General features: G+C 34.2%; 2 protein-coding genes across 5 annotated transcripts; both read left to right on the top strand.

Moving 5' to 3' along the window:
• The first annotated feature begins 8,117 nt into the window (after positions 1-8,117).
• On the top strand, positions 8,118-14,602 carry LOC120158588 (polycomb group protein EMBRYONIC FLOWER 2-like). Of its 4 annotated transcripts, none has more exons than XM_039169416.1 (15): positions 8,118-8,321; positions 9,288-9,416; positions 9,755-9,810; positions 10,682-10,746; positions 10,870-10,922; positions 11,135-11,188; positions 11,271-11,330; positions 11,620-11,666; positions 11,758-11,903; positions 12,104-12,365; positions 12,550-12,598; positions 12,742-12,825; positions 13,598-13,677; positions 13,862-13,951; positions 14,246-14,602. In XM_039169416.1, exons 2-15 carry the CDS (start codon positions 9,291-9,293, stop codon positions 14,367-14,369), a joined length of 1,296 nt encoding a protein of 431 aa, XP_039025347.1. In that variant the 5' UTR covers positions 8,118-8,321; positions 9,288-9,290; the 3' UTR covers positions 14,370-14,602. The 4 variants fall into 4 exon arrangements, with proteins under 4 accessions (XP_039025347.1, XP_039025346.1, XP_039025344.1 ...); XM_039169415.1 differs by lacking the exon at positions 8,118-8,321 and adding an exon at positions 8,424-8,485 and having other exon boundaries at positions 11,773-11,903; XM_039169413.1 differs by lacking the exon at positions 8,118-8,321 and adding an exon at positions 8,424-8,485.
• Positions 14,603-44,847: 30,245 nt separating this feature from the next.
• On the top strand, positions 44,848-46,728 carry LOC120158685. The gene is made up of 5 exons (XM_039169481.1): positions 44,848-45,138; positions 45,587-45,652; positions 45,747-45,830; positions 45,950-45,955; positions 46,663-46,728. Exons 1-5 carry the CDS (start codon positions 44,848-44,850, stop codon positions 46,726-46,728), a joined length of 513 nt encoding a protein of 170 aa, XP_039025412.1.
• The last annotated feature ends 25,361 nt before the right edge of the window (positions 46,729-72,089 follow it).

Below are 72,089 nucleotides of genomic sequence, written 5' to 3'. Positions count from 1 at the left end.
TGACCTTGTAGGTTATTGTAACGTTACCAGTAATTATTAGAACAATTCTATTATTAGATACAATGAGTGACATCTAGCAATATATCATTGTCACCTAAGTTACAAGAAAATATGATTCGACATATCATCTTGGTGATTAACTCTTTTATGTATTACATCCTTATGTCCTTTATATCTAGAATAGGAACAAGTCTTGGAATAATCACACTTGTATAGCCCATCTATTGTTTCTTGATATCTAGAGTAGACTGTAATTAACGAATAGTTTATGATATCTCATATCAACTTATTCGAGCATGGCCATGCGTTTCTAGTCTTACTCAATCAAGTGGCTTGTGATATATTTCCTATTATGTAGGAATGACAAATCCTATCTTAATCATACACACCCACTACATATATTGAGATATATTCAATAACAGTCTTTATAGAGCAACCAGTTACGGAGCTTGTTTAGCTGCATCAAAATATACAACAATATATGTTGGGATAGTTTGATCTCAAGTCTGAGGATCATACATATAGTCGTCACCATGAACAATGTTATGACTGTCACATAATAATCCAAGACATATGCTCATGGTCGGTCAATCCAATACATTGTTTTCTAACAATATAATCATGTATCAATTCTGACATCTCTATGTCAATGACAACTCGTTGTCATCAATCAATAACATGTTAGTCTTAAGCGTATTATTACTGTTCATGCCCATAATAATACTTGACTAGGGATCTTTTACTAATAACAATTATGTCATTATCTTCCAGTTTATGTTAAACACACATGTATATAAATGAAAATAGTAGCGACAATGCCTTTATTCAATAAAATCGGTAAATAAAAGTATTATTACAATCATCATATGATTGTTCTTTGGGCATACTCTAACAACCATAGGCATTAGAGCCTTTATTTATTGGAATTTATTTAGTTTGCCTTTGTCCAGGCATAGCTGAAGGGTTCATATCATCACAAAATCTTCAACTTGGCAATCACAATGGAGCAAACATCGAACTGCCGAGTACCCGAGCAATGTCATGGTTTGAATGCAATCTATTCATAAAGCCAGGGCTTTTGAGTTTTCTCTATTACCAATTGCCTTAGTGGAATAGCTCAACTTTATTTTATAATCTATAATAATAATAATAATTTATTAACCTTTTGAGTATTCAAATTTAGAATTTCTTAAGCTCATTGAGAAGAACCTGTTATAGTCTAAGTATGCTTGATGTTCAGAAAATCCCATATTTGGAGTTCAATTCCCAAAGAATTGCCCTATACTAAATTCATCTACTCCATCATTCTATTTGTGAAGATTAGGGTCATCACTGAACGTCCTCAATAGAAGTGTAGTCTAGTCAGTTTAGCAATGTCATACACAAGAGATGCCCCATGTTGTCTACTCCTATACATACTTGAATGCCAAGCCTATTTATCATTTCCTCATGAGAAGATAAGGTCATATTGGTCCCTGCAATAGAAGGGTATGGTGTTTGAGTGTATCTTCTGGGGTAAGGTCAAGGGTCCTTGTTTATTCAGTTTTCAATCTTGCCACTTTGCCAAAGATTTATAACTCTAATTATTTAAAAAAAAACCTTTAATTCAGTTGATATTCAAAGAACTGCAAGATTGCAAATTTAATTCAATTTTCATAATCCTTGAAGTAGCACAAATTCATTTAAATATCCTTACAAGAAAGATGACAAAGGGAAAAAAACAAATTTAAACAAGATGCTTTTAACATAAGGTACAACTGTGGTGGATAACGACCTCCACTTGTTCATTCAAAATGCCCAATTTCTCCTAGAATATTGGATGTCCAACTGGATTAGGGTTTTTAACCTCACTTGATCCCCATCTCTTGATCATTTCTCATGCCAGGACTCCCTTATCAACGAGCTTTTCTATCTTTTCCATCAATTGTATACACTTGTCAATGTTATGGCCTAATGCCCCCAAATGAAAATCGCAAGCAATATTCGGTTCATAGCCATAAACAAATGGGCTAGTCCTCATTCTCAAGGCCTTGGAGTGAGGTACTAACTATTGATTAAAGGGGATAACAAGTCAGAAATGGGAACTTGAAAAAACTTGAGGGTCGTATTTTTCCAAGATATCTTTTGCTGCCAGTCTCGGATTACTTCTCTTTTAATTTCCTTCTCGTCATTTCCTATTTCTTTCTCTTTTTTAGCATCAGAGAAGTCTCGAGAGTTGAATCCTTTAACTCTACCTCACATACTTACTTTCCTTGATTTTGCTCTTTTCTTTCTTCACGCCCTTTTCCATATGCACTCAATTCTGGGGGCTAACTCCCAACTGTTTAAATGAAGTCGACTGATTGTTAACATCCACCTCTATAACTCCATGAGCCAAAAGATATTGGACTTGTTGTTTGAAGTTACCACAATTCTCGATGGAGTGACCTCAGGCTCCGGCGTGATATTCACAAGAAACTTTCTCATTATACCAACTCAAATAAGAGGGTAGCAGAGGCTTAGCCAGACGTGGAGTAATCAATTGGGCTTCGAGCAACATGGGATATAATTTTTTGTATGAAAATGAAAAAACAAAACATTGACTAAAAGTTATTTTGATTTCACTTTCTCTTTGCCACTATTATGATCATCTTAAAGACCTTGTGAATGATCATTGATATATTGTTTTGAAGGTTCATCTTTTGACTAATGTCTTATGGGAGACATTGGTTTACAGATCTCCGCTTATTAATAGGTTCTAAGCTTCCGGGGAGATTAGGCTTTCTATCTTCAAAGCATAAAAATCATTCTTTAATGAGGTTTTAAACCTTTAATCTCATAACCGCATAACTTTCCGTAGAGTGGCTAAAATCTCTAGAATAATAGTTGCTTGAATTTTTGACACCTTGACAATCTAGACGCAAATAAGTAATAGGCCTTGGAGGAATAGGTGCTAGAAGGCCACTTTAGTAGATAAAGGGTAATAAGTCTGAATATAACCCTGAAATCAAAACGAGAGGTATCCTCTTCTTTTTCTTCTTGTTTTTATCCTTCTTTATTAGAATTTGGACTTCCTATATGCATGTCTTCTATGATTCAGACTCAACTCTCGTGTTAGAAGTTTTACTCTTAATTTTTTTTTCTTTTTCCAGCACGATCTCTGTCACATTTTTTAGAATTATACCTGATTTTTGGGGTTGACTTGGATCACCATACTCCCCAATAGGTTCTTGATCATTTATTGTCATCACATTGGCTGCACAACTAACATTTAGATTTTCATTTTAAGTCTTCATATTTTCTTGCATAATAGAGACATCTAATGATTTCTCCCAATATATCACTGTAACCATCATGTTCATCAACTTGGACATATGTTCTCTAGATTCAATTTGGAACTTCCTTGCTTCATCAATCATTTCTTGTTGGGTCCTTACGAGTTGTTCCTGGATTCTCTCAATCCTACTAACACGTGTTAATATCTCATTCATCGCTTTTAATCTTTCTATAGACACACCCTGAGTAACTTCAATTGGCTTTCAAAAATTTGTTCACAGTATCCTTCACGAGTTACTCTCACATTTTCATGATTGATGGATGTAAAAATGCTTAAATTAATATAGTGCAAATGCAAATGTAGATGAAAAATGCAAATGCAAAAGGTATTAATTCTTTAGGTGATCACCATAGAACAACATTCATTTAGACAACAAAGTTTCATTACACCAGGTAGTCAAAATAAAAAGTGCGATTCTTCATTTACTTGAGTCATGCTATTCATAGAATATAACATTGCACCTAAAAGATACTTCCACTGCGAAGCGGTCTTCATACATTTGTGAAGGGTTTTCTCGTCCTTTATCTGAATGCATCTCTTGAGAAAGCATCTTGGGTTTGGTGCCTTTAAAGGAAGTATTCAACTAGCTTCAAATTTCTTCATTCATCTGTTGTCTTTCTTCATGAATCATTAGAACATCTTGGATTTCCTGGTTTTGACTATATGACTAATAATATCTTCTCTCGTTATGAACAACCTTCTATTTAGTCAATCACTTGAGAATTAACACCTTTGGATGACATCAAGATGCAAATGCAAGAAAATAAAATCAAAATAAAATAGACACAAAACAAAAACGGGTTAGTACACCATAGGATAAACAACAAGATAGTAAGTACTATAAGCATCAAATAAAACCTACCCTCAAGGTTGACTACCTATACATGGTATAATAAATCCTATCCAAACATGCTTTCTACCCCCATGCTTTGTTTAACATAAAAATCCTAACCTCAAGCCATCTAGTTCACATGCTTATTCAAAAAAATAAACCTAACCGCATGATCTCTAGTTCACATACATTTACTCGAAAAAAACAAAATTAAACTAGAAAAATTAAAGAACTCCAAAGATCTTTTCCTTGTGTACTCTCCTCACAGGACCCTTAAGGTTTGAGTAAGGCTCTATCTGGGTTCTAGGTTCACTATATGTTGGGTTCGGTTCTAAAGTAAAAGGTTCTCGAATTGTCCTTGTTGGTACCCATTTGGGCTGCAAACCCTCAATCCTAGCCCACCATAACTTTCGAATCGAGTTCAATTTGAGGGGACACACCTCCTTATTTCCATACAGAGGTGAAAACCATCACGAGAACCATAAGACGTGAGCCCCAAGAGTGATCCACTATCCCATACAGAGGTGAAAACCACATGAGGGATTAGTTTCTCATTGTTACTTAAATAGGATGGAGGAGGGTTTTAGCTCATGTTATGCAAATGCAGCTGTACAGTGTTTGAGGAAAAGCGGAAAACACATAATCACATAATACTCATAACTCATCCCTCAATCCCAAAAAACACACAATTAATTTGAAAACATTAGCAAACAAATCAATACAACTATTTAATTGTTAATCAAATTGCAAACAAAAATTTATTTAAAACCAAACAAGGGATCAAAAACCAAATTAGAATAAACTCGTAATTTCCGTTTGCAAAAACAATCAACTAATTGACTATCGGCCTGACTCTCTAAAACAACTTCCCCAATGGAGTCGCCAAACTTTCGAAATGATTTTTCTTAAAAAAACAAATTTTATCTTTAAAAAAGTGGTTTTTGAAAGATCCCATCTCGAATAATTTAGTGACATGTTAATAATAAAACATGATTCGAGGAGTCGCCACCAATATTTGATTAGGGTGTGATTGGGCACCCAAAAACGTATTTGTCATTTTAATAAAAAAATAATTTTAATTAAAACAACAATTTATGATTTGCGACCAAAATTTGAGTTTGGGGGTCGGATATGTGTGGGGAAGGATTAAGACCCCCACGGTGCCTTAAATCGGTACCTAGTCGATTAATTAGTTATCTTTGCAATGAAACTTACGAGTTCAAATTTAATTTAATTTAAGATCCATACAAATAAAATTCTTTGAATTTTAGGAAGAAACACAATAATATTTAATTGTTTCCTATCGAGAAGAATCGACCTCTCATACCTTAAAGCAGTCGATTCTTACTCCAATCGAAATAAAGAAATATTACAATTCCATCCTAGAGTTCATTATTAATTCGAGTGCGATTTATTTTTGAAATCATATAAAAAATACATACAAAATAAGACAAAAACATATATCAAACAAATAAGATTAATTATTTATTTTACTGACCTTTAATGAGAATAAGGATGTTCAATTATTTAAATACATCGAGAAGAGACCTTAGATCCGATCTAACAGTCTTTTCTCGGTTAAAAGAACATGATCTTTTTCTTAGCCCCAAATTTTAAGTGCAATCAATTTTATTCGTGTCACTTAATGGGATACTCTTTCATTTTAAAATTTTCGAAAGCAACTTTCTTGTAAGTTAAGACAATCACTTCACGAAAATCTTAAAATGAACGGATATTCCCTTAGTCAAATTATTTCGATCGAATCAAGAAATGTTTGTGAGGATGTCATGCGAATTATACAAAAATGATGTCATGGGCCCACACATGCAATTGATAAATACGTAGAAATGGGAACTAGTAAAAAAAAAGTATAAATTATTTAGTGCTTTTACATATATTGTAATATATATACATGGTAAAGAGATTATTTAATACATAATATGGAAGTGAATATATATATATGCTCAATCTTAATAAGAAAACCACGATTAAACATATTTGAAACTAATGCATTTAAATATATATATATATATATATATATATATATATATATATATATATATATATATATATATATATATATATATATATATATATATTAAAAATATTTAACATATGTATATATATCATGCACGATGAGAACATGCATTTAACGTCTCTATGGCAAACAAATTACACTTAGTACACATTGTATTTAGCAAATAAAAATACATATATATAAATGGGACTAAAACGAAAAGAGCATAAAATACAACCATCAAATACGAAATAAATATAAAACCAGAATAAATCAGCATCAGGGACCAAAATATAAATTGACAAAATTATAGGCTAAATGTATAAATAGCATGAAACTAAGGACAACATAGCACGAGACCAAAATGTAAGGCGCGTGAAGTATAAAGAAAAAATTAAAAAAGTCAAAAAGCTTGATTCGAGGACCAAAATGAACTAGAGTGGAACCTGACGTGACCCCTACAACAATAAACCCATTTTCATTTCATGACTGAAACAAAGATATTACAAGCATGAGGGACCTAGGGTGCTATTAACCCCTAAAGACTCAGAAAACACGGGTTGTCCTAAGCTAAAAAGGCGTCGTTTTATGTGGCACTTAAATACCCCATTATAGCTTTAGGGGAAAAATCAAGCCCCTATTTCATCCCCAGCTAAAAAAATAAAAAAAAGAGAGAAAAAAACGCTCTCAAGTTCCCCTAGTCGTGGAAGAAAACCACCGCTCATTGGTGGCAGTTCACAGCGGTCGAAGACAACTCACGGTGGCTGGAGGAAACAAAACTCGCTCAAAAACTTCCTTGCTTCCTCCTTAACCCGGATCAGAGGCCTGATCACTAAGAAAACCCTTTTAGAGGCTTAGATCTAAGGGAGAAGTTCCGAAAAAACTACCTTCCTCCACTATGAAAATCACCGTATGATGTTAATGTATTTTAGATATGTGCTTGCCGGCCACGGGATGGATCTTTTCACTGCGCGTTCGAAGGCTAGAATGTAATGTTTTGATGATTTTTTAGTTTTATTTCTCTCTGTTTTTCTCTATTTTTTTAAAGAACTGACCCCACTATTTTTTTGTACTTTTTTTATTTTTCCTCTTTTTTCTTTCGGGTTTCTTCCTCTTTTAGAACCGAACCCTCCACTCCTTTTTTTTCTTCCCCATCTTTTTTTAAAACCCATATGTTTCTTTTTCTAGAATTGAACCCTCTCTTTTTTATTACTTCTTTGAATGTTTGATGAGGTTATCAGAGGAGTGATGGTTGCGTGTTAGAGCAGCAACAGTGATCGGTGTATGGTTGGTGGAGATGACGGTGGTAGGGGACTGGTGCAACAGGGTTATTGTGGTTGGTGAAAATGGCGGTGGCAGTGGAATAATTGATTTAGTGGGGAAGTCCCGGATTTTCTAGGATTGACCCTTTTTTTATTTGATGTTTTTTTGATTGATTGATTTGAACTTACTGAAGGTGTCTAGCGAACAGAGTTGATTACGGCGGCGTGAACGACGGGAGTGACAGCGACGGTGACGGTTCTTGTTGGCGGTGATAACAGTTACTGTTGATGTTTTAGGGTTAGGATTTATTATAATTTAGGCCAACTTTTGGGCTCACTGTTTGTGCCGGCTGTTGGGCTCACTGTTTGGGCTTAAATTGTACTTGACCTGCAAAAAAATAAAAAAATAAAAAAAATGAAAAATAAATAAATAATAATAATAATATGATTTCGATCCGGACAAAACTAATGTCGACACCCTAAATATATAAAATAAAATTTTATTTTTTAGATTGAATACGATATTTTTCACTTTAAATTCGAACTCAACCTAGACATAACTTCTTAAAAAAAATTGACCCTAACTGGGTTTTTTTATTAAAAAAAAAACCGACCCAATTGGTCGGATCGAAAGCCGTGGAGTTTGAGGACTGTGCCTATCCCTCTCCAACAACCAAAAAAGCACAATGATTGAATTTTGTAAATTTTCCCGTTAAAAGGGAACCTAACAAACGAGCTGGCGTTTTATTTAATTTTCTTTTTGATTCCTTTTCATTTTATAAACCAAATTTTCTTTTTGATTCCTTCCTCCCTCTTCCCTTTCTGTTCAGAAACCGCCTATCCCAAATTTTCCGGCCATTTTTTAGATCTGTTGATACATTCACTTTAATCTTGGTAAAAATAAATAAAATGTTTTATATCATTTTGTAGCCACAGTTTTATTATACTAATTTGTGAACCTCATCTGTTATTTTAACCTGTTAGAGAAATTTTGACCAATTTTTACGTTCAAAATTTGTAATTAGTTTTTTTCTTTCGATATTCTTTAGGGTATGAGGGTAAGCTAATTCATCTGTTCTTCTTTCATGAAATTGGGTTTTAGTTCTACCCCTCTTTTCCGATATATATATTAATTTCTTATCGGTTTTATTTTCAGAATAATCTTCATAAATTTCTTGATGAATTAGGGTTTCCTGATATATTACCCTAGGATTTCTTTGAATCACGATGCTGTCCTTCTCGTAGAATTATTGAATAGTTTGATTCGGGGTTAGTCGCCTTTGTGCGGTGTTCCGTTTAACTTTAGATATGCAGGAGCAAACAACACAACATATTTTCTAGGTGAAATAATAGCACTTTGCTTCTGAATTATTGTTTGAGCTCTGGTTTATCTTTTATGTAAACAATGGAATAGTAGCATACTTTTGTTGTTAAATTGTCGCTGATCGTCAACTTTATTATACTAATAAGAGATGATGTAGATTCTCATTGGAAACCCTAGGAATAATCCTTTTAAATTCATGTTTGCTAAAGAAATTCTGACATCTGCATTGGGGTAAACCAACCATGTTAATGAAGCCTATGTATTAACATCCTCGTCAAAATTGTCATAGTCTACCATATATTCATCTTCATTACATTCATTTGGGATATTCAAATTCAATCTAGATTTTTTTCACTTATTGGCTGTTTGATTGGTTAATCTGCATACATTTTATTAAAATTGATTTGATATGTATCACTGCTCACCATTGCATACAATGAAAATCGTAGTGCTGATGCATGTGTTCCTGTTTTTCGTCTTATTATTGTGATGTAGTTTCTTCTGTGAGGATAAGAATGTGATTATTTGGACTGCAGGTCATGTGCCACCAAAATTCATGCTTGCATTTGTCTGCAGAGGAAACAGATACAGCTGTAGATAATCTATTAATATATTGCAAGCCTGTTGAGTTATACAATATTCTTCATCGCCGTGCTTTACACAATGTAATACCATGCTTTTCTTACTGAGCATTGCATTCTCTATATTTGATCTGTTATACACTCAAAGTCCTTAGATGTGTGTTTTTTGTGTCCAAGAGATCCTACTATTTGCGCTATTTGGGAATTCTTGCTAAGATGCTCACTATTTTTGGTCAAATAGAATCTTTGGTTAAAGATTCTATTGGTTAATCTTTCTCCCATAAGTCACAAACTGTATAGCCTTAATTTGGTGATTTGAGGAGGTATAATGCCTCATGGCATGGTTACCTACTGTTTTGCCTGATGGAACCAAATTCTTCATATCAGTCTACTTTCTAGTCTAATATCATGTTCTGCATCAGCCTTCATTTCTTCGAAGATGTCTGAAATACAAAATTCAGGTGAGGCGTAAAAAGAGGTATGAACTTTACTTTCAATCTATGCTTTGATATCTAATTAACACTTTGAATTTTATCAATATTATTTCGCTAAAGTATGATACTGACAAATTACTTTTGTCAGTGACCATCTATTTCATTTTCCCCTTGTAGAAAACTTTAAGTTATATACATGAAAGCATCATAGTACCTGGAGATCCCTCACAAGAACAACCAGAAATAATCTACTAGTTCTTTGAGCAGATGATTGTTTTGTCCTTGAGTCAGGATTATGTGATTAAGGCTGACAAAACGGTTATGTGGGGGGAAATATACATTTCTCTGCTATTTCATGCTTCTGAAAAGTAGCAATATTCTTTGATGTTTGAATTAAAGTGCTTTATTGGAAGTTAAATTTGTTATAAAGGGACAATGAATGTTGTTTAGGTGAGCTTCTTGATGGGAATCGGTTCCAAGTTGTAGCATGTTAAGAATTTGATGTGCGCAGTTGGGAAGATTTAGTACTAGAAGATTGCCTTCAAGACATATGCCCTGTGACAGTATCAAAATCCTACATGTCTCTACTTTTCTAAGCATGGCCCTGAATTTTTTTTTTTCAAATAATAGTGTGAAAAACAGATTACTTCTATTTTCCAAGAATACAAATAGCATTAGTTGTAGGCATGAAAGATATCTCCAAATTACCAACTAAAGTTGATATTGATTGCTGGAGTGCTGGTGTATTGCTCCATTGACCTTCTACTTAATGTCTACAGTTACAAACTTTTCCTAAAAAAGGAAAGAAAATTTATACACTTCTAACAATTATGTGTTTTTCCTATCAAAAAAAAACAATTATGTGTTTTCTTTCACGTATTATGTTGTGAACTTATCTATGATCTGTTTGTGTAGGTTGAGGGCTGGAATTGTAATTTTCAACTATAAGGATTATGGCAATATGCTACAAAAGACTGAAGGTTAATCTCTTTATCTTCAATGAACTCTGCATTGTACATAATGATTACTTAGCCTTTTAATGGATAAAATTGATTCTCTGAGCTCTAATTCCCACCTTCTTTTTTAATCTTTTGAACTTGCAGTAACTGAAGATTTCTCTTGTCCCTTTTGCTTGATGCAATGTGCAAGCTTTAAGGTTGATACAAATCTGTTATCAAACATATGATATTGATTGTCATATTTATAAAGCATGATTTCCTTCTTGTATGAATCTTTTCTTCTTGTTCCCAAGTATTGCAATTTGTCGGATTCAAGCATTGTTCTGATTTTTGCTATACATAGATATCTAGTTCTCTTTTTGGAGCAACAAGCATGTTTGACACAGACCACCTTGATGTTTGTTCACAGGGTCTGCGGTATCACTTGTGCACTTCACATGATTTATTCAACTTTGACTTCTGGGTTAGTAGCTCAAGTTGCAAAGTGACTTGCCACTCAATTGAGATTTTCCAGAAAGACTATTGAAAAATTGTCTTTATTGTAGGTAACAGAGGAGTATCAAGCAGTGAATGTCTCAGTGAAAATTGATTCATTGATATCTGAGGTAAAAAACTTATTTCAAGATTCACGTGGAAGCTTAGATTTGAAAGAGGAACAATAATGCTGCCATCAAAGATGGTATATCATGTAATTTTAGACTCGAGGGCAGACGTGCAAGTAATGGTTGTTGGTATGGGGTGGTATGTTCATAATTAACAATGGTTGACGATGAAAATAAAATATCCTTGTTTCATTTCGTATCTTCTATAACTTGTAGAAAATCAATTGTGACTAGGCAAAAAACATTATTGACTTCACAAACTTTAATACCCTGCCAAAAATTATTGTTACAGACTTTGGCAAATGGAGTAGACCCACGAGGAGAAACTTTCTGCTTCTGGTAGGGTATAACTATTTGGTACATCTCGCTTCTTTCAACTGCTATGAAAACTTCTTGCCAGAAATAAATACTGGTAGTTCAATGGTAAAAGGAATTGCATGTGCAGCTCAAAACCTCGAAGGCGTAGGTCTACAAGCCCTCTGCAGAGTGCGAAGAATGTTGTACAATTTTTGGAGATGGACTCGCCCAATATGGTCAGTGAAAGCAGGCAGAATGGATTTCTGGAGAATGATGATGGTAATTTTTCTAGTAACGTGTTCAGTTTACATTGTTATCAATCTTTATGATTAATGCTAGTCTCTTATTCATAGTGTGTGAACTGTGAATGCTTTACATCTTGAAATCGCCAAAGTAATTTTGTAACTTATAAGTAAACAATACTAGAAAAATGACTCAATATTTACCTTTCTTTAACATAACTTTTGAACTCTCTGTAGGTGAGAGGGCTTCCAAGTCAATTCCCATTGATAAAGATGTGCAGAACGGATGGCATGGTCTGGAAAATTATATATCTGATTATGCTAGTACAACTGAGTGTCTTGCACGGGTCGCAACTAGTTGTGATGGTCCAGGAGTTTCAATTGCTATGGCTCATTCTTCTCTGGACCCTGATTGTATTAAAACATTATCTGTAACTGATACAGCTGCTCCTCCTGCCAAAACAAGGAAAATAGTGGCAGAACGATCTGATTCTAGGAAGTATGTTCTCTATGGCAATTTTTTTTCTGTCAATTCCTTTTTGTAAAGGGCTTTTCTTTTATATATTCTCTCTCCCTCCTTTTTATCACATTGCTAATAGAAAGTGTTACCTTCTCAAATCATCAAAGTTTAGGCATGCTAGTATTTTTATTTTTTAACGTTTCAAAATGTTGTTCTCTTACAGCCGCATGCTCCTGCTGAAACGCCAATTCTTTCACTCACACCGAGTTCAGGTGATCAGTTTTAGTCATCTGCTTAGGCTAATTATAATATTAGACTTTTCATGAATATCCATGTCATGTCATGATATCTCCATTTTCTTTGTATAATATTATTTCTCTGAATGTGCTGAAAAGTTCTTATTGTTTAACTGAAGCGGATGGCAATGCACCAAGTAACGTCTGATAGAGACAGTGAAGACGAAGTTGATGATGACATTGCTGATCTTGAAGATCGCAGGGTAGAATTTACAATTTTTCATCTAAGTATTTCTTTTATTTTTCTGATCTTCTCATTATGACAAAATGGTTGTTTAGGTTATAGATTTTTTGGAACTCACTTATGAATTCTATTATTTTTTAGTGCATTAGAACTTGGAAGAGTTTATTTTCCTGATTCTGTTCTTGTGAAACAGTGTGTGCAAGAAAAAGGTTTTTCTTGATTCTTGTTTAATGTCATTTTAATTTCAGGCATTTGAATCATAACTAGGAAGTAAGATCAAGTTAGTTTGCATGCAGTAGAATTGAGGGGCAAATCTGCTCTAACTATTAATAATTTCTTCAATATGACATTTGGAAATGATTGGGAAAACTGAATCAGTGGTCAATGATATAAAATTCTTAACTCAGCAATTGAACTGTCAAAAAATGTGTTTTAGCATTTTGGGTGCATAACTGCATAAGTATATAATTAAAAAGAGAAAAAAATGTATTTAAATCATTCAACTTGGTTGGGGGGCAGAATAGCTGGTGAACAAAAATTTTACTATTTTGGGTTTATTAAATCTTCAGTTGTGATAGGAAAGTAGTCATTAAATAAATAGTGATCTGTTGGATTTAGACAATGAATTCTCTTCATTTTTCTCAACTAGAAATAGTTTGCTCAATTCTTGCTTGTATTTTACGAGCATTATTTTGTTCATGGTCCCAGAACTAGTTGCATGTTTAACCAAATTTTCCGATTATTCTACTTCTGAGAATAGAGAGAATAACAATAATAACAATTTGTTACAGATGCTTGATGATTTTGTGGATGTTAGCAAAGATGAGAAGCAGCTTATGCATATTTGGAACTCATTTGTTAGAAAGCAAAGGTAGTCTAGTACTTTTCTTGTCAATTGAATTCATGATTATCATTTACTTCTCTTCTCCCTTAATCATTCTAATTGTTGTGTCAAGAAATTCTAATAAGATTCTAGTACTTGATTTGGTGCCGCATAGAACTGTTTTTTTGTGGTCTTCTTTCTGATTGAAATTGTCTCCTGATTCATTCGACAGGGTTCTGGCTGATGGTCACGTTTCGTGGGCATGTGAGGCTTTCTCTAAACTCCATGGGCCGGACTTGGTCCAAGCACCTGCTCTGTTTTGGTAATGTTCTTGAAGAATTCTTACTCCTTTGTTTTGACTGCTTAAGTCTTATTTTGCCAACAATAAGAATAACCACTTTTGGAATTTGGTAGAGAAAAGATTGATTTATGAATGGTATGCATAGCAAATTAGCAATCTGTTCTGAACCTTTTTAAGCAACGATTCATTGTCACCTTCTTAGGATACTGCAAGTAATACTAGTATTGTACAACTTTGTTGAAATGAATTTTCTTATTAATGGTAATTACAAATTGCTGTTATCTTTGATATATATATATATATATTCCGGCGCAGGTGCTGGAGGTTATTCATGATAAAGCTTTGGAATCATGGTCTGCTTGATGCCTGCGCAATGAACAACTGTAACCTGATACTTCAAGGATGCCAAAATGAGGGATCAGATGCTACGAAAAGCTGAAATACTATTAAGCATAAAATGGTGTCTACACGATTTGTTTTTACTCTGATCGATCCCATTATTTCCATGATTCGATCACAATATTCTTCAACTTAGCTGGAAATTGATTCTTAAACAATTCTTTCTCCGGGTAACTAAATGCTTCCTTTCTCATTATTGTAATAGCATTACCTTAAAATATTCAACACTGGCATTAGGTTCACTTTTCTAAGAAGTAAACTGATTTCAGTCTAGTCGTTTTTGTTCTGAACTGATATGCTAAATACACATACACTTGTATGTATGTACATACGTATTTAAGATCTGTTCATAAGTCGGGTTATCTATTAAAACTTTCACACTATGAATTCTGCTCGTGCTTTATTGATAGAAACATATTACGCGCCTTCACATACTACTTAAGGGAATGCAAAAGCACTTCCGATATGTTTTGGGTGTTGTGTATATATTATATTATATATATTTAACGAATTATTTATCCTTTAAATTATATTTATTTTATAAAGTTTTTATTTTTTTTATTTTTCTAGAATCATTTATCCCTTAATTTTTAGTTTTGTTATTTGAGTTATTGAAAAACCGTTAACTCTATTTAAAAAACATGGCAGTCAATAGAAACATGACATGTAGTGATCAATGTTTGACTTTGATAAAGGGTAAATGTCATATTTTCTCTCTTAATGCGGTACTTGAATTATTTTTACAATTAATGTGGTCTTCAAACTTAGAAAAAAAAATCAGTGTGACCCTTTCATTATTAAAATTAAATAAGCCTAAACTTTGAAGAAAATCAATTTAGCCTATTAGCCATATCATCAATAATTATGGACTGTCACATTAGTACCGTAGATTGTCATATCAACATTGTGAAGAGTTACATTAGTACTGTAACGATCAACGGTGAAAATCATTGGTCAAAAGGTCACATTAAGAAAGTGATTTTTCACCTATAAGCAATGCTAAACACCTCAAAATTGATTTAAAATCATGATCTGAAAAAGTGATTTTTATCCTAACTTCAAAAGCTCAAATTTTGAACTTTTGCCGTGGAAAATTACTTTTTTTGTGAAATTAGATTTTTTTTTCCTTAATTATTTAATTTTAATCGACTTTTAAATTAATACACATACATGTATAATTATTTATTCACTATTTTTTATTAATGTTCAAATTGATTGTTAGATATAAATCTATAGAACTTAAAAGATTTTTTTTACTATATTATTTTATTGATAACAATTTTTCTTAATAAAATATTTTATATTTATATTTTTATTATAGTTTAAGTTGATACATTTTAAATCTCATAGTAATAATAAGTGTAAATATAATTCAAATATTATATTTTTAATCTACAACATTATGTCTAAAATTGACATTTTATCTTTTCTGTTAGCTCTTACAAAAAATCGAAATATGTCAAGAGAATGGTGAATTGACCTTTAAATTTTTTGTGGTGGAAACAACCGAAATTAAAACTTTTGCACAAGGAATTTAGAGTGGTTCGACTTCTAAACCAAGTCCATATCTACTATCTTAGCATCCACACTAAGGATTTCTCAAATCTACTAGGTTTGGTAACCTTTGAGGACAAGGTGTAACCTTACAACAATACACAAAGTTTATATCCCAAAATCATGCTTACACTTTCTCCACAAGAGGGATTACAAATTTAGCAAACAGAAGAAAACCTCACAAAGGAAAATAAGTTTGCAACAAATTAAGCACTCACTCAAATCACACTCGAGCAAGAACAGATAAAGAAGCTCACAAGTGTGTTACAAATAATATGACAATTTTAGCTTTAAAACTCTTTTGATGTTGGTTTAATCTTGCAATTGACTTTTTTATTGTTCTTTATTTGAATCTTGGTTCCTTTTATGTCTTCTAACATTATTCTAGTCTTTTGGAGTCGTTGGTGGTTGATTAGAGCCATTGAATTCATTAATTTTGAGCATTTAATGTTCACCTGCACATTTGGTATCGATATCGGGTAGTGGGTATCGAAATCGATTATCCTAATGATCAAAATTATAGTCGTTAAAACATTGGTATTAATATTGTTCATGTGAATATCGATACTCACCAACCAGTATCGATATCAACACCATGGTATCGATACCAGAAAAGCCCACTGAAATCTTGGTATCAAGACTGTCGTGTTTGTTTTGAGACTTACTATGGCTTTTTTGTTGTTGCTAAAATCAAGTGTTTTGAGTTTTAAAACAATAATTTTAAGATATGTACTTGTTCAAGAACACTTATTATTATTTTTCACACTTGAAAATAGATTATGACAAATTATTTATAGAATTGTAAAATGTAAATTTTAACAACTTAAAACATTTAAAAATTCATGTTATATCAAAATCAAAGGTTGGTTCAACAATCACCCCTTTTCAATATAACAAAACCCTTTGTGAAAAATTACTTCAAAAATGATTTGTCATATTAGTTTTGTGAAAAATAAAATCCCCCTTAGTAAAAATAAATTTTGGCTAGAAAATTTTACACTTACACATATTTCTCCCCTTTTTGTTGTAACAAAATCAAATTATGCTTCAAAAGTGAAAATATATTAGTGTAATAGGAAATTCAAATATTCAACAATAAAGAAAAATCAAATTATACTTAACATAAAATACTGAAGTTCATAAGCATAAAATCAACATCAAGAGTAATTCAAGAAAAAGTACCAAAAAATAGTACCAAAATAAAAAAGATTCATAAAATGTATAAGCCTAATCAAAATACAAATGTCCTAAAACCAATATAAGAATGTCTATTCTTCCAGATGCAGAGGCGAATGAGAGGGAGACACCAAGTGATGATGTATCAAGCGAACGTCATTCTCAAAAGTTCCCAATTTTTTGAACCATGTAGTCATATATGATCTTCATATATATCTTCTCTTGAGTTGGTGGCACAAAAGCTCATTCAATTCATTTCTTTCTTCCTCAACGTCGTCCAAGAGTTATCTTCGATGAGGACCCCATTCACTAAAATCTCAATTGTCTTTTTGGGTCAATTTGAGATCGATAACACTAACAAGAGGAATGAGAGGGTTAAATGAGGTGGACACTCTAAGTTTTCCCTAAAAATGAAACTAATGATAAAACCATAGAGAAACGTTTTGGTGTAATTCACTCCTTTTAAGACAACATCGACAAGCTCTAAGAATATGATCATGGCAAAGTTCGGATGAATATCGTTCTTCACATGATAAAACCACCAATAATTGCAAGAACTCATGTTGGTAGCTTTACCACCGGAAGGTTGGAAAAACACTAAATGAGTAAAAGAAGATGACCGGGGAACTCAAGGATGGTAGAGATATCATTGAGAAACCTTTCCCTTTGAACATATGAATTGTCCTTGAAAGAACCATCATTGTTGATATTTAGATAGGTAGTAATGGAAGAGGGACTAAGAAGAATTGTCCTTGAAAGAACCATCATTGTTGATATTTAGATAGGTAGCAATGGAAGAGGGACTAAGAGTAAACATTTTTCTCATTAGGTATTACTTAATCCTAATGACCTTGTTAACGTCATTTTTCTTATGGAATAGGATAACATTACAAAAGAAGATAGAGACAAGGTTTAGTTTCACCTTGGGAGGAATACTAACAAAGTCCAACCAACCCCACAAGACAAAAGTTTCAAAGATGGTGAATTGATATACCCATGACATAAGAAAGTTTAGATCAATGGGATTGGTTGAACTTAGTTAGGATTCCTCTCAAGGTGAATTCAAACATTGTCCATGCTGAATTTTGATATAACATGAATTTTTAAATATTTTAAGTTGATAAAATTTGTATTTTATGATTCTATAAACAATTTGTCATAAACTATTTTCAAACGTTTTTAAGTGTGAATAATAATATAAGTGTTCTTGAGTAAGTACATATCATATAAATATTATTTTAAAGCTCAAAACACTTGATTTTAGCCAAAAATCTTCCTAAGTCTAGAAACCAACATGACAATCTCGATACCAAGATTCCAGTGGGCTTTTCTGGTATCAATACCATGATGTTGGTATAGATAATGATAGGTGAGTATTGATACTCACAAGAACAATATCTATACGGAGGTTTCAACAGCTATAATTTTGACTGTTAGGATGATCGGTTTCGATACCCACTACTCGATATTAATACCAAATGTGCAGGTGAAAATCAAATGCTCAAAATTAATATATGCAACGGTTCTAATCAACCATCAACCACTTCAAATGGCTAAAAGAATGTTAGAATACATAAAATGGACCAAGATTCAAATAGAGAACAATAAGAAATTCAATTGTAAGATTAAATTAACATTAAAAGAGTTTTAGAGCTAAAATTGTCATATTTTTTATAATACACTTGTGAACTTCTTTGTCTATTCTTGCTCAAGTGTGATTTGGATATGTGCTTAATTTGTTGCAAACTTATTTGTCTTTGTGAGGTTTTCTTTTGTTTTCTAAATTTGTAATCCCTCTTGTGGAGAGAGTGTAAGTAAGGTTTTGGAGTATAAACCATGCGTGTAAGGTTACACCTTGTGCTCAAAGGTTAGCAAATCTAGTGGATTTGAGAAATCCTTAGTGTGGATGCTAAGGTAGTGGATGTAGATTTGGTTTAGAAGTCGGAACTACTCTAAATTCCTTGTGCAAAAGTTTTATTTCGATTGCATCCACCACAAAATTTTTAAAGGTAAATTCACCCCCACTTGGCATATTTTGGTTGTTCGTAAGAGCTAACATTTTCAGAATCATTTTTAACTGTAATCTCAAAAAGTTATATTTTGAACTACACTTTTTAAAAATACTTTTTTACGACACTTTTTAAATCACTTTTCAAATGTAATACAAAAATTTGATGATCACACGGGGTGCAAAATTAGTTTGAGGGTTACATTAATTTTTTTAAAGTAGAAGGACTTCAATACCTTTTTGTCTTTTCTTTTTATCCAGTTTATTCTCATAAAAAATTAATTAATCTTAATTTGATTCATATTTATTTCTTAAATTTATAATTAAATATAATATTTTTTTATTATTGATAACAATATATTAAAAAATATAATATTGAATAAAAATAAATTCAACTTAAGAAAATAAATAATAACCTTTATAATATCAAATAAAATTTTAAATTTAATATGAAATCAAAAATGAAATAATTATATTTAATATTAGATATAATAAAATTATTATATTTGTTGACGAAAACGGGTAAAGAAAACGAAAGAACACGAGAATTTTACGAGGTTCGGCAATGTGCTTACGTCCTCGGTGCCTAGGCGGCGCTAGAATTTTATTCAATGATATTTTAGGTCTAGGTTACATCTCTATTTATAATAGAAAACCCTGGTACATAATTACAAAATCAACCCTGTACCGTACCGCGGGGGCTACGCCCCCCGCACCCCCAACCCACATAATTCGTAACCCCCACAACGAGACTTTCTTTGTAAGGACAGTTGATGTTCGCTCACTCCGCTCCATCTCCTGTCCTCTTTACTGGTATATTTATGAGTCATACCTAACAAATCTCCACCTTGGCGAATATCCTACCCCTTGGAAACTTCAATGTGGGTTGGGTTACCTTGCTTCTTTAACAACTCGAAACATTCAACAAGTCCAAGCAATGCTTGAACTTGTCTGTCGTAACTGGCTTGGTGAACATATCAGCGGCATTCTCATCAGTATGTACCTTCTGAAACAAAACCTCTCCAGATGCAACCAACTCTCTGATCTTGTGGAACCTTACATCAATATGTTTAGTTCTAGCACGATACACCTGATTCTTAGCCAAGTGAATAGCACTTTGATTATCACAAAGCAACTGAACTCCACCTTGTTGAACACCCAACTCCTTCACTAAACCAGTAAGACATAAAGCTTCTTTTGCAGCTTCAGCCGCTGCCATGTATTCAGCTTCAGTTGTAGATAGTGCCACGACAGATTGAACAGTAGACTTCCAGCAAATAGGCCCTCCACCAAGAGTAAACACATACCCTGTCGTAGATCTTCTATTATCCAAGTCACCTGCATAATCTGAATCCACATATCCTACAACCAAAGGATTATCCCGCTGACTCCCAAAAACAATTCCATGTCCCACAGTACCCTTTAAGTACCGAAAGATCCACTTGACTGCATCCCAATGTTGCTTACCAGGTTTAGACATGTACTTACAAACTTGACTAACAGCATGAGCTAAATCAGGACGAGTACATACCATCGCATACATCAAGCAGCCAACAGCATTAGAATACGGAACCTTTGTCATATTTTCAGCTTCCTTATCTGTCTTAGGGCACTGTTCTGATGAGAGCTTAAAGTGATTCGCCAATGGAGTGCTAACTGGTTTCGCGCTGCTCATCGCAAACCTTTCTAGCATTTTCTCAACATAACCCCGTTGAGATAACCGCAGTTTCCTTGAGTCTCTGTCCCTGCAAATTTCCATTCCAAGAATTTTCTTTGCAGCACCTAAATCTTTCATATCAAATTCCTGACTCAATAAAGTTTTCAAACCGATAACATCATCCATGTTCTTCGCAGCAATCAACATATCATCAACATACAGTAATAGAAAAATAAAAGAACCATCATCAAGGCTCTTAACATAGACACAACAATCATACTCACATCGGTTGTAGCCAATCTTGATCATATAGGAGTCAAACCGTTTATACCACTGTCTCGGAGACTGTTTTAACCCGTACAAAGATTTCTTCAATCTGCAAACTAAATGCTCGTTTCCAGGTTGAGTGAAACCTTCAGGTTGCCGCATGTAGATCTGCTCCTCTAAATCACCATGCAAAAAAGCAGTTTTAACATCCATCTGATCTAAATGCAAATCCCAACTAGCCACCAATGCAAGTACTGTTCGGATTGAAGTGTGCCTGACCACAGGAGAAAAGATTTCATCATAATCAACTCCTTTCTGCTGTGAAAAACCCTTCGCTACCAAACGAGCCTTGAACTTCTCCCCCTCTTTTTCTGTTACTGCTGGTTTCTTCTTATACACCCATTTGCAACCAATCGGCTTCTTACCCTCAGGAAGGGGAACTAACTCCCATGTGCGATTGTGATTCAAAGACTCCATCTCCTCAACCATGGCTGCCATCCACTTGTCGTTTTTCTGACTAGTAACGGCATCATGAAAAGTAACTGGATCATCACTGTTAACAGTAAGTGCAAAAGATACCAAGTCTTCAAAACCCAATCTGTTCGGAGGCTTTATATTCGTCCGTCTCACCCTGTCTCTGGCGAGACTATAATCCTGCAAATCATCCGTAGTGGAACCACCAGAAGTCGGTTGAGAAGTTTCTGGTTTCTCAACTGGAAACTTCTCGAAATCTACCACTGTCGTGTCTTGCTTCTGCTGCAACATAGACTGTTCATCAAAAACGACATCTCTACTAATCACAACTTTCTTCGCAACTGGATCCCAGAACTTGAATCCTTTGACACCTTTCTTGTAACCCAGAAAAATGCACTCCTTCGATTTTGCATCAAGTTTGGATCTCTCATCAGCAGGTACATGCACATAAGCAGGACAACCAAAAATCCGTAAGTTATCAAAACTAACATCATGACCAGTCCATACCTCTTCTGCAACTTTCCCAGCCAGCGATGCCCTTGGCGATCTGTTGATAAGGTAACACGCCATGTTAACAGCCTCAGCCCAGAAGTGTTTGGGAAGCCCCGCATTCAACCGTAAACATCTGGCTCTTTCATTCAACGACCTGTTCATTCGTTCCGCAACACCATTCTGTTGTGGTGTCTTGCGCACTGTAAAATGCCTCTGAATCCCATGCTCCTTACAGAATTGTAGGAACTGTGAATCTGTGTACTCCGTACCATTGTCAGACCGCAAACACTTGATTTTTCGTCCTGTTTGGTTTTCTACCTCAGCTTTCCACAGCTTGAACTTCTCAAAAACTTCAGATTTCTGTTTCAAAAAATACACCCAAACTTTCCGTGAAAAATCATCAATAAAAGTAACATAGTACCTAGATCCACCCAAAGACGATGTCGTGGAAGGCCCCCATACATCAGAATGCACATAATCAAGAATCCCTTGAGTTGTGTGCTTCGCAGTCTTGAAACGGACTTTAGTCTGTTTACCAAGAACACAATACTTGCAAAAATCGAGCTTACAGCTTTTGACACCATGCAACAAGTTTCTCTTGTGTAATTCTGCCATACCACGTTCACTAAGATGAGCAAGGCGCATATGCCACAATTTTGTCGTATCATCACAGGACTCAACAGAGTGAACTCCACCTGCAACGGTACTCCCTAACAATCTGTAGATATTCCCTACAGTCATCTTGCCTTTCATCACAGTCAATGCTCCTTTAACAATCCGAATGGTTTCCCTATCCTCGTCAGCCTTAGGGATAAAACCATTCTTGTGCAAAGTGCCCAAGGAAATCAAATTCTTCTTCAAGTCTGGGATATGTAGAACACCACTCAACGTCCGAACGGAGCCATCGTGCATCTTAATTCTGACATCACCAATAACAACAATATTGCAACATCGATCATCACCCAAATAAACCGAACCAGAATTAACCGGCCTGTATGTCAAAAACCATTCCCTATTTGGCGTGATGTGATAAGAACATCCAGAATCAAGAATCCAAGCATCTGTCAATTGTGTCGTTGAAATAGAAAGCATATCACCCTCACTGCAATCAGAAGTATCATCCTCGACCACGTTCACAGACTTGGATGAGCCATCACGCTTCTCATCAATCTGCTTTTTCAACTTCGGACAGTATCGCTTCATATGTCCCGCCTCCTTGCACTTGTAACAGTGAATCGTCTTCTTATCCCTGGATTTGGATCTGGAATTCCGCTTCCCGAACCCTACCTTCTCTGGCTTCCGTCCACGATCTCGATTACCCTTGACATATAAGCTATCGGCTTGAGAGCTTTCCCCTGCATTCTGCTTCCGCTGGTTGTGAGCCAACAAGGCTGCAGTAATCTCCTCAACGTTGATAGTCTCTTTCCCATATGTAAGAGTAGTCACCATGTGTTCGTAAGAGGAAGGCAACGAACACAACAAAATCATCGCTCTGTCTTCATCCTCAATTTTCACATCAAGCCGAGCCAGATCAGAAACGATTTGATTGAAGACATTCACGTGTTGCGCCAAATCGTGATCTTCCTGTATCTTCAGCCCATACAACCGCTGCTTCAGATACAGTTTTGTCGTTAAGGATTTGGACATAAACTGACTTTCCAACTTCCTCCAAATTTCGTCTGGAGACGATAGATGCATGACGTGATACATGACCTCGTCCGCCAAGCATAATCGTATGGTTCCTGCCGCTCGCTGCTGCAATTCTTCCCAATCTTCCTCATCCATCGACGCCGGCTTTGTAGGTCGCAAAGCCTTCAAGATCCCTTGCTGCGCCAATAGATCCTTCACCCTCGTTTGCCATAATCCGAAGTTACCCTGACCATCGAATTTCGCGACTTCGAATTTTGCTCCTGACATCTGATACCAATTGTTGACGAAAACGGGTAAAGAAAATGAAAGAACACGAGAATTTTACGAGGTTCGGCAATGTGCTTACGTCCTCGGTGCCTAGGCGGCGCTAGAATTTTATTCAATGATATTTTAGGTCTAGGTTACATCTCTATTTATAATAGAAAACCCTGGTACATAATTACAAAATCAACCCTGTTTAATATTTATGAGTCATACCTAACAATATTTAATAAAAAATTAAAAAATAATTAAAGAGAATAAAGAAAAAGAATTATTCTATGAAATAAAAACCAAATTTACAAATAAAAAATGAAATAATTGAATAATTATTAAATTGGTAAATAAATCAACCGACTTATAAATATTATAATATTATAAATACATTTAATAAAATCTGAACTAAAAACCTAAATAAAAATATTATAGTATTTATTCTCTTGCATTCTTTCTAGATTTAATGTCAATTTGACTATAACATTAATTAATTCAAAGATAAATTAGGTTATTTTACTTGCCTCGTATTCTTCATTTTAGGTGTGAATGAAAGAAGTGGAAGAGATCATTTTAAAGCTGTTTCTTTCATCACTCAATCAACACACATTCCACGCCACATATTCATCGTCACGTCATCAGTCATGCATCTTCAAACTGGACATCGTTTCTAAAATTTCATAATAATAAATTCACCTTTCAATTTTATATCTTTTATTAATTTAATCCTTTATCTTTTTATTGATTTAAATTTAAATAAATGTTTCTTCTAAAAGATAAATTTTACCTCGAACTTATAAATATTCAAATTAATTTTTATTCAAGTAATTAAAATTTTAAATTTTAATAATAATGATATAACATGTCTCATGATAGTTCACATATACTTTCTCGTGATAGTTAATTTATATTTCATATTAATTTTAAAATATTTTTTTTATAGAATTTTAGATTATTTGTTGATAGAACATATAAGATAGCTAGTTCAATATCAATGTGAAATACATAGGGATTGTTCTATTAAGATTGTTAAGATTTTAAATTTTAGTTAATATTTCTCTTTAAAAATATAATTTGTTTTTTTATTAATCTGGGTAAGTATAAAGCAATATATACTTAAAGATAACTCTCAACTATTTAATATTGAACGTTCACACCTCATATGTTCCTAGTGCTTCAATCGATCCTAATAGCATTGAAATTGAATTTAGTTTCTCATCAAAGTCTCTTAGGGCAATCCGATCCTAAGCTGGCAATAAATTCTACAACTCTTTCTTGTTTATGAGGAATCAAGAACAAAGCAGACATAGCTACGTTTGTTTTGTTTTTTTTTCTTTACATTCAAATTATAGTATTTGTCCTTTACTATGTTAAAAGTTGAAATAAAATTTTTATATTTTAATTCGATATAATTTGAATTCGATTGTTGACATAAAAGTTTTTTTTATTTATAAAAAAACACATTTAACCATTCAGCTAACCTATAAGTTTTTATTAAACAAATTTTTTGACTGTACGCTTTAAAAAATCGACTAACATATATTTTAAAAAACAATTCAATATGTTAATAAGAATATAATTAAAGTTTATATAACAAATTAATCTGTCACACCCTAATTTAGGGGTTAAATTGGAGAAATTATAAAGTATTGAATTTAAGTGGTATTTTGGAAGAAATTGAGGATTAAAGTGTAAAATCGCAAAGTTGACAGACTATTTTAGGAAGTATAGAAAATTCAAGGACCCAATCTTGAATTTACCTATTTTTCCTATGTGTTGAATTATAAACTCTTCCCCGAAACAACCTGGTTTTTCTAGATTGTTTTTCTCATTTCCTCTCCCCTGTTAACCCCTTTTGTAACTCCGATTTGTCCACCGTCTGGCCACCGTTTTCGAATTGGAAAATACTATCGTGTTTGTTGTCGACCGGGGAACAAAACCCCTTAAACTTCTTGTCATGAATCATCGTTGTTCGTCGTAAAATTCAACTCAAAGTTTCAAAGTTTTTAAACTCCACCGCCGTGAAAATCGTAGATTCGTCGTCGATCATTGCTCAGTTTTCGACACCTCCCGCACCATAGTGTTCCTTGCACCGTTTCGAGTCCACCGGTGTCCTTCTTGTCTATGTTGTCCCTGGCGCGTGAAGGGGTGAGGAAGATAAAGTTTTCGACGTTTTAAAATCGAGCTCTCCGCCGTTCAAAATTGTGAACCGAGCTTGGTAAGTGTCTCAAAATCCCTTAAAATAATTTTAAAATTTTTTGTGTGGATTTTTCCGACCTCCTAGGTTGTCGCACACGCCCCCACGCACCACCCCTAAGAGTGGGGAAAGTCTGGATAGCTTGAAATGGGCTAACCCGCCTGCCCGACCGAGTCAACCCGCGTTGAATTAGCTCGACTGAGTCCACTCACTGGGTCAACTCGTTGACTTTGACCAAAAAGTCAAAATTTTCAAAAAGTCATATTTTATGTTTTTCGACGTCCTAAGTCCGATTCCAAAGTCCGTTTCGCCAAATTGGAACCCGATAAGCTATTTTTCACTAATTTACCAGCTGTTTCGATCCGTATTTCGTAATTAAGCTCCGTTTCTGATGAAATTTCTGTTGTTATGTATCTGAGAAATTATTGGACGTTGATAAGATTGAGAGCGTTCGAATGGAATTTAAATGGTCGATCAGTATGGCACATAAATCGAGGTAATACATTACTACATTTTCATGCTTTATGGAACATGTTGGTATTGGTATATGCATGAATGAAAATGTTTGGTTTTATTTGGGTAGTTAATTAATTCCTACACTCGATACGAATGCGATAAAAAGTAGGTAACTGAATAAGGCTTAGATGACTAATATAAGAAATTGGAGGACAGTTGGAATTAAATTACAAGTTATGAGATTAAGTGATAAAGAAATTAGCCATGGAGTTGTAAATTATAATTTATATAATTAAAGGTTAAATGCCAAAGGTATTTGGATGAGAAATTATGAGAATACTCCGGTTAAGTAAAATTAGGAAAATACCCTTATGTTGTAAAAAGACAAGAATTGTCTCTAGAAGTTGGATAATAATCTGAAAAGACATATTGATCTGATGAAACTACTGATGCGCATAGAAAATGCTAGTTTTGCTTAGAAAATATCGATAACTGAATTATAAACCCAAGATGGCTTGTACAATATACTAGAAGTTTTGATAAGGAATAATTTCAAGTTCAGAGTTTATCCGGGAAAACAATTAACCCTAGAATGTCTAAATTATAATTATCCTTGTTAAGAGTTTTAATACCAGAATTTCATGGTTAAAAAATTACGAAATTGCCCTTGAAAGGAAAAAGTAGTCTGAATTGACCCTGAATGAGAAAGTACCTAAGAAATCATACCTAAATCGATGAATTACTAATTTCATCGTTAAGTTTATACGTTTATACAAAAAATTCTTGATAATTCATAAATCTCTGAGTTATGAGTAAATACCTGAAGAATAATTTATCGAGGGTGCTCTTTTGTCAGAATTGTTCGAAAAGGCTGAAATAGATGATAAGTTTGAATTAAATAATAACATGGACGGAAGGAAATGATTGAAATACCCTGGATATGTAAATTGACGAAAATACCCCTGGAATGGAAATGACCTAAAAATATAACCAAGACATGAATGAATGAATATCCTCAAGCTTTAAAATGACGGGAATAACATTGGGCACCAAAATAACCAAAATACCCTTATGGCTTAGAATAAGTAAATGCCTTGGATTAATTAAGGAATCCAAATAAACATAGGTGTAGTACTACCCTTAAAAGTTATGGAACACAACTTAAGTGAGTCGATCAACTCTAATGATATGTCACTACCTGAATTGAATAAATATCTCTTGATTGCGTGTTCATCTTCTCAAGTTTGGATCGATGATAATTCTGGAATCACTCAGCTCAACTCAACTCTAGATCACATTTGGTACTATGAAGTATGTTGAGTTAATCGATCGATGGAATCGACCAAGAGGGTGGTGAATTGACAATTAAAATTTTGGTGTAAGCTTTTACAGAAAATTGAAAAGATTTGCACAGCTATTTAGAGTGGTTCGACTTTATCAACCAAAGCCTACGTCCACTACCTTAGCTACCCACACTAAGGATTTTCCAACAAATTCACTAATTTGTTCTTTCTTTTGAGGCCAAAGAGATAACCTTACAACACCCTCAAGAATATACCCCAATTCTTGAGAACACTATTTTCTCAAAGAGAAGTTTACAAATTTGTAAACTTACAAGAAAAACCTCACAAGGCAAATATGTTTGCATAATTATAGAACAAAGAAAGAACACTCAAGAATAAATACAATTGAGCACAATAAGTTTTCTTGAAAGCAAGATGAATATTGAATGAAAAATAGGCTTGAAATGCTCAAACTTGAGGTTTGATGCTTTCTCTTTGATTCTCTCTTGATTCTAGTTGCTTGTTGTTGCTTATTTTTTATAAATGGCTTCTAAGTTTGTTTAAATACACCTTGAATCAATTCTGAACGTTGGGGGATGATTAGTGGAGTTAATAGAGCCGTTTAAGTGAGAAAACAATTAATTAAAACAGTTGGGAGCGTCAGTGCATTGATGCATACCCATGGTGCATCGGTGCATCAGTGTAAAATTTAAATATTTTGACCGTTGGACCCTTAGTGCATCGGTGCACTAAGAGTGCATCGATGCATCAAGTGCATTCGATGTTTTAAAATAGCCCAGAGTGCATCGATGCATGGCTGGTGCATCGATGCATTAAATGCATTCGATGTTTTCATAAAATCCTTAGTGCATCGGTGCATGGTAAGTGCATCGATGCATGAAATGTATTCAATGTTCAATTTAATTCATGGTGCATTGATGCTTGGATTGGTGCATCGGTGCATCACTCTGAAAAATTGATTTAGGCTTGATTTGGTTCAAAATACTTTGTGAAAATTGTTTCAAAATATATTAAGTATAAAACACAATTTTACATATTTAGTAAGGTTTGAAATTGATCTTAAAAGACTTGGAGCAATAATTTGATATTCGATTAATTGAATCGAATATACTTAGAAAATCTTTTGTAAAATCTTAAAATTCATTTAAACTAATTTTGTTATATCGAAACACAAAAATGTTTTCAACAATCTCCCCCTTTTTGACATAACAAAACATTTGTGTTATTTTAAGATTTTCTAAAATTTGAAATCAAATTTGAAAAATTACTCCCTCCGCCTTACTATAACACCCCTTTAACACATTTTTCTCCCCCTTTTTGTTAAATCAAAAGACTTAAAAATCGATTTATACAAGGTTTTGAAAAACATAGCCAATTGATATATATATATATATATATATATATATATATATATATATATATATATATATATATATATAGCTTAAGCTGCTAAGATCACAATCAAAAGAGAGATTAGCCATTAGTTTTATAATCAATATTCATAATAAAATGTGAAATGGTAAATTGGTCATATTTCAACTCAAAGGTAAATGATGCATATATTGAAATAAACCAAAACATATATATGAAATAAAAGTTCAAATATCCATAAAATAGTCATCCAACAATCAAAGAAAGACAATCCAAAATGTTTTAACAATTTAAATTCAAGTTCAACCCAAAAACAATCAAAGCAAGTTAAGTCTATTCATCCATTGAAGGATCAGGAGGAGGAGGAGGGTAACGAGCTCTCATCTCAAGCGAGAGTGCATCCAAACGATCATTCATATATTGTTGTCGAGCTCCCAAGGTAGAGAGCTGGGACTCAATGAATGTGAAGCGCGAATCCATGGACGCATACCGTAAATCAAATGTCTCCAAAAATGAAAGAAAATATGGAGGCATTTGATCTTCTTGTGGAGCTGGTTCCGGTGCAGGCTCGTCATCAGGTACGTGATCATCGATGTCTTGCATATGTTGTTAAAATTCAGGATCATCTTCAGAAGCCGGAGCCGGAGGAGGAACACGAGAGGATCTAGGAGCAGCTCGTGAGGAACTAGCTCCCGGAGTTTGTTTTTCGGGTCTAAAAACCCATTTGACCGGTTACCTCGTCTTGTTTCCAATCCGCTTTCTTCAAGGATGTGAGATTGATTTGATTTTGGAGTGGGATAGGATTGTCGAGAGAGACTTCTAGACCAAGTTTGATAAAGAGATTACTAAGAAGACATCCATAAATCAATGTTTCAACATGTCTTGAAGGAACAATGTTTACGATGTCCACTAGTTGACTGAATATAATGTGGGGTAGATTTATTTTGATTTTATTTTTAATACAATACATCCACCATAAATCCGTAGCACGAAGTGTGGAGTATCTACCTCCGGATGGTCTAAACCACCAAGAGATCATCAAATGGAGAAAACGATCATGATGAGATCGTAGAGTACTAACACTGGAGTTTGGAACATAGGGATTTTCCATATTTTCATTCTTATTATATACACCATTATCATCTAACCCAAATCGAAAAGCTATAGTCTCGGGGTCAATATTAATATATTGGCCTAAAAGATAGGATCTAATGGCTATAGTTCCACATTGAGTTTCATTTTGAATACACACCGCATTGGAATAGAAAATGTGGACCAATTGTTGATAGACGATAGGTTTAAGCTGAAATAATTTATCAAACTTCCAAGCTTTAAGAGTCGGAAGGTATTCGAAGTCAATGTCAACCATGGTTTGAAGCGAAGGAATACGATCTTCGCGAATTCTATAAGTTTGGAAGGAATTTCTGTACCTAGAGTACAATTCCTCTCTACAACGCTCAGGCATGTTAAAACAAGATCCTAATAGAGATGAAGGTGGAGAAGGAACGTGATTAGGAGGTTTGTTTGAACGAGAATGAGTTGACGAAGTTCTAGGGCGTTTAGGGTTTGACATGATTAAAGGAAATTGGAATAAGGAATATCACCTGCAATTTGAAACACACATGTATGCACAATCAATCCCAAAACTCAAATGAGTCCTCAATAATTCAAGATTCTCTAAACCATATCCTAATGGGCATGTTTTGAAAACTATTTAAAAATAATATTTGATAATCATAGTATAGTTTTCATGAAAACAAAACAATTAAATCAAAAATATTACTAATTTAAAAATTTCGAAATTTAAGGAAAAATCTTGAAAAATTGTTTGTTTTTGACGAAATTGGTAGTAAAATCTAGTTTAGAACCAACAAACAATCAATGCCCGATATAATGTTCATCCTAAAACTAATCAAAACTAGTTCTAAAATCAAAAAATCAATAAAATAGAGGTTTTTGAAATATTACCTTGAAAATTTGGATTGAGAGGGATGAGGAGTTGTTTTGCATGATTTAATGATATAAACAGGTTTTGAAGATGAAAAGCACGAAGAAACTGATGATTTTCCAATGATTTTAAGCAAGAGGAGGATTTAGAGTGAGAGAAGGATGAACGGTGGGAGAGTTTTAGTTTTAGGGTTTGAGAAAATGAAGAAAATGAAGCATTTAACCCAAAACCCGACGGATGCATCGATGCATGACCCTGTGAATCGATGCACATTCAAAGGGATACATCGATGCATTGTTAAGTGCATCGGTCCATGAAGCACAAAAATGTCAAAAATCCGTTTTAAATACTCAAAATGATAAATTAATTAGCTCTAGTGGTATTGGCAACTCATATATTGAAAGTTAATCATGTTCAATCAATCAAATTAATATTTATTTGAACATAAAATTAATTTTCATCACAAATTATAAACTCCCCCTAACTAATAGCAATGAATGCAATCAAAAATTACTATTATAAGCATTTTTCATTTATTCTTAAACGTGCTAAGATTATTTTAAACACTAAGCGAAGATAGGTAAGTTAAACCTAATTCTCTCCTAAGTTTTCAAAATCTTTCCTTATTTAAGGGGTTTGTAAAAATATCTGCTAATTGGTGCAAAGTATCAACAAATTCTAGAACTACATCTTCCTAGCGACATGGTCTCTAATGAAGTGATGTCTAATTTCAATATGTTTAGTTCTAGAGTGTTGGATGGGATTTTTAGTGAAACAAATAGCACTAGTATTGTCACACTTAATAGGAATAGTACCTACATCAATTCCATAATCAAAAAGTTGTTGTTTCATCCATAAAACTTGTTCACAACAACTACTAGCTGAAATGTATTCAACTTCAGTGGTAGATAATGCAACACAATTTTGTTTCTTTGAAAACCAAGAAATCAACATATTTCCAAGGAATTGACAAGTACCGGAGGTGCTTTTCCTATGTAATTTGCATCCTCCATAATCCGCATCAGAAAAAGCATGCAAGCTAAAGCTAGAGTCTCTAGGATACCAAAGTCCAAAACTAGGAGTGTCCTTAAGGTATCTAAATATTCTATTGACAGCTAGTAAATGTGATTCCTTAGGACATGATTGAAATCTAGCACATAAGCAAACACTAAACATAATATCCGGTCTACTTGCAGTTAGATAAAGCAAAGAGTCAATAATTGACCTATATAATTTAATATCTACACATTTACCTCCTTCATCTAAGTCAAGCTTTGTTGAAGAGCTCATTGGAGTGTCATGAGGTTTGCCATTTTCCAGTCCAAACTTCTTGAGCATTTATTTGATGTACTTAGCTTGATTGATGAAGATACCATCTTTTCTTTGCTTGATTTGGAGTCCCAAGAAAAATGAGAGCTCCCCCATCATGCTCATCTCAAACTCACTTTGCATTAGCTTAGAAAATTCTTGGCAAAGAACATCATTAGTAGAACCAAATATTATATCATCAACATAAATTTGAACTACTAATAAATCTTTACCTTTATGCTTTAAAACAATGTGTGTCAACCTTCCCTTTTGAAAAACCTTTTCAATTAAAAGTTTGACAATCTTTCATACCAAGCTCTAGGAGCTTGTTTTAAACCATAAAGTGCTTTTGTCAATTTAAGAACATGATCCGGAAATTTTGAATCTTCAAAACCTGGAGGTTGTTCCACATACACTTCTTATTTTATAAAACCATTTAAAAATGCACTTTTAACATCCATTTGATATAATTTAAATTCATGAAAACATACAAATGCTAATAACGTTCTAATTGCTTCCATCCTAGCTACGGGAGCGTATGTTTCATCATAGTCTATGCCCTCTTCTTGAGTATACCCATGAGCAACAAGTCTAGCCTTGTTTCTCACTATATTACCACTCTCATCAAGCTTATTCCTAAATACCCATCTAGCACCTACAGTAGATTTATTACTAGGCCTTTCAACTAATGTTCATACTTCACTTCTCTCAAATTGATTTAATTCTTCTTGCATAGCCATAATCCAATGTTCATCATTTAATGCTTCTTTTAATATTCTTAGGCTCTATGCATGAAATAAATACAAAAAAATTACAAATATTTCTAAGAGAAGATCGAGTTGTTACCTCTTTGGATGGATCACCTATAATCTCACCATCCTTGACATAGTTGTACTCTCTTGGATAAGATACTTCCCTTTCTTCAATGGTTGGATTCTCAAGAGGATAATGAGTTTCCTCATCTTTCGTTTCTTCCTTTGATGATGATTCTCCAACGTCGTATCTAACTTCATTTGTATTTATAATACCTACATCATCATTCACATAAGAATCCTTCATCGGAAGGGGATTATCATCGAAAACAACATGTATAGACTCTTCTACAACTAAAGTTCTTTTATTAAATACTCGATAAGCTTTAGAATTTAAGGAATAACCCAGAAAAATTCCTTTATCACTTTTAGCATCAAATTTGCCAAGGTTTTCTTTACTGTTGTTCAAAACAAAACATTTACATCCAAAAGGATGAAAATAGCTAATGTTAGGCTTTTTATTTTTGAAAATTTCATATGGAGTTTTCTTTAAAATTGGCCTAATCATTACTCGATTTATAACATAACAAGCGGTATTTGTGGCTTCCGCCCAAAAATATTTTGGCAAATTATTTTCACAAAGCATGGTTCTAGCCATTTCTTCTAAAGTTTGATTTTTCCTCTCAATAACTCCATTTTGTTGAGGGGTTCTAGGTGCTGAAAAATTATGGCTAATACCATTAGAATTACAAAACTCAATAAATCTAAGATTTTCAAATTCAGTGCCATGATCACTCCTAACACTAGTTATAGAGTAACCTTTTTCATTTTGGATTATTTTTGAAAATGTGATGAAATGGTCTAATGCTTCATCTTTAGTACTTAAAAATAGAACCCAAGTATATCTAGAATAGTCATCTACCAAGACAAATGCATATTGTTTTCCACTCAAGCTAGTAGTTCTAGTTGGCCCAAAAAGATCTATATGGATCAATTGTAATACTCTACTAGTTGATACGTCATTAATGGATTTAAAAGAAACTCGCTTTTGTTTTCCTTTAGTACAAGCATCACAGATTTTTATCATTATCAAATTTTAGTTTAGGCAGCCCTCGAACCAATTCTCCTTGAACTAACCGTTACAAAACACTCATGCTAGCATGTCCTAGTCTCCTATGCCATAACCAACTATCATGCTCATCCTCAAAAAGCATAACCCGATAGATGCATGTCAATGACTTACAACCATTAATATCAACAGACATTGAATCCCTTATCACAAAATTGACTAATACTCAATAGATTGTGCTTTAATCATTCACATATAAAACATCTTAATTGTATGGAAGAGGTATTACCAATAGACCAATACCTTCAATGTGACCTTTTGAATCATCACAAAAGTCACTTCTCCTCCATTTTTGGCGTTAATCTCAATGAAGGCTTTTGTCTCCGGTCATGTGTCTTGAGCATCACTATCAAGGTACCATGAATTTGGATTTGTTTCCCGTGCCTTGTAGCAATGCTCTTTTCCTACAAAAATATTAATTTCTAATTTTTGGTACCCAATTCTTTGGGTCCATATCATTAGTTTCCAAAATCCTAGTCCCCTTAGGTATCATTTGTGTAGGATATCCTTATCTTAGTAGTAATGATCTCTTTAGGAACCCATATACTTCTAACGATTTTCTATTAGAGGTTCTTTGGGGACCTCTATGATTGTAGTTTTTAAACTTTTTCTAACAAAGTTGGATTTGAATTTCTCCATTTTCAAAACTTTGTTCCAACTTTATCAAAAAGCTTTAAGATCATCAATTTTCTTTGATGATCATCATTGACCTTTGAAAGTAAATTATGCAAATCCAAAATTTTCTTTTCAAACTCTTCTAGTTTGATTGCAAATTTTTTATTTACTTTCAGATCGTTGTTGGTTTGGATATGAGTTTATTTTCATTTTCAATTTTGAAAACATTTTTATATTTTAAAAATAATTTCTCATAATCTGAAGCCAACCCATTATATTCCTCTAATAGCTCATTATATGATAAATCATCAAAATCAGATGAGTTAGAGGTTACCTTAGAATCTTCCCCGAATGCCATCAAGCACAAGTTTGCTACTTCTTGTTCCTCTACATCGGAACCTTCTTCATCACTCCATGTAGCCAAATGAGCCTTGTGCTTATTCTTTGATTGACCCTTTCTCTTTAATTGTGGGCAATCATATTTGACATGCCCCGTCTTTTTGCATTCATAGCAAATGATCGGGTCCTTCTCTTTTGGTTCATTTTTGAGGCCTTCATTTCGTTTGAATTTTCTCCCTCGGTAAGGTCTCATAATTTTTCTGAACTGTTTGGCAAACAATGCCATTTCCTCGTCATCGTCATCTTCATCCAAATCACTCTCATCTTTTGTGGATTTGAGAGTAACTCCAATGTTTTTCTTCTTCTCCTTCTCCTTTGATGTCTCTTCAATCTTATCAAGGTCCACCTCATCTTCAAGCATCATTTCATGAGTGAGGAGTGAACCGATTAGCTCTTGAAGAGTTAAGGAAGTTAGGTCCTTAGACTCGATGATTGCCGTCTTATTTGATTGCCACGATTTTGGAAGAGAGTAGACTAATTTCCTCACAAGCTTTTCATTTGAAATGATCTCTCCATATGATTTGAGGCCATTGACAATCGTTGAGAATCTATTCGTCATAGCTTTGATATCTTCATTTGGTTTCATCCTGAAATTTTTATAGCTATGCGTTAGAATACTAATTTTAGACTTCTTTACCTCATCGGTACCTTCATGAGTGACTTGAAGTTTGTCCCATATTAATTTGGCGGTTGTACAAGATGAAACTCTTTCATATTCATCTGGTCCAAGAGCACAAAATATGCTATGAATGACTTTGGAGTTGAGCTGGAACATTTTTATCTCTCCTTCACTCCACAATCTTGGATGAGTGAGAGGCTTGATGTATCCTTCTTCTACGACATTCCATTCTCCCATGTCACTTGCTTGAATGAAGTACATCATCCTATTTTTCCAATAGGCATAGTTAGCCCCATTGAAGAAAGGAGGCTTGTTGACGAGCATCGAATCGAGATCGGAGTCAAAGTTTGAAGCGGAAGCCATTGATGACTTTGATTATCGATATAACTCTTCCCAAATCGACTCAAGAGGAGATTAAACCTTCGAATGAGTTAGGCTCTGATACCAATTGTTGAGTTAATCGATCGATGAAATCGGCCAAGAGGGGGGGTGAATTGGCAATTAAAATTTTGGTGGAAGCTTTTGCAAAAAATTGAAAAGATTTGTACAGTGATTTAGAGTGGTTCGACTTTATCAACCAAAGTCTACGTCCACTACCTTAGCTATCCACACTAAGGATTTTCCAACAAATTCACTAATTTTTTCTTTCTTTTGAGGCCAAAGAGATAACCTTACAACACCCTCAAGAATATACTCCAATTCTTGAGAACACTCTTTTCTCAAAGAGAAGATTATAAATTTGCAAACTTACAAAAAAAACCTCACAAGGCAAATATGTTTACAGAATTCTAGAATAAAGAAAGAACACTCAAGAATAAATACAATTGAGCACAATAAGTGTTCTTGAAAGCAAGATCAATATTGAATGAAAAATAGGCTTGAAATGCTCAAACTTGAGGTTTGATGATTTCTCTTTGATTCTCTCTTGATTCTAGTTGCTTGCTGTTGCTTACTTTTTATCAATGGCTTCTAAGCTTGTTTAAATAAACCTTGAATCACTTCTGAATGTTGGGGCTGATTAGTTGAGTTAATAGAGACGTTTAAGTGTGAAAACAATTAATTAAAACAGTTGGGAGCGTCAATGCATTGATGCATACCCATGGTGCATCAGTGTAAAATTCAAATATTGTGACCGTTGGACCCTTAGTACATCGGTGCACTAAGAGTACATCGATGCATCAAGTGTATTCGATGTTTCAAAATAGCCAGAGTGCATCGATGCATGGCTGGTGCATCGATGCATCAAATGCATTCGATGTTTTCATAAAATCCTTAGTGCATCGGTGCATGGTAAGTGCATCGATGCATGAAATGAATTCAATGTTCAATTTAATTCATGGTGCATCGATGCATGGATTGGTGCATCGGTGCATCACTCTGAAAAATTGATTTTAGGCTTGATTTTGGTTCAAAATACTTTGTGAAAATTGTTTCAAAAATATATTAAGTATAAAACACAATTTTACACATTTAGTAAGGTTTGAAATTGTTCTTAAAAAACTTGGAGTAATAATTTGATATTCGATTAATTGAATCGAATATACTTAGAAAATCTTTTGTAAAATCTTAAAATTCATTTAAACTAATTTTGTTATATCGAAACACAAAAATGTTTTCAACAAAGTAAATATTCGTTAGACAAATCAACCACGAATACCAAAATTGAACTGAACGGAAGTACAATATATATCTGAAATTCAGAGACGTCTGAATTACTATGGAAAACTCTGAAGTAACCTAGATAGACCTGACTGCTAAAGGAACTAAGTAACCTCAATGACTTAGGACTAAATGAGTGACTTGGATAAGTATGGAAACGTTGATGAACTTACCTGATGTACTGTCCCTATGAGTTGTAAACTACGAATCAAGTATGCCGACATTTTCCTGATATTGTTGCAACATGGGAATAAAATAAAGACAATTGGAATATTTGTTTGTCTCCTCAAGATCTATTTAGTGATGATTCTGAAGGTGATCAATGGACAAGAATTGTTAGTATTAAAGAGTGTATACCTTGGAAGGGCATTAAATGAACCGATTGACATGCATTAGTCTTTTAGTTGTTCAGCTTGAGTTATTTCGATAATCCGATAGATCGACACAGATTGTAAATGTCTTGAACCTTCATTTCTTACTAATCAGTTTCATGTTATCCATCCTGATAACTACCAAGTGTCTCTGAAAAATACTTGGACCCTCTAGTGTGTTCCCTATGTACTACATAATTGGTTTATCAGTTTTGAAATGTGGGACACCGAAATCTATGGTTTACTATTTTATTGATGCACCGACTTACTGGTGATGGCTTATGAACTATGATTGTTATCTGATTATTGGTTTTCACTGGTATATGATCATGATGATTACGTATTTATGGAAATTCTGCTTACTGTATAAATTGTATCTTGAGATACCGATTTTGGGTAGGACTGGAACATGGAGGTACAACTCTGATCAAGTTGGTAAATCTTTATGGACCTAATATGACTATTGGGTAGGCTCTGCGGCCCCGAGATCATTCTTGGGTAAGCCCTGTGGCCCTATAAATTTTCTTGGATAGGCCCGGTGGCCCTGAGATCATTCTTGGGTAGGCCTTGCGGCCCTGACATCTTTCTTGGGTAGCCCCCATGGCCCTGAGAACTTTCTGGGGTAGGCCTATAGGACCAAGATGCTCCCTTAGGTTGGCTCCTTTTGCTGTGTGCTAAGGGTAGCCCTTATGGATGAAGTTATGGGAAACTGCATAATGGAATATGGTTGGAGGGTTTCGTTATGGTTTTAAAAGATTTATATCTTTTCACTGGTTTTGATTGAAACACACTAGACATCCTATTCGATCTCCTGAAAATGTGATACTATGAATGCTTCCTATGAACTGAAATCTTCATGGCTTATACTCGTTGAACTACTAGTGAGACCCCAAATTATTCCGAAAACCAGTATACGTCTAATTTAATAAGGAAATTATATGGTTTTTCATTTATCTGCATGTCATGTAGCATCAACTGGTAGTATTGTATTACTGAGCTTCCCAAAGCTCACTCTGTTACTCACCTTTTCAGGTTAAAAGAATCGTATCAGTGTATCTATCAACATCAGTAAGGGAGTTCTTCCAGCATTACTTGCAAAGTATGGTACATGTGATTAGGGGGAATGTAGGTTGTATTTTGTTTTATATACTAGTCTGAAAATCTATTTTATTTTTGAATATTGATAAAGTTTACTTTTGTATTTATAAATGATTTTATGAGTTTACACGTTTTAATAAAAGTTTTACATTTTTCGCTATTTTTACGGTGGGTCGCTCCTGTGGCCCTAATGTGACACCCTAGATCGGATTGGGTTACCCGCATCGGTCTGGGGGGTTATATTTAGTAGTATCATAGCTTTAGGTTGAATTAAAATTTTTAAGATAGATCGGTCAGTCGAATTTCAAAATATGTCTAATCAATACGTACCCCTAGACTATAATTGTACCTCTCTGAGCCGGAAGTCCAAGGTTGAGTCCCTCTCTGTAACGAGTAAATATAAGTATTCTATCTGTTAAGGCTCTACCTTTGCATAAAGAAATACTAATAACGTCTATCTAAATTCTGTAAAGTACATCACGAGCCATGTGAGAGTTACTTATCCGAGAAATTTTGACCCGACTCCAGAAATGAAATTGGGATATGTTATTGCTCTATGAATCTATTATCGTAACCAAGGTTGAATTGATTCCACAAGGATAATTCTATTCAGATTCTTTTATTGAAATGAGGGAGAGTTCTGACGAAAATGTATACTCAGTTGGTTAAAGATTAGTAGAGGATCGGTACTTCTGTAAAAGCTACTGGAAGACATTGAAGAACTGATGGAAGCCTCATTTCTGCATTTCTATGACTTGAATGAATTTCAAGGAGAAAATTCTTTTAAGGAGGGGAGAATTGTCACACCCCAATTTAGGGGCTAAATTTTAGAAATTATAAAGTATTGAATTTAAATGGTATTTTGGAAGAAATTGAGAATTAAAGTGTAAAATTGCAAAATTGGTAGACCATTTTGGAAATTATAGAAAATTGAGGGACCCAGTCCTGAATTTACCTATTTTTCTTATGTGTTGAATTATAAACTCTCTCCCCTGAAACAATCTGGTTTTACCATATTGTTTTTCCCATTTCTTCTCCACTGTCAACCCTTTTTGTAACTCCAATTTCTCCACCGTTCAACCACCGTTTTCGAATTGGAAACCACTATCGAGTTCCTTGTCGACCGGAGAACAAAACCCCTTAAACTTCTCGTCGTGAATTATCACCATTCGCCATAAAATTCAACTCAAAGTTTTGAAGTTTTTAAACTCCACCGCCGTGAAAATCGTTGATTCGTCGTCGATCGTTTCTCTATTTTTGACTCCTCCCGCACCATCATGTTCCTTGCATCGTTCCGAGTCAACCGGTCTCATTCTTGTCTCGGACGTCGTCGCCGCGTGAGGGGGTGAGGAAGATAAAGTTTTTAACAATTTAAAATCGAGCTCTCCACCGTTCAAATTTGTGAACCGAGCTTGGTAAGTGTCTTAAAATCCCTAAAAATAATTTTAGAAAATTTTATGGATTTTTTCGACCTCATAGGTTGCCGCACGCGCCCCACGCGCCACCCTTGAGAGTGGGGAAAGTCTGGACATCTTGAAATGGGCTGACCTATTGACCAAACCGAACCCGCTGCCCGCCTGCTTGACTGAGTCAACCCGCGCTGAGTTCACTCGGCCGAGTCCACTCACTGGGTCAACTCTTTGACTTTGATCGAGTCAACCCGTTGACTATTGACTTTGACTGAGTCAACTCGTTAACTATTGACTTTGACCAAAAAGTCAAATTTTTCGAAAGTCATATTTTAAGTTTTTCGACGTCCTGAGTCATTCCGAATTCTGTTTCGCCAAATTCGAACCCGGTAAGCTATTTTTCACTGATTTACCAATCGATACGATCCGTTTTTCGTAATTAAGTTCCGTTTCTGATGAAATTTTTGTTGTTATGTATCTGAGAAATTAGTGAACTTTGATTTCAAGATTAAGGGCGTTTAAATGGAATTTAAATGGTCGATCAATATGACATTAAAATTGAGGTAATACATGTTGGTATTGGTAAATGCATGAATGAAAATGTTTGGTTTTATCTGGATAGTTAATTAATTCCTACACTCGATAAGAATGAAGTAGGTAATTGAATATGTCTCAGATGACTAATACATGAAATTGGAGGACAGTTGGAATTAAATTATAAGTTCTGGATTAAGTGATAAAGGAATTAGCCATGGATTTGTAAATTATAATTTATATAATTAAAGGTTAAATGCCAAAGTTATTTGGATGAGAAATTATGAGAATACTCTGGTTAAGTAAAATTATGAAAATAGCCTTATATTGTAAAAAGACAAAAATTGTCCTTAGAAGTTGGATAATAATCTGAAAAGACATATTGATCCGATGAAACTACTGATGTGCATAGAAAATGCTAGTTTTGCTTAGAAAATATGGATAATTGAATTCTAGTCCCAAGATGGCTTGTACAAGATACTAGAAGTTTGATAAGGAATAATTTCAAGTTTAGAGATTATCTGGGAAAGCAATTAACCCTAGAATGTATAAATTATAATTATCCTTGTTAAGAGTTTTAATACTGAAATTTCATGGTTAAGAAATTACGAAATTACCCTTGAAAAGAAAAAGTAGTCCGAATTGACCCTGAATGAGAAAGTACCCAAGAAGTCATGCCTAAATCGATGAATTACTAATTTCATCATTAAGTTCATACATTTACACAGAAAATTTCTGATAATCCATAAATCTCCGAGTTATGAGTAAATACCTGTAGAATAATTTATCGAGGGCGCTATTTTGTCAGAATTGTTCGAAAAGACTGAAATAGATGATAAGTTTGAATTTAATAATAAGATGGACAAAAAGAAAGGATTAAAATACCCTAGATATGTAAAATGACCAAAATACCCCTGGAATGGAAATGACCCAAGAATATCACCAAGCCAGGAATGAATGGATATCCTCAAGCTTTGAAATGACGGGAATAACATTGGGCACCAAAATGACCAAAATAACCTTATGGCTTAGAATAAGTAAATGTCCTGGATTAATTAAGGAATCCAAATAAACATGGGTGTAGTACTACCCTTAAAAGTTATGGAACAAAACTTAAGTGAGTCGATCAACTCTAATGATATGTCAGTACCTGAATGACATAAATATCTCTTGAATACGTATTCGTCTTCTCAAGTTTGGATCGATGATAATTCTGGAAAACTCTGAAGTAACCTGGATAGACCTGACTGTTAAAGGAACTAAGTAACCTCAATGACTTAAGACTAAATGAGTGACTTGGATACATATGGAAATGTTGATGAACTTACCTGATGTACTGTCCCTATGGGTTGTAAACTACGAATCAAGTATGTCAACATTTTCCTGATATTGTTGCAACGTGGGAATAAAATAAAGACCATTGGAATATTTGTTCGCCTCCTTAAGATCTATTCAATGATGATTCTGAAGGTGTTCAATGGACAAGAATTGTTAGTATTAAAGAGTGAATACCTTGGAAGGGCATTAAATGGACCGATCGACATGCATTAGTCTGAGAGTTGTTTAGCTTTGGTTATATCGATAATCCGATAGATCGACACAGATTGTAAATGTCTTGAACCTTCATTTCTTCCTAATCAGTTTCATGTTATCCATCCTGATAACTGCCAAGTGTCTCTAAAAAATACTTGGACCCTCTAGTGTGTTCCCTATGTACTACGTAATTGGTTTATCTGTTTTGAAATGTGGGACACCAAAATCTATGGTTTATTGTTTTATTGATGCACCAACTTACTGGTGATGACTTTTGAATATGATTGTTATATGATTATCAGTTTTCACTGGTATATGATCACGATGATTACGGATTTATGGAAATTCTGCTTACTGTACAAATTGTATCTTGAGATACCGATTTTGGGTAGGACTGGAACATGGAGGTACAACTCTGATCAAGCTGGTAAATCTTTATGAACCTAATGTGACTCTTGGATAGGCTCTTCGGCCCCGAGATCATTCTTGGGTAGGCCCTGCGCCTTGGGATTTTTTTTGGGTAGGCCCCGTGGCCCTGAGATCATTCTTGGGTAGGCCTTGCGGCCCTGACATCTTTCTTGGGTAAGCACTGTGGCCCTGAGAACTTTCTTGGGTAAGCCCATAAGCCCAAGATGCTCCCTTAGGTTGGCTCCCTTTGCTGTGTGCTTAGGGTAAGCCCTTATGGATGCAGTTATGGGAAACTGCATAATGGAATATGGTTGGTGGGTTTCGCTATGGTTTTAAAAGATTTATATATTTTCACTGGTTTTGATTGGAACACACTAGACATCCTATTCGATCTCCTGAAAATGTGATACTATGAATGCTTCTTATGAATTGAAATCTTCATGGCTTATACTCGATGAACTACTAGTGAAACCCCAAATTATTCCAAAAACCAGTATACGCCTGATTTAATAAGGAAATTATATGGTTTTCCATTTATCTGCATGTCATGTAGCATCAACTGGTAGTATTGTATTATTGAGCTTCCCAAAGCTCACTCTGTTACTCACCTTTTTTTAGGTTAAAAGAATCGTATCAATGCATCTATCAACATCAGTAAGGGAGTTCTTCCAGCGTTTCTTGCAGAGTATGGTACTTGTGATTAGGGGGCATGTAGGTTGTATTTTGTTTATATACTAGTCTGAAAATATGTTTTATTTTTGAATATTGGTAAAGTTTACTTTTGTATTTATAAATGATTTTATGAGTTTACACGTTTTAATAAAAGTTTTAAATTTTCCGTTATTTTTACGGTGGGTCGCTCCGGTGGCCCTAATGTGACACCCCATATCGGATCGGGTTACCCGCATCAGTCTGAGGGGGTTACATAATCTGAGTCATGTTAGATGATAATCAGGTAAGCCATGAAATATTATACGAATTAAACTTTTATTTTAAAATTTATTATTCACGAATCAAGTGATTTGTGATATTAGTGGTAAAAAAATTGTTGTTATTCCTTGAGGTCTCGAGTTCGAGTATCATGAATGTTAAAGGAATGAATGTTCAATTTCAAGTGATTGATATATATCAAATATTGATTTATAGTTACCTAGTTTAATAAAAAAAATCATTATTAAATAAGACCTAAACTGAAAAAGAAATCTCATATTAGTTATTATTTATAAACTATGCAATCAAATTTTACATATTTATTTATCGTAAACTTTAAAGTTAGAGTTCAGATAAGACAATATTTCACTTCTAGACTTACTTGAATATCACCTAATTTGATATGGATCAATTTATCTTTTAAGTCTATAATCAATGGTGTTACTAATTTGGACTAACCAATAACGACTTAAGGTAGAAGCACCGAATTATGTTAAATTAAGATAAAAAAAAACTAAATCCCAAAATTTAGCACAATAGAAGGACCAAAACTAAAATTAGACCCATTCTTAACCCAAGGATTTTTATATAGGATATCAACCAGCTGTTATAAAAAAATCAGTGGATCTTTCATCAGTGGTTTAAACTTCTAAGTAGTTTGGAGTATTGGAAACTGTGAGTCTACCTGTCAAAGATGGAGTGCAGCCATTTTTGTTCAATTTCTAAGCCAACATCCGAAATAGCACGCTTGGAAACCACATGTTCAAGCCATTTCAGGCCCAGGGTTGTTAAGTGCATCCCACACCAAATATTCACTTCTTTCAAAGTTAAATTCTAATGGTTTGGTTGATGTAGCATATCCTCAAAGATTGTAAACCATTGAATGTTTGTACATTCGTACGTGGTGCTCGAATTTAACCACCAAAGTCATTTGGTTCTTGTTGATGTATGAGAAATAGTTTCTTCACTGAAGGTTTGTTTTTTGCAGGCATATCTCCAAAGGCTTCTTTTGCAGGTGCTCCAAATAATATCCAGGTGCCAAAGAAAGCTGTGAGTTCATTTGAGCAACAGAAACTTGGAGCTGAAGATTTGGGGTATGAGATTACTAGAAGGAATTTGAGAAAACTGTATGGTGGTATTATTGTTGACTCCGAGAGATTACCAGCTAATCCACGTCTTTGCTTCCATGCTTCGTTTCTCACTTTCTCATTGGAAGGCAAAGGTAAATTAATGATCCCTGTTTAGGTTTCTAATTGAAGGATAAGGTAAATTAATGATCCATGTCTAGGTTTCTAATTGAATTCAGAAGCTCGAGCTCGACTCCGTTAAAAATCAAAGTTCAATTTGATTTAAATTCGACTCGCTATCTTAACAAGTTGAGTTGAACAAGGTTCAGCTCGACTCGATAAGTTCACAAACAACTCATTATTTTCTTAGTAATTATTTAGGATGTTGATAGTATTGCTTTTAGAATTGATAATATATTATTGTTAAACATTTTTTTTCCAATTGTAATATGTTAGTTTGAAATTTTTGTGGATAGTTACTTTCGTTATAATATGTTAGTTTGATATATTTTACATATTATTACTTTTTGAGTTTAGACTTTGTGAGCTCGTGATGGACTCGCTCGATGTATCTATTTACAACTTCTACTCGAGACTGATATTCAACCATCAATCTGCAGGAAAAGAAGGGAATTTGGCTCAAGTTACCGGCTGAAAAATCAGAGCTTGTACCAGTTGCAGTGAAGGTATGTTCCGGACATTAAAACTGGCATGCAGAAAGCAGAAGTGAGTGCAGTTAAATTTCATGGAAAATTGTTTGAAGTACAATGGGTGATGCAGGAAGGATTCCGAGTATCACCACGCAGAGAAAGGTTATGCAATGTTAACTTATTGGCTGCCACAAGGACCCAGCGTGTTTCCTGGGTAATGCTTCCCATCAAGTTGCGGTTGGAGGATTTGTCATCAGTGACAACGAGGTACCGAATCTCTTCAATATTTAACTTAATGTAATGTAATGCAAGCATTTGAAATGATGATTGCAGGTTCTGGTAGTATGAGAGAAATACTCTGCTCCAGCATTTATTGGTCTTTGGAAAATACCTACAGGTTTAATAGCTCAGGGACCTGAACCGAAACTTTTCACAAAGTTTTAGATCAACAAACTAGGCAGTAGAAAGAGTAATATCTTATTTTTCCGGGTAAAGTATACAAATTATCCCTGATTATAGGTCGTTGTTTTGTTGAGTCCTTCAACTATAGGACGTTTTATTGATTCTCTCGACTATTAAAAGTAGCAAAATAATCACCAGACTATTCATATATTCCAAAATCGTCCTTTTTCGTTAAAAAATTGACAGTCGTCTAAACTGGACGTTAACCTGCTGGCATATGATAAAAACATATTTTAATGATGTCTACTGGCATCGTTGTTGCTTTCAAGCACTGGCTCGACGACATAATGTTTCAAGCATTGACTCAACAACATAATGTAAATGAAGAGTCAATCCAAAAAATACAACTCAAACGATTATGGTCGAGTTTGAGACATCCAGCTCAGACGACCATCATTTTTTTAACGAAAAAGGGACGAGTTTGAGACATATGAACAGTTGAGGAACAATTTTATAACTTTTAATAATCAGAAATTTAATAAACAGTGCCCTATAGTCGGGGACTAGATAAAGTAGTGCCCGGGGGATTATTTATGTACTTCACCCTATTTTTCAATGTCATAAACCTTTGTTTGGTATGGCAGTCTGAGGAGATTTATACAGGAGCCGTAAGAGAAGTCAAGGCTTCACCCGTTTCCAAATACGAATAGAATAATAAACTTACTTTTAGGGAAGAAAAAAAGAGTGAATAATTTGTGAAATGGATACAATCTTGATACATGCATCATAAGGCTCACATCAAAGGAAGAAGTAATAACTCTTCCAAATGATCCACTCGTCCAAGGCTTAGCAAAGAAGACCAGAACAACAACAGACTTACAATGACTTTTTGAATAGGATCCTGATCTTATTTGATCAACATGTCTTCTGGATATACGATCTTTTATATCTTAGCTTTCCAACGGTTCTTGAATTGCATCAATCCGATATAGGGAACTCAAGATATGACCATTTTAGTGAAGACAATGCATGCAGAAAATCTTATACGAGATTAATAAGGGATTTTGTAAATGTTACGAATTTTCAATATTTTTATTGATTTATTTGTAATATAATTTAATATAGAATGATGCATTGTCTTTTAGGATTATATTTATTATTTTATTATGAATTAATGTTGGGTTAAAACATTATTTTTAGTTTATTATTATTTTATTGGAATTAAAGTTAAGACATGTTTAGTTTGTTATTATTTTATTCATTAGTTATTTAGGACATTTAGAACTCATCCCCTATATAAAGGAGATTTCATTCAACTTTTTAAAACAAATTTCTTTGATTAATAATACAACGAGAGTTCGTTTTGCAAGTGCTGATTGCCTTGTGCATTCGAAGCTTCTTCTCCTAGAGTTCTTTCAAGTTCTTGTGAGGGATATTAATCTTCACATTGCAATTTGCCTTTTCATCGCGACTAGGAGGCTTGGTTAGATCCATATTATCGAGTTTGCCTTTTCATTGCGACTAGGAGGGTTCGATAAGACATTTATCCATCTATTTTTTACAAATCCATTATCACCATCATAATCTTTACCATTCACCTTCATAAGGGAGATATTTTGATTTCTTGATTATCATACTTTATTCTCAATTTATTCATATTTTGTTTATCTTGTTCTAACCTTGTTTTTTTACCTTGTTTCCAGCACTCAAAAGAAACTCTAAAAGACTCTAACTGTTGCCGCTACCTTCTCCTATTCATCCCCCTTTGTTCTTCATCGAGTCTAAAGCTTTTTTAGGTTTGATTCTTCAACAAGAGCAATGTTCATTAACCCACCATGGCTTTCCTATCAATTGGTATTAGATTTGGGTCGATTCTTGGAAAGAATCAAGCAATCATGCTTTTTGCTGCACAAAAAACTACTAAGGTACCCGAACGGAGCTAGTTCACAAACGATTCATAGTTTTATATTTTTTTGTTTAATTTTAACTTAGATTCAAATCCTTCTTGTTAGTTTTCTATTTTTCATCCAAAAAAATAAAAAAATAAAAAAAAAATTCAAAAATTGAAAACGAAAGAATTTAGGGCTGATTTTTTCTAGATCTCATATTCATCCTAAGAGTAATATCCAATCCAAAATTCACCCCAATAGGAGTTCATTAGATTCTTCAAATAAATAGTTCAAGTTTCATTGGCAGATTCGGTCTAGAATCTTGTCGAATTTCTTGAAAATTATAAAAGAGGAATTTCATGGTAAAAATTTCCAGATTGAAACTAAATATATTGAAGATCATTCAAAAAAACAATCTGAATTTTTTGAGATCAATAAAAACTTCGAACAAAACGATCAAGAAAAACATACTTTTTGAGGACTCACCGTTCAACAGAGTTTACTGGATACTACTGAAGGTATTTGGTTCTGAAAATTTACAGGTACTTTCGAAACACATCAAAAGACATTCAAGAATGTTTTTAGAATTTTTGGACCCGGTAACCCTCTCAAAAACGTTATTCAAGTTGACATACCATTTCTAGGTTTCTGGTTTGGTTCTTTTTTTTCTTCTTTGACTCTTAGTGCTTTAGGTTCCCTTGTTTTCACTTTTTATTGTTCTTTTACATTGTCTAAAACAATATATTCCTTGTCTTAGTATGAATAAAGAGTTTGCATACTTATTCTTTTTTGCACACTTATTCCTTCTTTACATTCTCATTCTCTTAGAGTCTAACCCTTGTTTGGCCTCTTAGAGCTTTTAGGTTTTCTTACTGCCTTTGCTAGTAATCAAACTTTGATACGAACTGTGGAAGAATACTTGGTAAAGTGAGTTTTAAAGAGTACAATATCGGCTTACTTGCCTCTCGTTGTGTTATTTTCTTGGAGTGACTTATGAGGTTTCTTGCTTTGTTGAGTTTTCTTTCTTTTATTTTTATTTTACTTTAAATGATTCATTGAGTGTTTGATTTTCAGGGTGTTTGAACTAAGACAATTTTTCTGTAACCCCCTTAGACCGATATAGGTGGCCTGCTCCGATTTGGGGTGTCATATTAGGGCCATCGGAGTGACCCACCGTGTAACTCTAGGGAAAATTAAATTTTTTGTTAAAACATGTAAAATCATAAAACAATTTATAAACATAACAATAAAATTTAACATTATTAAAAATAAAGCAGATTCCAAACTCGGATATAAAAACAATATACAACTACATGCCCCCTAAACACACACACTATACTCCGTAAGCAAAACTGGTGAAACTCCCTTACCGTTGTTGATAGTTGCACTGGTTCAATCCTTTTAACCTGTAGTAGGTGAGTAACAGAGTGAGCTTTAGAAAGCTCAGTAATACAATATTACCAGTTGATGCTACAGGACATGCAAATAAAAGGGAAACCATAAAATTTCCTTATTTAAACAGACATATACATATTTTCGGGAAAGGTTGGGGTTCCATTGGTAGTTCATCAAGTAGAAGCCATGAAGATCTTAGTTCACAGGAAACATTCATAGTATCACGTTTTCAGGAGATCGAATAGGATGTCTAGTGTGTTCCAACCAAAACCAGTGAAAAGATATAAATATTTTTAAAACAGTAATTGTTTACAACATATTTTCAAAACCATAGTAGAACCCTTCAACTGAAAACCGTTATGCAATTCCCCATAACTGCATCCATAAGGGCTTACCCTAAGCACACAACAAAAGGAGCCAACCTAAGGGAATACCTTGGGGCCCGAGAGCCAACCTAATGTTCACCTTAGGTCCGTAAGGATTTACAGCTGGATCAGGGTTGAACCTCCATACTCTAGAATCTTACCCATATAAAAATCCAGTAGAAATCAATTTTAATCGTAATATCTGGATCGTGATCCTGTCATTTGTCATAACCGTGATAATGAAATAAACCGTATAATTGATCTCTGCCTGTACACCATAAGTAGTCCCGTGATTAATACAAGGGAGTGCCTTGAGGCCTGAGAGCCTACCCAAGGATCACCTTAGGTCCGTAAGGATTTACCAGCTTGATCGAAGTTGTACCTCCATACTCCAGTCTACCCAGATAATGTCCCAATAAAAAAATTCAAGTAATAACCAATGAAACATGAAACCATAGTTCATAACTCAATAAATTCTATGATTCCATAAATTAAGAACAATTCATATTTTTCATTGAAAACTGAAAATCGGAGAACACATACCATGTTGCCATGGTTCATAAAATAGAAAATCAATAATTTCGTTAAAACTCATTTCAAAACATATAAAACTGTCATGTAGTACATGTGGAACACATTAGAAGATCCAAGTATTTTTCAGAAGCATAGAATATTTATTAGGAAAACGTAAAGCATATATGCTTTGATCGAATTCCATGAACGAAGTCCAATTAAAGGGATCAATTACTAATGGATCTAATCAGACATTTAAAGTTGATACTTTAGGATCCCACTATAATTCAGGTGCATCAGGAAATTGCTCAGGAACCCTTGCACAAAATAATTCTAAATTCAAATTTACGGAGAGTGATTCCATTACTCACCATCAGGGGTATTCAGGATTTTGAATTTAATTATCAGGATTTTAAGTCCAATGGAACCAAATGGGTATTCATGATCCTTTTCATCTGAATTAGTTGTGTGATCAGATATGACCAGAGTGATTTGAGCTGATAAGAGAGAAATAAAGGTTCAAGACATTTACAATATGTTTCGATCTATCGGATTATCAAAATAACTCGAGCTAAACAACTCCTAGAACTGATGCATATCGACCGATCCATTCGTTGCCCTTCCAGGGTATTCAATCTTTAGTACCAACAATTCTTGTCCATAGATCACCTTCAGAATCATCTCTGAATATATCTAAAAGAGACGAACATATATTCCAATGGTCTTTATTTTATTTCCACATTGCAACAATATCAGGAATTGTCAACGTACTTTAATCTGTGGTTCATAACCAATAGGGACAATACATCATGTAAGTTCATCCACGTTCCCACTCATCCAAATCACTTACTTAATCCTCATTCATTGAGGTTACTTAGTTCATTTAGTAGTAAATTTTATCCCGGTCACTTCAGCGTTCTTCAGAGTAATTCGAACAGTTCTGAATTTCGGATACATATTGTACTTCCGTTCGGTTCAATTTGGTCATATAATAAAGTCATTTGGTATTTGAGGTTAATTTGTTCATTTTAAAGCTGAAAGTATTATTTATTATAGTGCTTAGACGTTTCGTGGGTTATTTTACACTTTAGGGGCATTTTTATCATTTTACACTTTAAGGTATTTCTATAAATCCAATATAGATCCAGAATTTAAATCGATGTTTCCAAGGTTCAAGTGAACCAAGATATGAGCTCGCAGATTGTCCCCATTATCATAGTGATACATATTATTTTTTACTCTTTAAGGGTATTATCGTAATTTCATTTAATTACGTTAGTGGAATTACTTCGGGTAACTTAGTTTTGAAAGTATTCCAGTTCCATTAAAGTTCAGAGTACTTTGATCATTTTCTCACTGAAGGTTAATTTCACCACTAGGGAAAGTCTTGCTCCTTTTTAGTACAAGGGTATTTTTATAATTTTCCCCCTTAGGGTTATTTAGGTAATATATTATCAAAATATTCTCGGTATTTAACCTTAAAAGAAATTAATCAAAATTTACTGATATTGAAGTCAATTTATTCATTATTGAATCACCGAGCTTATTATTATTATTTCCGATTGATTTTCCATTTTCTTAAGCAAGCCATATAAGTCCTATCCGGTTACCGACATTTTATAGTATTCAGATCGAGTTTAGAAAATAATCACTACATACATGTGACCAATTATACTTATCCATGCAGGAATCAATACTAACATGTTCCATAAAGCATGAAACAAGTAGTAATGTATTACGTAGGTTTCTGTGCCATACCGATCCACCATTTAACTCCATTCGATTTCCCTTGAACTTTAATTCAACTTCCAATAATCTCTCGGATACAAAGCAATCAAATTTACATTAGAAACTGAACTTAATTTAAAAACCTTATTGAATCCGAATGTAAATCTCTGAAGAACGACTTACTGGGTGCGAATTTGGCAAAACGAACTTTAGATTCAGACTCAGGACGTCGAAAAACATAAAATGAGAGCTTTTCGGAAAAGTTGACTTTTGGCTCAAGTTAATGGTCAACAGTCAAAGTCAACCGGTCAATGTCAATAGATCAAAGTCAACGGGTTTACTCGGATGGGTTGACTCAGACCGAGTTGACTTGAACGGGTTGAATTAGACCGAGTTGACTCGGTGACTGGACCGAACCAGGCGGGTCAGAATAGCCTGGTCGGGTTGACCCGGTCCTAGAAATTTCTCAAGGCCAAGACAAGCCCCACGCGCTTCACCGGCGTGTGTGGCGACGACAAGGGTTGGGACGATCAACCTATTCATCCACGAGCTTCCACTAACCCCAATCAATCAATTTCAGTCCAAATATTTCAACCAAAAGTATTTAAATAAACAAGAAAAGAATCAAAGAAATTACCCACACCGACGATCGGAACAATTGACGGCAATGGAGTAACTCATGGGCCAAGTTTTGAGTGGACAGAGGTGGGGAGTCTGGTGCTCGAGGCGATGAAATGAGTCGACAAGCATAGCGATCGGAATCAACGAAATTCAAGCGGTGGGACTTTAAAATCGTTGAAACTTCCAACGATTAAATCCTGAGGAACGGGGGCTGATCTCAGTCATTAGTGGTCTGAGCTAGAGTCGCGAGATGGTGGCAATGTAGCTGGGATGGGCGTTGTACTTCACCGTTGGCCGGAGGTGACTGATTGGCGATAGGGTGGTTGTTTGGGTCGATGTAAATTTCTGGAACTAGGTTATTTAATAGCTTGTTTTGATTCTGACTGGGGGGAAACAAATTTTCATTGACCATTAAAAATTAAGAAATCCAAGACTAGGTCCCTAGATTTCCAGCACTTCTAAAACTAACCCAAAAATTTTAGAAACTTACAATTTGGTCCTAAATTTTCCTTATTACAACTTTAATTCGATACTTAAAATTAATAAATTCTTGCCCCTAATTTTGGGGTGTGACATTTTCAGATCTAATTGTATGGTTATAAATCGGTCTATAAGTTTTTAAGATACGGAAGAAGTTAATATTCAAAGAACAAACTTATTCCATTCCCGATGTTTGATACAAGGTAAACCTTACTCCATAATCATTAATAATGGAAGTTGTGGAAACATGTAAGTAGCTACTTGGTAGAGTTATACGATCCAAACTAGCTCCAACTTTCTCCATGACTTGATCACACCATGGATGTTCTTCATAGATGATTCTAAGGGAGTTGTTCCTTACTTTATCCTTTATTATCTTCTATATGCATCACTTAATGTTATAAGCATGCTTTTACTCCTTAAACTATTATTGAATAATCATATGTTATCGTTCACTTGCATACTATATGATTTTCATACATGATATATGTATCTACATCTTTATGTTAATTGATGCACTATGTTATTTCAAGCAAGTTATTATTTCATATTAGTTTTGCATTCATTTAACTATGTTTCAATTCATTCATGAAATGGCAGCGTGCTTAATCATTTATTTCTTATCTCAATTGCATTTAATTAAGCTCGTAAGTCGTATACATTAGGTTACATATGCTATATCATATAGTTCTTAGCTCATGATATGCATTCATAGCTCACAAGATCATACACATGCACGACAGTAAGGTAATTGATTCATTCCAGCTCATTTCTTTTGATTTACCTTGTTTTCTTTGCACATGTAGGTACATGGAGGCAAGGCACACATTGGGGTAGCTTTTTGGATTATTTGGAATTCATATGCTGCTCACAATTATCTCACAAACTTCATGGAAGCTCATGGACCACAATGGGAAGCTCAAATCAGCTAGAGGAGCTCAAGGCTAGCTAAATTCAGCTAGGTGGACTATTTGAATCTAAGTTGATGAAATTGATCAAGTGACTAGCTGAAAGTATCTACAAGAGATGCTAAGTAGCCAAGGAGGACTCGGCTGAAACAACAACTCATAACAGCCCACTTGCTTGTTAGCTACATGCACGCCTATGCTAGCTTGAGGAAGAACTCACACATACCCAAGGAGATGCACATGACCAGCCTTCATCCCATACACAAGGCTGCACCACAAGCATCCCTAGAACTCCCATGTGCACGCCCATGTGATCAACAAATGTGTGCAATGTGTGTGACTTCCTATGCACGCTAAACACCAGGTGACTTCACCATTCGACCAAGGCACCTATCCATTCACTTTGGCGCCAACTTGAACGGGTTCTAGTATTATTCGGGCAAGGATTTGGAGTTCCCATGCCAACCGAACCAACACCTATGCTTTTAATTTAATTATTCAGTTACTTTATGTATTTTCGAAGAGATACAAGGGCTAGCCGAACCATTAGATACCCATTCGACTATGTCTCTTCAAAAACTATAAATAGGCTAGTCCTATTCATTTGTAAACACACCTTTGATATTAATTAAAGAGATATTATTCTCTTTTATCAAGTCCTTGTGACTTTTATCGACTTATCAAGTAAATTCTTACTTGTGGTGTCAACCTCTATTCCATTGATACTTGTGGTTCTTATCTCTTTATAGATAGTAGGTCCAAGTCCTTTTCTACCATCCCTTAGATAGATTTGTAAGGCTGGGTCTTTGCTCATTGTAGCATTGGTTCGTCCTTGGTATTTCTAAGATACTGTCCTCACCAACCATCATTTCTTTCATAAGTCATACCATAGCCATAACAACAATACTTCCGCTACCATTCTCATCTCATAAATAGCCCTCCATTTCACCTTTACATCAACTACCAAACCACTATGTTTGAGCCATTCACTTATGCAGGTTGTTTTGCTTCCTTCCTAGATCCATAATCAATTAAAGGTACAAGTACCTTATATCAAGCGGTATTCAGAGCTTTGGTGGAAGAAGCAACGTGCAACAACAACAACAAAATACCAAAAAAAGTGCAAGTTAAGTGCAAGTGAAGAAAAAAAATTAGCAAAGAACTCAAAAAGAAAAGAAAAGGAAAAAGAAAAGAAAATTACAAAGTAGAAAGCATAAACATCAAGTTCATCACTAAGCAAGTCAAGTAAGAATTTCAAATTGATTGTGGTGATAAAAGGGTTGTAAAGTGCCTTTGCTGTAAGTAACCGTTTATTCTTTTTTTTTCTTATTTTAAGCCACCCTTTACATTATATTTGCTTTTCCATACCTACTAATCATTTGAAGCCGACACACAACAAGTAAGCATTACTTGGTATAATTTCGAGTAAAGTTTACAGAGAACTTGAGACAAGAGATTGAGAGGAAAAAGGCTTGAGCATGGGAGACTAGAAGAGGAGGTTGTAAAGTGCCTTTGCTGTAAGTAACCGTTTATTCTTTTTTTTCTTTTTTAAGCCACCCTTTACATATTTGCTTTTCCATACCTACTAATCATTTGAAGCCGACACACAACAAGTAAGCATTACTTGGTATAATTTCGAGTAAAGTTTACAGAGAACTTGAGACAAGAGATTGAGAGGAAAAAGGCTTGAGCATGGGAGACTAGAAGAGGACCAGTAAAAGCATTAAAGTCCTAGAGTGCAAACATGAGTGGATTGAGTATCATTCAAGTTTCTTTGGAGTGAACTTGTGAGGCTTTGTGAGAGCAATAATTGGTAAGGTCTTCTACACATTTCCTTTTCTTATATTGCTAAGATGTTTCTTTCATCCAATATCTTTGTAGTTAAAAGGACTTTGAACATTCAAAGTCAATAAGATTAACAAAGAGAGAATATCTTCCATACCAAATGTCATGTGGAAGATAAAGTCTGCATAGTGATCATTGATGGAGGAAGTTGTAAAAATGTAGCAAGCACTCACGTGGGGGAGAAGTTGGGCCTAAAAACTTCCAAGCATCCTCATACTTACAAATTACAGTGGCTCAATGATGTGGGAGAAGCCAAGGTAACCAAACAAGTCGTTGTTCCTTTCTCCATTAGAAGATATGAGTATTCTCCAATGAGTGCAAGCCACATTATTCTTGGACGTCCTTGTCAATTTGATAAGAAGGCTACTCACAATGGATTCTCCAATGAGTATTCTTTCCAATATCAATGGAGGAAGATCACGTTGGCACCTATGCTTCCAAATCAAGTTCATGAATACCAACTTACTCTCAAGTCACGAATAGAGGAATGAGAGAAAACTAAAGCCATGAAGAAAGTTGAAAGAGAAGTTTTGCATGAGAAACAAATAAGAGTGGAGAAAATTGAAAATATTGAATCTGGGAGCAAAGGGGAAAAGGAAAATGAGGGTGAAGAACATATTTTATCTAATCCTAATTTCAAAAGATGTATCGCTTGAAGTGACAAGAGTTGGGATCATTGATACTCCAAGTAAATTGCGCATATGGAAAGGAATTCAACAACCAATGGAGTTTTCCATCATTAAGCAACCAATGCCCATTAAACATTCACCATGGTTTGTTATTTCCATTCATCTTGTTTATACTTTTTCATTTAGTAACTTTGATTTGTTTTGCAGCAACTTGTTTCATCCTTATGGTGAAATACTACCAACCTTAAAGGTAATCATTTGGAGAGGCATAAAGGTGAAAAGACATGATGATTTAAATCATCACCAAGGAGTCATTCAAAGAACAATTATCTTCAGTAAGTGACACGATGACTCCGACCAAGAGACAAACCTTTTCACCAATAAGCATGATGAATTAAAGGGAGCAATTGAAGAGATAAAAGTCCTTTCCAAGAATTGTGAAGATTAAAAGAATAAAGAAAAAGGAACAAGTTGGTTCGTAAAGGGATATGTCTTTCCCGTTCAAAGGACAAGTGATGGTTCGCAAACATTGTGTCCTCCCATCAAAGGACGTGGAGTTACCATATTCGAAGCCAAGAGGTTGAACATTTCGTGTGAAACATCTATTGGAGGAAAGCATAAGGATTCAGTCCTTCCTACATCAAGAAGGTCTTTAATGAGAAACTACTTCAGTTTGAGGTCAAATCACCTAAAAGAAGGGGATGATGATACGATCCAAACTAGCTCAAACTTTCTCCATGACTTGATAACACCACATATGTTCTTCAAAGTTGATTCTAAGGGATTTATTCCTTACTTTATCGTTTATTATCTTCTATATGCATCACTTAATGTTATAAGCATGCTTTTACTCCTTAAACTATGCTTGAATAATCATATGTTATCATTCACTTGCATACTATATGATTTTCATACATGATATATGTATCCACATCTTTATGTTAATTGATGAACAATGTTATTTCAAGCATGTTATTATTTCATATTAGTTTTGCATTCATTTAACTATGTTTCAATTCATTCATGAAATGGAAATGTGCTTAATTATTCATTTATTAGCTCATTTGCATTCAATTCAGCTCCTAAGTCTTATACATTAGCTTACATATGCAATATCCTATAGTTCTTAGCTCATGACATGCATTCATAGCTCAAAAGATCATACACATGCAGGATAACAAGTTAATTAATTCATTCTAGCTCATTTCCTTTGATTTACCTTGTTTTCTTTGTGCATGTAGGCGCATGGAAGCAAGGCACACATTTGGGCAGCTTGTGTGAGTATTTGGAATTCATATGCAGCTCATAATTAGCTCAAAAGCTTCATGGCAGCTCATGGAACACATTGGGAAGCTCAAATTAGCTAGAGGAGCTTAAGGCTAGCTAAATTCCGCTAAGTGGACTATTTGAAGCTAAGTTGATGAAATTGATCAAGTGACCAGCTAAAAGTAGCTACAAGAGATGCTAAGGAACCAATAAGGACTAAGATAGAACAAAAACTCATAACAGCCCACTGGCTTGTTAGCTACATGCACGCCTATGCTAGCTTGAGGGAGAACTCATACACGCCCAATGAGATGCACATGACCACCCTTCATCCCATGCATAAGGTTGCACCACAAGCATTCATAAAACTCCCATGTGCACTCCTATGTGATTAACAAGTGTGTGCAATGCGTGTGACTTCCTATGCACACTAAAGACCAGGTGATTTCACCATTCGGCCAAGGCACCTATCCATTCACTTTGGCGCCAACTTGAAGGGGTTCAAGCATTATTCAGCCAAGGATTTGGAGTTCCCATGCCAACCGAACCAAAACCTATGCTTTCAATTTAATTATTCAATTACTTTATGTATTTTCAAAGAGATAAAAGGGCTAACCGAACTATTAGATACCTATTCGACTATGTCTCTTCAAAAACTATAAATAGGATAGTCCTATTCATTTGTAAACACACCTTTGATATTAATTAAAGTGAGATTATTCTCTTTAATCAAGTCCTTGTGACTTCTTATCAAGTAAATTTTTACTTGTGGTGTCAACCTCTATTCCATTGATACTTGTGGTTCCTATCTCTTTATAGATAGTGGGTCCAAGTACTTTTCTACCATCCCTTAGATAGATTTGTAAGGCTGGGTCTTTGCTCATTGTAGCACTGGTTCTTCCTTGGTTTTTCTAAGATACTATCCTCACCAACCATCCTTTTCTTTCATAAGCCATACCATAGCCATAACAACAATACTTTCGCAACCATTCTCATCTCATAAATAACCCTCCATTTAACCTTTACATCAACTACCAAACCATTTTGTTTGAGCCATTCACTTATGCATGTTGTTTTACTTCATTCCTAGATCCACAATCAATTAAAGGTACAAGTACCTTACATCATAGAGGCACTCAACCTACCTTGTTAACAACTTGCAAAACCATATTATTCACAATGGATTAATAAAGAGTATGAGATAAAAGTCACCAAACAATGTCTAATCAAACTACAGATGGACAAGTATTGTGACGATATTTGGTGTGACGTAATTCCAATGCATGCTTCACACATCTTTCTAGGAAGACCATGGAAATACGACAATGATGTTACCTACTATGGTAAGGCAAACAAATACACTTTGAACCTAGACAATAAGCCTTACAATCTCAGGCCAATGTCACCAAAGAAATCCTGAAAGATCAAATGAGAATTTGTGAAGAGGTGGGAAAGCAAAAAAAAAGTTGAGAAAGAGGCAAAAACAAAATAGGTCATTAGTTACAAAATTCAAAAGAATAATGACCCATGGGAGGTGAGTGAACCTAATTGTGAGAAGAAAAGAGTGGCTCAAAATCTATGTATGAGCACAAAATAATTGAGAGAGAACCTTTTTTACAAATAACCGTGCATCATTTTTCACTTTAGGAAATCAATAGTTTCGATTTATAACATTAACAAGGATTTGCCTAGTGTGTTTTCATATTTTTTACAGGATTTTCAAGAAGTGCTAGGTGATCAACCTTACTGATTACCCCCGGAAAGAGGAAAATAACACCAAACCAATCTAATTCAAGGTTCCATCATACCTCTTCAAACATACAATCTCGAAGAAACCAATGTGTTAGATTTGTTACAAAAAGGCTACATCCAGGAAAGCCTTAGTCATGACGCCATCTTAATGACGAAACATAATTTGAACAACTTCACAGGTTTTATAGTTCGTGCATAGGAAATCCATGTAAACGACGAAAAAGTGAAAGTAACATGGGACTGGCCCACACCATTTTCCATCACCAAGAGTTGTCGAATGGTGCTAGGTGACCCTCCTTACGGGTTATCACCTAAAAGCCCTAATCACTATACCATATCAATGAAGAATCATGATTTACGAGAGTCCAAAGGTAAGTATTTTATTACTCATTTTAATGATATTGTAACGTAATTCTTATCTTTTTACAAGGTAAGACTCTTGAAGTTGTCATCCATACTAAACACAACTCCTTTAAGTGCATAAAAGACCAAGGTAAGCAAAATATAGTAAACGATGCACTATTCCGAGAATTGAACATATCAAAGATGTATATCAAGATAACTCAGATATTTCTGATATTTATACCCATACTTTTAAAAGTCCTTTTAATGAGCTTTACCATGTATATGGGTTTTCTTTCCAATTAAACAGGTTCTGCAGTCCATAAATTTCCTCCTGAGAATTCTTAATTCATGAACCACACTTAGGATACTTAAGGGATTACTTTAACAAAGCAGTTGACATGGTTTTTAAATACTCATTCTCACCACACAGGAATAAAATCATGGAGAAAATATCTGAAGCAATCATACAGAAAGCCAACAGTGGTCGGTGTCATGTTGAATTTCAACCTAAACATCATATTACAAAACTTGTATGCAAAAAAGGATTTCAAGACTACAAGAAATTAGTTCCTAAAAAGAAGAAACCTCGACTAAAAAGCATAAAGAAACATCACATTGATCCTAGTAAATGTTTCACAAGTTTTCCTTTCAACACATCTAATTATCTTTCTCTAGGATTTTCAGATTCGAGGATGAATCCTTCTAAGGAAAGGGGAATGATACATGCACCAGAGTCCATATACATACTTCTTTGGACTAATGTTTCTATTCGAACCTATTAGAAGAACAAAGTCCCAAAGATTCAAAGCATATTTATTCTATAAGAATAATGAGAATGAATCATTAATCGATTCTGATGTTTCTCCCTTTAATGCTTCAGATTCAAGGTCGAATATTTTTTAATAAAGGGAGGAGGATACATGCATCACAAGGCTCACATCAAAGGAAGAAGTAATAACTCTTCCAAATGACCCACTCGTCCAAGGATTAGAAAAGAAGACCAGAACAACAGCAGACTTGAGATGACTTTTTGAATGGTATTCTAATATTATTTTGTCAGTATGTCTTTTGGATATACGACCGGATGTATCTTATCTTTTCAACGGTTCTTGAATTGTATCAATCCAATATCGGGAACTCAAGATATGACCATTTTAGTGAAGCCAGTGCATGCAGAAAATCCTATACGGGATTAATACGTGATTTTGTAAATATTACGAATTTTCAATATTTTTATTGATTATTTGTAATATAATCTAATATAAGATGATGCATTATCTTTTAGGATTATATTTATTATTTTATTAGGAATTAAGTTTGAGTTAAAACATTATTCTTAGTTTATTATTATTTTATTAGGAATTAAAAGTTAAGAAATGTTTAGTTTGTTATTATTTTATTCATTAGTTATTTAGGACCTTTAGAACTCATCCCCTATATAAAGGAGGTTTCATTCAACTTTATAAAACATATTTTTTTGATTAATAAGACAACGAGAGTTCATTTTTGCAAGTGATGATTGCCTTGTGCCTTCGAAGCTTCTTCTCATGGAGTTCTTTCAAGTTCTTGTGAGGGAGATTAATCTTCACACTCCAATTTGTCTTTTCATCACGACTAGGAGGGTTGGTTAGATCTATATTATTGAGTTTGCCTTTTCATTACGACTAGGAGGGTTCGACAGGACACTTATCCATCTATTTTCTACAAATCCATCCTCACCATCATCATCTTTATCGTTCACCTTCATAAGGGAGATCTTTTGATTTCTTGGTTATCATACTTTATTCTCAATTTTTTATTTTTTTTATCTTATTCTAATCTTGTTTCTTACCTTTTTTCCAACACTTAAAAAAAACTTAAAAGACCCTAACTGTTGCCGTTGCCTTCCCCTATTCATCCCCCCTTTGTTCTTCATCGAGTCTAGAGCTTTCTAGGTTTGATTCTTCAACAAGAACAACATTCATTAACCCGCCACCGCTTCCCTATCAGATGCAGCGGATGCCTTTAGTAGAGTTTGTGGAGAAACCGTTGATTAAAGAAGATTGTATGTTCAAGAAAGTGATTGAAATATGCATTGCTCGCATAGGAAAGCGTACTGTGGGTTATTTGTACATCAATTGGAATCTAGATTTGATGGAAAAATATATATATTTATTACTATAATGTTGTCAAATCATATGATATAAACTGTATATGCAATTGAAAACAATCACATATTTTACCCTAATGTTTTATATAACCTATAATTGCACATATCCTATCTACTGGAAATCCGCCTTTAAATATAAATGCATTCCTCTTTTCTTCACCAACTATTGTAGTAGGAGTTGTATTTACCATACTAGCTTTATTAAGTAGCTCTATAATGTAATTTTTCAGATGTAACAATAATGTTATCTACGTAAACCAATAATAAACAATAAACATAGGATCACCAACCATTGGAGTACGGAATCAACCTAGGATCACCAACCATTGGAGTAGGAGCAGTATTTGCCATACTAGCTTTATTAAGTAGCTCTATAATGTAATTTTTCAGATGTAACAATAATGCCATCTATGTAAATCAATAATAAACAATAAAGTGTTTACCCTTGATGACTTGAACCCCATATATGACATCAAAAACATCTTCAACTTTTCTCGGCCTACATAAGGCTTCCTTTAGTTGTTCATCTGGAGGACATTGTACTTCAAACTTTGGAGATTGAATCATGTAAATCTGATTAGAACTAAAATTTAATTGATATAAAATCAAGAATCCAAGATTTAGTCATATTAAATGAAAACGTATAAAATACAATTCTAGATTTACAAAAGTGCACTTGAACTAATTGATAGGTTAAAATCTTTGAGTCTTTCATTGGTTGTGATCTTTCAAGAATATATATTTTCTCTTATCGTAAAAACTCTCTGACGATATAGAATAATTCAAGTTAACATGTTTCTTGAGAACCATTACCTCTTCATATAGATTAAATATTATGCCAATCTTTTAAGTATTTACAATTCTATCTCTCATCAAATTATAAATACAACTTATGGCGTCTACACTTTAATTCCATGTAACATAATTGATCACTTTATTTTTTATCATTATGGTAGACTTTTACATTATACATATGTACCCACAATTATGAATTTCAATCCAACAATCTCCCATTTAGGCAACATATATTTCTTGACAAATGTACAACCTTATGAGATCAAAATTTGTTATCATAGAATATGTATTCTGTAATACCCTAATTTTGTCCTAAAATAAAAAGAAGGAACAAAATCCAGGGACTAAGCTAATAATTTACCTATTTGTAATATGTGGGGAGCTTTAAAGGCCAAAAAGAAAGCAATAAACACAACCCCCTTTTTTTCTTGTAAACCAGAAAAGAAAGCAATAAAACTAGGGCTCTATCCCCTTCACATTTTGGTTTTTTTACTATTTTTTTATCATAAGAAAGGAAGGGATAGTAAGGGGAATGGATTTTCTCCTTCCTCTAAGGTGAGTGTTTGTTAGTCGCACCTAGGCGGTGCACCTCCACCGGTAACCTTTTTGATCATGTGTGTAGAGGGGAGTTTGGTTTTTCTCTAAGTTTGGTTTGGTTTTCGGGGAGTCTCGGGTCCTAACCTTGTGAGAGTTTGGTTCGGTGGCCACCTTTGGTGGTGGCCCTTGAGAGTGTAACCGTCGTTCGTGGCGATAGGTGGTCTGCCATGGCCATTTCTTCCAAAAGAGAGGAAGAGAGAGGAGACTTTTGGGGGTGGTTTTGCTTTGGTTATGTTCTCCCTCGGTCACCCATGTGGTAGCCAGAGTTTGGAAGGGTGTTAGTGGTCGGTGCTCGGTCGTCGTTCAGCCTTGCGAGTGTTGAGGTGTCGTCGGGGTTGAGGCTTAACGGTCGTGAGTTGAGGAAGAAAAAGGGGACTGAATTTCACGTGTTTCATGGGGGAATCTATGGGAAAGTCTCTTAACTACAAAGGAAGTGAATTCCCGAGGATTGTTCGCACAAAAAACATTCTTTTATCTGAACATTTCTAAAATTTAATATAATACTATACTATTTTAAACCACATCATCCATAAAATTAAAGAAACACCATTTTGTGAGGGAAATCCAAGAAAAAGTCTCCTAACTATAAAAGATGTGCATTTTAAAGGTTGTTCGTATGAAATGATGTATTTTCTCTTATAAAAATAATTATATTTTTTGGGTTAAATAAACAGTTTTATTCCATAAAAATATATTTGCGCTCTTTAATTATTGTGCCCATTGAATTTATTATTTGTCATCATATTCTTATTTGGAAAAGCAACGTTGTTTTAGTTTGAGAAAATTGGCATCTTTTTAAATAATTTCGAATGAATAGAAGGATCGTAATTTTAATATATTTTCGAGTTTGTAATTCCCAATATTTAAACATCATATGATCGTTTAGGTACCAAAACTTGGGCGTTGTGGGGGTGCTCATCCTTCCCCAGACGTAATTGACTTTCGAACTCTTAAAAATGAATTTTTGGTAAAACGCAAACCATTTTTCATCTTTTAATGATTTTTCTGAACTCATTAAAATGATATTTTAGGTTTTCAAGCTACCATACTTAAAGGTTGGTGGTGACTCCAAAATCAAATTATTTCAAAATTATATTTCATCACCTTCCCGAATTAATTTTTTTAAGTCCAACGAATCCCCGATGGAGGTGTTATGACAACTTGGGGACTCTGCTAGGGAACTAGAGAGTCAAGCCATAACCGATTATACATTATTTTTATTCTTGGGAATTACAAACTTAAATTGTATTTAATTTATGATCTTTTTGTTTATTTTGAGTTTCAATATATCATGCATTATTTAACTAATTGATTTTTGACATTAATGGTCTTCAGATTTGAACAGATTTTTGGAACTTGTGAAAGTGTTGTCTTTTGTCATGTTTTAAAAGGTTTGTGAGTTTCTCCTCACACACAACACGTGAATTTACATACCATAAGCTCACTTACGAGCTTTGTCCCTTTTAAGTTGAGGTGAAAGCTTAGCCTACGTGAGATAATTTGTTTCTCTGTATGGGTTTTAGCAAGTAACCTTTGGGGTTCATATACTTTATGTCTACATTAGATAAGTTGTTTCTCTGCATGGACACGAGAGAATGTATCCTCTTGAATTGAACTCAATCCACACGAGCTTGTAATAGGCTAGGATTGAGGGTTTTGCAGCCCAAGGAGGCACCAACATGGATAATTTGAGTACCTTTTTTCATAGAACCCAATACCGTATATAGTGAGCTCTAGTAACCCACCCTAATAAAATTCATGTCGAAACTATGTCCATTGTTAGGTTCCCAAATAAGTATACACAAAGGAGAAATGACACTTAGCCTCTCTTCTTTACTCGTATTATTTTACTTTCTGAATAAAGCATGTGAAGTGGAAAAACATGTGGTTAGGTTTTATTTTCAAAAAAAGCATGGGGGTAGAAAGCATGTTTTGGGTAGGATTTAACCTAATAAGGGTAGAAAAGCATGTACGAAGGTGTTGCAATTACCTTTCAATAATATTTACTTGATATTTGAATTCTTTTATACTGACAAATTTTCTATGTTTGATTGTTTATTGTTTGTCATTGAATGATCATCATAAATAAAAGAACCTAATCAGGTTGTCCTAGTTTGGTTTGAAGAAACACAAAAAGTAAAAGGAGACAGTTTTTCTGGAGAATATGTATCACATATGTCAATGTCAATTTCAAGCAGAATGATCTACAAGAACTGATAGAGATTTGGGAGAGTTGGAGAGTAACTACCTAGGAGAAGTTTCACAAGAAATATGGAGACATATCTTACCTCCCTTATGTAAAGATATATGAACATTTGCTTAAAGCATTGGTCCGATTATGGAATCCTGCTTACAGCTACTTCACATTCAATAGACAAGATTTGAAGCCAATAATAGAAGAGTATACAACTTTATTCAACTTCGAGAGCCTCCAAGTGGATAGGATTTATTCCATACCTCTGAAAGTCCAATCCTTCATATGGAATCCTGCTTACAGCTACTTCACATTCAATAGACAAGATTTGAAGCCAATAATAGAAGAGTATACAACTTTATTCAACTTCGAGAGCCTCCAAGTGGATAGGATTTATTCCATACCTCTGAAAGTCCAATCCTTCAAAAGAAAACTTGTGAAGATTACTAGTAGAGGTGAAAATTGGATCGTAGAGGACATCCAACAAAAGGGAGAAAGGGAATGTTTTTCGTGGCATTATCTCAAGAAGGTGATACTCGAGCACATACATGAAGATAAGAGATTAGAAACCTTTTCTTTGACTATATATGGTGTTAGGATTTTCGGAAGCTCGAATCGACAACCGAAACGGTTTGCAAAGAGGAGTCAGAACGGTTTTGTGTTTAGGGAGTACATAGATTGAAAGATAGAGAATTGCACAACGATTTATAGTGGTTCGACTTTCTCAACCAAAGTCTACATCCACTACCTTAGCTCCTCACCAAGGATTTTCCAACAAATTCACTAATTTGTTCTTTCTTTTGAGGATAAAGAGTAACCTTACAAACTCCCTAGTTTTTCCAGGCTAAACTAAACCTTTCCCTAGCTTTTACACGATAGCTAGAACCTTTCCCCTTTACAAAAAGATAAGAAATGTAAACAAGAAAACCTCTCTAAGGTAGGTGTTTACAAGAATTAAGCTCACAAGAACAAAATATTTACAAGTGAAAGATGAAATAAGAATGAAAAACTCTTCTCTTGTGTTTGATTGCATGGATAGTTGTTCTCTTACTTCTTACAGCCCTTAGCTATTTATAGCTTGGAATGTGTTTGAAGTCATATATAGCCGTTGGGGATGTTTTGGAGCCGTTTGGAGATGAGAATCAATTAATAAAACTGCTTGGAGCGTGGGGGAATCAGTACCCCGTCATAGGGAATCGGTTCCCTAAGTGTAAAATTCAAATATTTCAACCGTTAAACAGGGGGAATTGGTACCCCCTTGGGGGGAATCAGTTTCCTCCGAGCATTCTATTTTTCTCGGAACCAAACCATTCAGGGGGAATCGGTTCCCTCTGGACAATCTGGAATATTTGGTTTGAAACAGTTCAAAATACTTTGTAAAATTGTTTTGAAATTATTTTAAGATTAAAACTTAATTTTACACTTGAGTAAGGATTAAAAATTACATTTGAAAGATTTGGAGTAATATTTTGATATTCGAATAATTATATCGAATATACTTAGAAAATCTTTTAGAAAATCTTAAAATTCATTTAACTTAATTTGTTATATCGAAATATCAAAATGTTTTCAACAATCTCCCCATTTTTGATATAACAAACATTTTAGTAATTTTAAGATTTTGAAATCAAGTTTGAAATTACTCCCCCTTACTCTAACACTTCTCCCCTTTAAAACATTTCTCCCCCTTTTTGTTAAATCAAAAATAATTCAATCTTTGAAGTTCAAAATAACTTTGGAGAGTAAGTAAATTTGACATTTTAAAATCATTTGAAAATCAAAGCTCCCCCTCATAATGCATTCCAATAAATTATGCTTTTAGGATCTTGACACTTAAACAAAATTGAATAACAAACATGTTAGTAGCACATGAAATTCAATATATTAGACTAAAATACTTTATGCAATACCAATTGTTGAAATTTGAGTGCATATGCATAAAGTTTTTCAAAAATTATGCATTTGAAAAATTTTGATATCATTTTTATAATGATATCATTTTCATTTAAACCACATGCATAAACATTCAAATTTAGGTAAAATTTAAAATTTATAAAATCAAAGTATTTGAAAAGTTGATATCAATTGTTAGAGAGATATCATTTACATTTAAAACTAATTTTGACCAAAATTTTATTATGATGAACTAAAAATTCTGAAAAATCATGAATATCATTGCTCCCACACATGCATGCTTAAACCAATGAGATTAAAACATTCATGCTTAAAACAATCATGAATATCATTACAACTTTAAAATGTTCATCATAATCATTTTTTCAACATACATGAGATTAAAACAATGATGCATAATCATTTAAAACCACACTCATGCATGCTTAAAATCAAATGAGCAACCAAGAACCAAAATTAAAAGTATTAAGCTTAGAGGTTACCCATTCCTTTTTCATATGTGGCTAGAGCATCTTGAATATCATCATTTTCATCACCATTGCTCCCACACACCTACAAGAGACATTTAAGTAGATTTTGGTATCCAAATTACTTTGGATCCTTGGACGTTAGTTTCAATGCCCCTTATTCCTTTCGGAACCCATACTTGCCTAATTTTAAAAAATGTTCCTTTCTTCAAAGGACAAGTATGTTCCATATGACCATGATAATGACAATGTGAGTATATTGTCATTATTGAACTAAATGAATTATTTAAACTGATTTCTTTTTCTTTTGTTAAGCATTCAAGCTTAACTTTTAAATCAAGATTTTCTTTTTCAAAACTTTCAATTTTTATTTTTGAAAGCTCTAAATCCTTTTTCAAAATTTTATTTTGGCTTTCAAAATCTATTTTTGTTTTCAAAAGAAAATCTATTTTTGTTTTAAAAAAGAAAATCTATTTTTGTTTTCAAAAGAAAATCGTTTTCGATTTTAAATTTTTAAATCATTTTCTTATATTTGGAATTCATGGTCTCAAATACCAAATACAACTTATTATAAGCTTCTTGTAACTCATCAAAAGAATAAGAATTTAATTCATTTGAGCTAGAAGATACCTCGGGCTTTTCAAGAGCCATTAAAGACACCACCTTTGCTGGTTATTCTTTCTTGTTTCCATGGATTTCCTCGAGCTTATTCCAAAGCTCCTTCGCACTTGAACATGAAGAAACTCCTTCATATATTTCAGGACCAAATGCGCACAATACCATATGCATGGCCTTGGCATTAAGTTGAGCTTTCTTCCGTTCTTTGTCACTTCGCTTCTTCTCCTTCTTCTTTGGAGAAGAGTAGCCATTCTCGATTATCTCCCATGCATCAAGATCATTGGACTGGATGAATACCTTCATTAATTTCTTCCAATGACGATAGTTGCTCCATTGAAGTATGGAGGCTTGTCCGTTAGTAGGGAGTCTTCTATGTGGAACGAGCCGGAGGTGGAAGCCATCTTCTTGGTTGTGTCGGGAATTGGTAGAGCTTCTTCGAGGATCATCTCAAGGTGGTTAAACCTTATTAACTAGTTAGGATCTGATGCCAATTGTTAGGATTTTTAGAAGCTCGAATCGACAACCGGAACGGTTTGCAAAGAGGAGTCGGAACGGTTGTGTGTTTAGGGAGTAAGGAGATTGAAAGATAGAGAATTGCACAGCGATTTATAGTGGTTCGACTTTCTCAACCAAAGTCTACGTCCACTACCTTAGCTCCTCACCAAGGATTTTCCAACAAATTCACTAATTTGTTCTTTCTTTTGAGGATAAAGAGTAACCTTACAAACTCCCTAGTTTTTCTGGGCAAAACTAGAACCTTTCCCTAGCTAAACTAGAACCTTTCCCTAGCTAAACTAGAACCTTTCCCCTTTACAAAATGATAAGGAATGTAAACAAGAAAACCTCTCTAAGGTAGGTGTTTACAAGAATTAAGCTAACAAGAACAAAATATTTACAAGAGAAAGATGAAATAAGAATAAAAAACTCTTCTCTTGTGTTTGGTTGCTTGGATAGTTGTTCAAGTGTCCTTAGCTTGTATTTATAGCTTGGAATGTGTTTGAAGTCGTATATAGCTGTTGGGGATGTTTTAGAGCCGTTTGGGGATGAGAATCAATTAATAAAACTGCTTGGAGCATGGGGGGAATTGGTACCCCCTTATAGGCAATCAGTTCCTTAAGTGTAAAATTCAAATATTTCGACCGTTAAACAGGGGGAATCGGTACCCCCTTGGGGGGGAATCGATTCCCTCCGAGCATTCTGTTTTTCTCAGAGTCAAATCATTTAGGGGGAATCGGTATCCCCTTTGGGGGGAATCAGTTCCCTCTGGATAATCTAGAATATTTGGCTTTGAAACGGTTCGAAATACTTTGTAAAATTGTTTTGAAATTATTTTCAGATTAAAACTTAATTTTACACTTGAGTAAGGATTAAAAATGACATTTGAAAGATTTGGAGTAATATTTTGATATTCGAATAATTATATCGAATATTTTTAGAAAATCTTTTGGAAAATCTTAAAATTCATTTAACTTAATTTGTTATATCGAAATATCAAAATGTTTTCATCATATGGTCTGTGATATTCTTAAAGACTTTGTTCCACGTAGAGGTTGTTGTTGCATATTTCTTTGATAGATTGGAGAGAGGTATAAATCTTTCACTTGCTGTCTTCGCAGAGACCTTTGGATCCTTAAATAATTGTTGTAGATTAGAGGGAGCTCGATTCATAGGTTGCACTCAACTACTCACCGTCTGGAGTCATAGTCATTTCTAGAAAGAAAAGAAAGTGTCTTATCACCGTTCTCCACCATATACTCGCCGCTAAAAATTTTCTTAGCAAGGAGTGGCCAGAGGGATTGCCAAGGAAAAGATGGATATTAGCCTTCAGTAATTTACATGATCGAGACATTGCTTGGTGTGTTCCTTGGCTAAGATATACCAACATTTTAGTCAGATATGGAGGTCTCGACTACGATCCATTGCTGGGATTATAGGGAGGAGTCAGCTATGCCCTGCTAATGATCCTCAGACAGTATAGAGCACACCAATTTTTTCTAGTTACGAGCGGCTTGAGTAAATCTGAAATCACATACCATGGAGCCCATTACAAGAAGAGAGCACGTGATTTATCTCTTTACTGAAAAAGAACTTTTTGAACAAGAGCTAGCCAATAGGGCTGAGGTCATTATACTTCGCACTAGTTTATCCTCTAAGTATGGAGAGAAAGTTGATGGGATCATGACTGAAATCATGGAGCTAAAAAAAGGGAAAACTCGCATTTGTAGATTGATCTCTCTTGTAATGATGAAAACTTTTTTGGATGAATGAAACTCTTTCTAAGAATGGTTACTTTTGGAAATTGATACCTTTTGCATTTACATTATGCATTGCATTTATTTAAACATTTTCACATGCATCATTCATGAAAACATGGGATCAATTCATGGAGAATTCAATGGAAGTGGCCTTAATCACGTGAAATAATGGAAGCAAATCTTGAAAATTGAAGGAAGAATTGCAAGAGAATTTACAAAGAATGCAAAGAGATGGGGAAATTGGATGGTCTCAATCAGGAAAAAGGTGAAAGCATGCCTCTTCATCCATGGAAACCTCTGAACGTGTGATGATACATGCTCCAGAGCTAACTATTTCACCTGAGAAGCTTCCCAAAGGCCAAAAGAAGCTCCATATTCTGAAGGTTATGATGTTGATGTCATATGTAACTATCACATGGGAAGCTCAAGAAATTCCATTAAGAATTGTGGGACACTAAATTTAAAGGTCCAGGATTTGATTTATTCAGATGCATGGACATTCGAAGAATGATGGGGCATTCTGATGTTGATCAAGAAGTCATTGCATCTACCACTTGCATTAAGAGCATTGTTTAGTTTGAACTTGTTTTTTGTTCTATTTTTAATATTTGTTTAAATATTTTTTAATCATTTAATGATTTAATTTATGCTACCTTCTAAGGTTAAATAATTAAACAAGTTTTAATCATGAAGTTCTTTTAATATCATTTGAATTAAAAGCTCCCTTAAGAATTAAGGTTACGACATCTGGGCTCTAATACCCCAAATATCATGTCAGTAACTTTATTGAAAAGATTTAAAAATTTGAGGATTTATTTGAATAAATGATAAAAGCTGAGAAAATGATTAGAAATAGTGTTTTAGACTAATTTGTAATAATAGATGAATAAGAGGACATCTTGGTCCTTTAAAGGGAAATGCATTTAAAATTCATTTTTTAGTAAGGTATTAAAGCAAGGAAATAGGGGAAAGTAAGTCAACAAAAGCCATCTCTCTTTTCTTCTTTTTCCCCATGGAAGAGCTCTCCTCCATAACCAAAAATCGAAATCAAGCTCCAGAGTCAAGTAAAACAAAAGGCAAAGACAAAGTAGATGAGTAATCAGATTTTCGTTTTGGGATATAATAGCGAGGCAAGCCATGTGAGTGCATTTATTATGTACTTATATGTTGTGATAGTCATAAATGCATGTTGCTTAATGTATGTATGGTGATTACTGAATGGCACTATATGTGTGCGAAACTAAGAAATTCATAATAATTTCATGAATTTTCGTATGGGAACTATGTGTGCAAAACTAAGAAATTCATAATAAGTTCATGAATTTCCGTATGGGCACTATGTGTGC

The sequence above is a fragment of the Hibiscus syriacus genome, unplaced genomic scaffold (assembly GCF_006381635.1).
Source record: "Hibiscus syriacus cultivar Baekdansim isolate YM2019G1 unplaced genomic scaffold, ASM638163v2 tig00111330_pilon, whole genome shotgun sequence".
Taxonomy (NCBI): Eukaryota; Viridiplantae; Streptophyta; class Magnoliopsida; order Malvales; family Malvaceae; genus Hibiscus; species Hibiscus syriacus.
This window is presented reverse-complemented; position numbering and strand designations above follow the sequence as displayed.

Bases quoted from the DNA above. Each gene is read 5' to 3' on its own strand.
- LOC120158588 (XM_039169413.1), top strand. The intron at 10,747-10,869 runs GTTAATCTCTTT...TTGAACTTGCAG, and splicing joins TATGCTACAAAAGACTGAAG to TAACTGAAGATTTCTCTTGT. The intron at 13,678-13,861 runs GTAGTCTAGTAC...TTCATTCGACAG, and splicing joins TCATTTGTTAGAAAGCAAAG to GGTTCTGGCTGATGGTCACG.
- LOC120158685 (XM_039169481.1), top strand. From the start codon at position 44,848: ATGAGAAATAGTTTCTTCACTGAAGGTTTGTTTTTTGCAGGCATATCT. The intron at 45,139-45,586 runs GTTTAGGTTTCT...ATCAATCTGCAG, and splicing joins AAGGTAAATTAATGATCCCT to GAAAAGAAGGGAATTTGGCT. The intron at 45,653-45,746 runs GTATGTTCCGGA...TGGGTGATGCAG, and splicing joins TTGTACCAGTTGCAGTGAAG to GAAGGATTCCGAGTATCACC.